This window comes from Solanum stenotomum, chromosome 3 (genome assembly GCF_019186545.1).
Source record: "Solanum stenotomum isolate F172 chromosome 3, ASM1918654v1, whole genome shotgun sequence".
Lineage (NCBI taxonomy): Eukaryota > Viridiplantae > Streptophyta > Magnoliopsida > Solanales > Solanaceae > Solanum > Solanum stenotomum.
Window position 1 is genome coordinate 24,032,244 of NC_064284.1, and position 61,098 is coordinate 24,093,341.

Sequence of the window (61,098 nt, forward strand, 5' to 3'; positions counted from 1 at the left end):
CTAGGTGTTACATGTTTTGGATGATTGCTGGTATGATAATGGCAGATACATCTGGTAGTTTTTTAAAGCTTATGTATCTTCCCATGCTCGAGGACGTCAATGCAATTGGGTCTTATAGTTGGGGTAGTGCGACCTTAGCGTGCTTGTATCGTTTTCTCTGTAAGTCCTCACAAAGTAACCAAAACGAGATAGCTGGATTTCTACTACTACTTCAGGTATACTCAATAACTAAATAAATTATTTATTAATATTTCTTGTAGTTTAATTACCTAAATTATATATTATGTTTAGATTTGGGCATGGGAGAGAGTTACTATCTTTAGACCACAGGTAATAGCACAAAGAGACATTAGAAATATTTTTCCGGCTGGTTTACCTAAGGGTCCACATGCTACTAGATGGTTTGCACGTTTTAGTTGGACCGACACTACTAAGCATGTGTTGAAAGTGTTTAGGGATGCATTTGATTCCATGACGGAGGATCAGGTACGATATAATATCAATTTTGTTTTAATTTTCATGTATATTGTAGTTTAAACTCATTTATTTTTTTCTTTTCATGTAGTTTATTTGGGAACCATATTCTGATGAGTTAATTGAGAGTCTTCCTGATTATTGTCGCATTGGACGAGATATATGGCGTGTTAGAGCTCCAATTTTTTGTTGGGATGTCGTCGAGGTTAACTTGCCTGACCGAGTTATGAGGCAATTTGGGTTGAAACAGATGATACCAACTCCATTTTTATTTGATTCGACACATTTTCACCATGATCGTCGGGGAAGACCAAATACAAATTGGGAGTTGGAGCATGCACAATGGTTGCCTTTTTGGAACCAACGACTTCAATATATTTGTAAAGCACCAATCAATCGTGAACCACTTCGATATGACGACCCCTACCTTATTTGGTTTAGACGCATTACTCGTCTTGTTATTGGTAATCCTACTCTGCGTCCTCAACAACAACAAGGTTATGTGCCAAATTCAACGGCATACGAAACAATGGTAAGTATTAGCTTTTGTTCTTTTGCTTGTTTGAACTGATTATAAGTTGTATATTTGTGTATTAAGAGACTTATTATGATCCAACGATAGCCTATTAAGCTTTATATGTCATTAACATTTGTCTGCCAACTCCCAGAATAAGCATTTTTGTGCAACAGAAAGACTTAAAAATCTAACTAAATATGTGTAAGTAGTTTGGCAATTAAAATTTTAAGTCTTTGTCCAGAATTTAATGTAATGCACCAACCCATTGTAATGTTACTGATATGCTGAAAATAATTATCATATATATCCTGCTACTTAGGTTAGATATACATTATAGTAGTTACATTATAGTGCACTATACAATAGCTAATTAAAAGGAAACAATTCTTAACAGAGAGACTAGTTGTGTGCAGTACTACATTATATTTAATGAATTATGTATAATATGCAGGTGCGTTATATTCATTCGATGGTTGATAAAGCAAAATCACTCGGTGATCAACCATCAATGGAGGAATTTTACATGTTTCGTGCAATAGTGCGGAATGAAGGAGAAAGATGTTTGACATATGTGCACGAGGCTGATAGGATTAATGTACAAGCCGATTATATAAGAGATGACATACAAGCTGACCATTTGCATCACCCTATTCGTAGGCGAGGAAAATGTGGTGTTGCTGGTAGGAGGGCACGTGCTGTTGAGAGAGGACGAGTTCCTGTTGAAATGGACAAAGCAGCCTTAGAAGATTATCAAGCAACTGGTGATATTGGTTCCACTTCAAGGAGTCACACTCAGGAATTCACTCCTGTGGCATCTGATATGACATATCAACCAACAAATTCTGAGATTATCCCATACATAACGCCACAAATTTCAAGGGATCCAAGTCTTTCGTCACTTGAGAATGTCTTTGGTAATTATCGGCCTCAACATTTTGAGAATGCCCCAAATTTTACCTCATCGCCTGTGCCAATGTCCATGGAGATCCCTGATGCCATGACGAATTTATAGGACTCCAACATCGAGATAGAAGGTAATGAGTTGGATGATTCCAACAATGAAGTGGATGGTAATGATCCCGAGAATGCAAGTGAAGGTGGTGAACCATCAGTGAAGAAGAAACGTACAATTTTTCCTAAGTTTTGTGGCACTGGTACAATTTTTTTTAATCTTTGGTGGACCATTATTTCTTAACATAACTGCTTCTTTTTTGGTTGAATAATTAAAAATTACTTTTACTTGCCAGGGAGTCATCAACTTAACCAACACGGCATAAAGAAAACAACAAAAGGTAACAAAGACAATGTACCAACAAAAAGCAGAAGCAAAGAATAAATCACAAGACGAAGACTTCCAAGTAAGCTTACTATTCTATGAGATTGCAAAAACAACCATATTTTTAGTTGATGTTTCTCTTAAAGCTTGATTTTATAGTAGTCTTTTAGCTTTTAACTAGTATCTTTTATTTTTCATTTACTTTATATGGTGGCATGAGATAAATTTAAATGGAGAAATATGGTCAGTGATGATTCATATACCCACAAGTAATTGGTATTGTTAATTGGAGCTACTGTCTGCATTTGGTTGTGTCCTGCATCTGGTATGACTTATTATTTGGTTGCTAGTCCTTTTCTAAATCTCTGTTTTTATTTGGTTTTAGAGTCTCATGCAAGTGATTGGTAGAAATGGTGGATGTTGAAAGGATTTTTTTAGTCATCTGGTGATTTTCTTTTTGTTGGTCAGATCCATTGTTTCTAATTGGTACTCAGTTTCACATCAGTTTGGTGCTCAGTTTCTTATGCCTATTTTGGTCTGAACTTGAAAATCTGAAAAGTCAGGACTAAGGACTTAGGACTCAATAGATGGATCAAGATTTGAAATGATTACTGATAAAGTTTGAGCTTATTCTTATTTATGATTTGTCTTTGTTTAAGATTTGATCTTGTTAGTGCTGTTTGATTTGATAAAATTGAATCATTAATGTCTCTAGTTTTAATTCATTGATCTATTATAGATTACTTGAATGTGCTAGTTTCATTGTGATCCATATAAGGATCTACCCCATACAAAATTTCCTAATCAGTGGCTTTTGAGTGGTTATCAACATAACTTGACATTGTATATCTTCTTTTTGTAGGTGTCAAAAATGAAGAATGGGAAGAAGAAAGTAGTGAAGGCAACCTTACCTAGTTACTAAAATTCATTTTGCTATTGAACATTATGAAACTTATCATATAATTTTTGAATCATGTAAATGTCAACTAATGGTCATTTGGTTTGAACATTTTGTATTTACGGATGCATATGATTAACTTGGTGGGTATTTTTAATTGTCATGTATATATGAAAGAAATTTGTTTTGTAATTTGTATAATTTGTAGTGTATTATAATTTCTAGTACATATATATATCTGGAAAATCTGAAAAATTTGGAAATCTGGAAAATTTGGAAATCTGGAAAATCTGGAAATCTGGAAATCTGGAAAATCTGGAAATCTGAAAATCTGGAAAATCTGGAAATTAACACTAATAATTTTTCCTCTATTAGAAATTTGGAAATTAACCCTAGTTACATTACAGTAGATAACTGAAAGGAAATTAACACAATTAGCCCACAACTATTTACTTAAATTTAATTACGATTGGGACGTCGACGCCTATCATGTCCAGTCTGTCTACATAATCCACAAGCTCGCTCATACACTATAAAACCACGATCCATTTCATTAGGTATTCTAGTTGTCTTTGGCCGATTAGGACGACGATAGAATTCATTACTTCTCATTGTAAAACTTGGAGATGACCAATATGCCTCATGACCAATTGGTGAGAATGACCCAGAATATGTTGCAACATAATTCTTTATTGTGAAATGCTCGCTAACAAAATTTCTAGCTAGCCCCCCCATTCTATCAGTTACCTTCATGACATGTGAACATGGGAAGTGCAAATTAACCCATTTTCCACAATCACATTTTCCTTCATTCAGTGAAACACAATGAGGATTACCACCAGTACCATCAACCTATATAGATCTAACCTCGTATACCCCTGTGGGTATATTCCAATAAAAAACAAAGTGCCTTTTTGAACTTTCATAATTCTTCTCCCACTTTATTTTGAACCTCCCAGTCCATAATTCATTTTGTTCTGCAAGTTGGTGCGCTATTTGAGACCTACGGGTATACCGTTCAATAGTTTGCTCCAATGAAAGTCTAACCATAGCAGTGACAGGCAAACCTCGTGCTTTTTTCAACACTCCATTGAACGACTCTGAAAGATTTGTTGTCAACACTCCCCATCTTTTTCCACTATCATGGCTAACGGTCCATTTGTCCAAGGGAATTTCCATGAGGTATTCATGTGCTTTGACATTTTCTTCTCTAATTTGCCACATCAAGGATTCAAACTTCCTTACTTGATGGGCTGAAGCAGCCCTTCACATCAATCTGCTGAGGTCTTTGTTTGGAAATTTAGATTGAAAGTTGCTCTTCAGATGCCTTATGCAAAATCGATGGAAGGCTCGAGGCTCTTGAAATCGCCGCAACTCCTGCAAACTAGTCAAGATTCCTTTTGCCCTATTAGATATAACACATACATCTTGTCTACTTTTTATCACATGTGCACTCAAATTTCTAAAAAACCACTTCCATGCCTCTTTTGACTCTTTGTCTACAATAGCAAACGCTAAAGGAAGAATGTTATCATTTCTATCAATTCCAACAGCAATTAATAATTTGATCTCATACTTTCCATAAATATGAGTTCCATCTACTGAAATAACAGGGCGACATGTTTGGAATCCATCTATGCATGGCTTGAAAGCCCAAAATACAAATTTAAAAGTTTTTACCTCTGATGAACTCATAGACTCTTCGTGTTTCCATTCCACAACTGTTCCATGGTTAAAGTGTTGAAAAGCTGCAAAAAATTTAGGTAGGTCACTAAATGATTTCTCAAAGTCACCATACACCAATTCAAATGCGCGTTGACGTTCAAGCCACGCTTTTCTGTATGTCACTTGATGACCAAATTTTTCATGAACCTTTGAAATGACATCTAACACCAAGTACTTAGGATTTTTTCTAATTTGATTTAGAAACAGTGATGGAATCAAATTGGTATTTAGATTGGCGTGACCACTAGAAAGCCCTTCAGTCTCACATCTATGATTTTCAACATATTTTCCTATCTTCCAAAGTTTATCTCCAACTTTTCGACCTCGAAGAAACCACAAGCAACCCAATAAACTATAAAACTTACATCTCACAACCCATAGACTCTTGGTAGATGTTACCACCTTGAACTCCTTATTTTTGTACAAACTCCAAATCGTTACCGCCCGTTTCAATTTTTCTTTACTACTAAAAAACATACCTTTTTTCAAATCCTTTTTTGCTTCCTCAGACCAAGCTGAACAATATTCCATCTCAGATTCACATGTAGACATGAAAATGTCTTCCTCATTTTCTAATGTCCTGAAATAGGGTATGTCATGATTTTGTATTTCAGACACGCCTTGTTTATGATTATGAAGATTTACATCATTTTGAAAAAAATCTCTAATATCATCGATATCTTCATCAGGTTCACTTTCATCACCATCTTTTGGAGGTTCATCTTCCTCCGAACTTTCATCACTAATTTCAGCATTTACATCATTATATAGATCAACGTTGGTCTCATTATCTCTGTAAAAAAAATATTAGTTAAATTCTAGCAAAATTATAAATATAGAAGCTTGTTTTAAAAGCGATAATTTATACTCTAAAAGGTTATTTCTTCTATCAATAAGAGATAATTTATGTATACTAACAATAAAATTATCTTATTAAATTGTTACACCAAATATAGATTTGTTGTTTTACCTAGCCTCATAATCTCTGGGACTATTATCAATATGCATTTGACTACTTGACCCTTCACCAAATGATCGATGACCATGCATCGACAATTGTTGGAATGGTGGTTGAACAATCTGTTCTACAAAATGAGGTTGATTGGCCGTGGTAAAGCCATAATTTTGAGCCAATAAATTCATGTGATAACCATGATGACCACTAACTTGAAATACAACATTTTGATCTGTTGATTTGGACTTTACATACATCTCCAAAACATTTATATCAATCTTATCCGCAAATTTTTGAGGTATGAAAAGGAATTGTAACAAAGATTGGTCATTCTCAATTTTAAACTCAAAGAACCTTGTATTGTTACCTTGAATTGAACATGGATATTTTCCAGAAATATCCATATGAATATTTACACTATTTGTTTCCATTTTCTCATGCAACAATCTAACCAATTCAACATAGTTAGTTGAGGTAGACATGCTAATAATCATTCTAGCACATTCAGTATACCTAAATCCGTTCATATCCGTAATTATTTCGCCACCCCAATACAAAGCAACCATCACATTATGTTCAAAGCTCGTCATCTTTATCCTACACATAAAAATAAGATATTTTTTAAAAAATAATATTAATAAATTAGAAAAATAATTTTAAACCTATAGTAAGAACTTAACATAATATGATAAATTTGACTTATTTAATTCATACCTGATGAAGTTTTGTGAATATTATTTTAACAATGGGCAACAGAAGTGAAAGTTTTGATGAAATTCTTATTTTAACAATGGGCAACACAAGTGAAAGTTTTGATGAATATTGTTGGAATATGCAAAACATTCCTTACAACAACATTTATTTTATAATTACATGTGGTCAATTTGAAAAATGGGGGAATATGACTTTAACAGAGTGTTGTAACTAATAGTCACATTTTTAAGGTAAAACGTTACTATGAGTAACGTTTTATAGCTAACTTTGCAGGATTCGATTCTAAATTTGCAGGAGTCAAAGGCGCGTGATTGGATTCTTTAGAAACGTTACTCATAGTAACGTTTTAAATTTGCAGGATTTGATTTTGAATTTACAGGATTGGATGTGATTGGATTCTCAATAAACGTTATTGTGAGTGACGTTTTACATCTAAAACGTTACTAACAGTCACGTTTTAGGTGTAAAACGTTACTCATAGTAACGTTTTAAATTTGCAGGAATTGATTTGTTTCTTTTATATTTTCTAAAGAAAGTGAAAAACAAGTTATCTATTGTGAATAACGTTTTAGGTGTAAAACGTGACTATGAGTAACGTTTATTCATTTAACGTCGTCAGATTTGTCAGCTTTTGTCCGTTGAATTTTTAAAATAAAAATAACCTAAAACGTTACTATGAAATACGTTTATACTACTTTTGTAAAAAACTTAAAAAACATATTAGTTAGGTGAATTGGTTTTAAAAATAGCTTACTTTGGTCAAAACTTCGGGAAATGGAGAGAAGATGAAAAGAGGAATTGAAAAAGATTCTCTTATGTTTTAAGAAAAGACTTTTCTCCCTCATTGGTGGTGGAAAGAAAAATTGAAGTGTTTAAATAGAGAAACACTTCTACTAGTTGTTAAAAGGGTTGGAAAGAGGGACCCCCTCGTGCCGTAGTTGCTCGGCTTCGGATTTGAAAATGATCGAGAGATTAATTTTGGACAAAGTCTGTTTTAATTATTTAATTAATTAAATTAAATGGCCAAAACGTTTCAATTATTTAGTTAATTAACCGAAACATTCTGACCCAACTCAAATTCGTGCGACCCGTTTTATTTAAAACACTTTCCCATTTTATTTTTAATTTCCCGCCATTGGAGATGACTGTTCTGNAAACGTGACTATGAGTAACGTTTATTCATTTAACGTCGTCAGATTTGTCAGCTTTTGTCCGTTGAATTTTTAAAATAAAAATAACCTAAAACGTTACTATGAAATACGTTTATACTACTTTTGTAAAAAACTTAAAAAACATATTAGTTAGGTGAATTGGTTTTAAAAATAGCTTACTTTGGTCAAAACTTCCATCACTGTATCATTACATAAGCAACATTTATTGTCATCAACATGTATATTCATGTTCAGCAACCTTTCCTTTATGAGAAATCTCTTTTGTATTGCTAACCATATGATGAACCTTTACCTAGGCAATGATACAGAGTTCCATATTAGTTCAGCGATTCCCAAGTTTAGCTTGGTTGCCCAACAAAGCAAGATGACCCTTGGTGATTGAGTATTCTCCACTAGCAGTAAGATTAAGTTGTTCATGTGTGTACCAATGCTGCATTTAGTTCTTTAGTGAAGTTATTTTCCTCCAATATCAACTGTTGTCTACTGGTGCTCAACGATTCCAAATAGTGTCTGCTTTGATGTACACCCCATGCACCCATTTCACCCATAAAGACTCTTTACTCACAGCTATCTGCCATACTAGCTTGCCTACAGAAGCCACATTCCATTTCCCACACCCTTTAATAATTAGACCTCCTGCCTCTTAGGAAAAATAATTTTTTCCCCGGGATACCAATGGTACTTTCTTCTTTTCACCACTACCTCCCCACAAATAGTCTCTACATTTCTTGTCCACTTTTCTTTACTACACTCTAATGAAGTATGAATACTGATCCCAAAAATCTGTGTATTGAAAACAACACAACCAACACCACTTGAAGCCTCCATGCATGCGAAAGTTGTTTTGCATAGGTGTTTTTGATCCTTCTTAGCTTATCCACAAGTTAATGACATTCAAAATCTGCTTCTACACTTCTTGTTAGGAATAAGTTTGACTTCTCCATATTTTTCACAAGCCTAGTAGTGGCACTGAAATGAACCAAAGCTTCCATAAGTCTAGTAACAGACTTAGACTCTCCTTTACAAAAAAGAACATAAGATTATCTGCAAGTATAAGTTGGTTCAACCTTTGGCCTTTGCACATATGATGGAACTTGAAATTTGGCAGGCATGTCATGCTTTTAAGTAACCTTGAAAGGTAACATAGGATCTCCTTGCCTCAATCCTCTCTTTCATTCAAAATAGCCATAGCCTTCCCCATTGAGTTTGACAGTAAATTTTGGTGTTGATACACATATCATTATCCAATTGATAAATTTTGTTAGAAAGCCAAACCCTTTTAAAGTTTCCTCCAAAAATTCCCAACTCATCATGTCATATGCCTTCCTGAGGCCTATTTTCATCAAACACCTATGAGTGGTCTTTCTGTTATAATGTCTTAGCATATCATGACAAATCATAATATTATGTACCATAGGTCGTCCTTGCACAAATGCAGCTTGATTGTCTGCAACTAGATGACTCACATCAGTTTTCAGCCTGGTACAGATCAGTTTTGAAATGCATTTATAAAGAATACTACAACATGTGATTGGTCTAAATTGACTGGCCTGTTCTGGTACACCCACCTTAGGAATAAGTGCTATATCGGTTTCATTCACTTGCTTCAGTAGTTTCCCATTCTGAAAGAATTCCAAGACTGCATCGGTGATGTCTTCTCCAACTATCCCCCATGTCTTTTTACAAAATCCACTTCCATATCCATCAGGCCCTGGGATATTTGTTTGGTCTATCTTTAACATGGCCTGCTTCACATCATCCTAGTAAAGGGCTCCAATAGTTGCATTTGTTGTATCTAGGGGTCTACATAGGTCGGTTTGGTTTGGTTTTTCATTAAAAAAAACCTAAACCAATTATGTCGGTTTAAATCTAAAAACCAAATCAAACCATTCAAAGTCGGTTTTTTCGGTTTCGATTTTAGTCGGTTCTTTCGGTTTTTTACAACTATACGGTGTTTGAAAAAGAAATCAAATATATTTTCACTTACCTATGTAATAAGATAAACTTAAGAAATGTTAAATGAATATAAATTTTCGTAAACACGATAAAATTCACATGAGTACAATTTTTTTTTTGAAATATCAACGTTCATTATGTTAAATTAATAAGATTAAAGGATACAATCAAACTGAATACAAAATGAAATATTTACAAAGTAAATTGTTAACATTGAATTTGAAAAACTATAACAATATAATTGTAACTTCGGATCTTAATACAAAATAAAATATTTACAAATTTTACAAGCCCAAATTTGAAATAAAATATATAAACATTGAAAACTATAAACTAACTAAAAATATATTAACAAAGTAGATTATAAATAATATTTTTATATATAAATAAAATAAAATTATATATATATAATATTTACAAAATTTTACAAGCCCAAATTTGAAATAAAATATATAAACATTGAAAACTATAAACTAACGAAAAATATATTAACAAAGTAGATTATAAATAAAATAAAATTATATATATATATATATATATTATGTCGATTTAGTTTGGGTTCGGTTTGACTTTTTTTCTTTTAATACCAAACCAAACCAAGAGTGGTCGGTTTTTTTTTCAACTGCCAAACCAACCAAACCAAACCACAAATTGTTTTTTTTTTCCGGTTTGATTTGGTTCGTCGGTTCGATTTGACTTTACAGTTTGACTTGTATACCCCTTGTACCATATCTATTACATGCCTATTTTGCAATACAATCTCATTTGCTAGTTGTTTCCAGAATGCTTCTTTACCTGCAAGTCATCAAAATTTTGGCCATATTTTACATTAAAATAAGTAAATTACTGAGTAAAGATAACCCCATAAGTGCTCAACTATTTTACTATCATTATACCATCACCAGCACATATGAAGGTCGTGGTAGTATGATGTACTTCAACCTTTGCAAGGTCTTCCCAGTGCCTGGTGGACCATATATAGAGCAACACACCATGGGAAGAATTTAAAATAGAAATTAGAAAAAAATAATAGAGAATAAGAGATCGAGTAAGAGGAATTCATATATCATGTATGGACATACCCAATACAAGAATAATCTTAAGTTTTAAAGGTTGACTTGTCTTAACCAAACTATCTTGGAAATTGGGACTTAATGAAAATAAGGCTATTAATAAGATAATCATGTATGATGCTAGAATTACAATGATTATGCTTTAGTCTGAACAATACGATTAGATAAAGTAAGTCTTAGCGACACAACATGCATTAGGCCATGCTTACCATTAAATCATAAAATTCACAGGCAAGATGCATCACCATCACTGGTGGAGTTGCATAAGAATAGGGGCATATGTTTGGAAATAATTCCAACTCCTTTTATGAGGGAACAACTAAAAGTAATATAGTCCCAAAGCAAGAATATCCTTAAGTGAATGAAACTTTTTTGCTATAAAAGTAAATCCCAGTATCATAGACAAGTTGTTCACACTCTAACAAATTTTACCTAGCACAAGCAAGTACCATTCTTCTTTTGATAGTGTCATGTTTCTGCATATTGCCACAACTATACTTCATAAACTTCATGATGTTTACACTTCATCTTTGCAATATTTAACTCTCACAATGTACAAAAATCTAGGATCTTATTATTTACAGGCATTTAACAACAAAATTCTTTAAGTTGTGCAAAATTTAATGATGTCACTTGATTACAAAATGACACATTCTTTACATCTATAAGAGCTTCATATTGTTTACATGACATTGTTGTAACGAAATTTTTTCATATCCATGAAGGGTCATCTATTTATGAGCTACTTTCAAAATAAAAATAAAAACTGTAATCTATGTATTATATAGATATAATTGCAGGTTTACAAATGTAACACAATTACAATTTTGTGATTAGTTTCTCTATCTTCTTCTTTTTTAAAGAAGTATGACAGAAGTATTGGAGAATATTTCTTCGTTTAGCTCACCTCATTCTTCCTTGTCACAATGTATCTAGAATAGGAAATTCTCAACAATTCATTGATATGAAATCTCACAAAATACAAACACACACTATACATTTATTTTTCAAGAATGAGTGAATTTGTTATTGTTAAATATAAGACATGGAAAAATTGAATGTCAACTTAAAAGCATGAAAAAATATGGACAAATAACTTACTGGTAAAATAGTAAGTGTACGCAAATCATTAATGTTCAATATGTACTCTTTGTCTGTATACTATAATACTAAAGCTCTACTATAGTACCAAGAATACTTTTAGATGCTCCACTTTCATGATACCTAGGCAAAACGTTCAGGTTTCATTACAGTAAAAAATAAGATACTTAGTAATTATCTTCTGAAGATCTAATCACCCACCTTCTGATAAAAATCATGTCATATATCATATGAACTATCTCTAGCTTGCACCTTCATTTTCGTCAAGTCAACCACCATTAATTTCGCCAATTTAATCATGATAACTTTAATGACTAAAGATCCAAAGTATGATGAAGACTAAAGTTTGAGGGAAGGCCAAGGAAATAGGGAAAAACTTAAAAAGGGATGCCGACACTGGCTCGTTTCTTATAAAATCAATTGATTTTAGTCCTGTAGTTTGTGAAAAACTTGTTTTGCTTGTCATTTGAATTTTAGATCCATTGAAGCAGTTCAACATGAAGGAGAATTATTGTCTATCAAAGTATATAAAGCAATAACTGACGTAATATTATTCTTGGGAGAAATCTAAATGGTTGGGGAGTTAGAAGATATGATCGAATATTCATAGCATTGTCCAATTGCAGTGTCCAAGCCACCTTACACTAACCTAGACAATGAACCAATATAAGTATCTGGTAACTCTACTCACTAACTTTAAGCAAATATGGAAAAAAATACCTATAGTGTTTTGATCTAGCTCCACTGGAATTTGAACCTTCCAAAAGCACTATGTTATTTAATTTTGCGACATATGAAAATAGCTTCTTATATTTTTAGGAAAGAACAAACGAAAAGTTTTATTAACGAACACATACACATACCAAAAAGGAAAACAACAACTAAAATAGAGTATTGAAATACAAGAAGATAGATAACACTTATTTTTAGAGATTGAAGTTCAATTCATCCCACAATGAACTAAATTCACCATGAACTACAAAAGATCGGAGCGAGAGATAAGAAGAAATAGCTCTACATGTGCAATATTAGTCGATACAATACAAACACAAAATAGGAAACAAAATTCAAACTAAACTCACCATAAATAATAGAACAGTCTGGTGCAACGATGGAGAAAAAATTAAGGTACGCTCCGAAGTGAGGCACAAAATGATTGCAGAAGATGAATATTCAAGATTGAGATGTTTGTCCAACTTAGCTTTTGAGTTGAACCATGCAAGTACACATAGCACAAAGGAAAAGGATTATAATAGAAAGTGTAAAAGAAAAACTCAAAATTAGCTAATTCCAAAGCAAAAAGAAAATCTGGCCAAGCATTTAAAAGACAGTTGAATTCCTCCTACAGAAATCTTGTGTCAAAAGCAGGTACTTGGCTTCTTTAAACCTACCACTATGTTAAGTTGTTAATTCCATGGACTTAATAGAGGTGCTTATCGATCGGTTCGATCTGTTTTTGAATTACTGATTCGGTTTATCAGTTTGTAAACACCTTAAACCGATAACCAAACCAATAAGATATTCGTTATCCTGGTAATAACACAATCTAGCTAAGGAATTTGTTTCCTCGCCACTCCAAATAGTATGAAATTCTTCAAACATTCAAGTGAGCTCGTGAAGACGAACTATGATCTTTAAAGCACCCAAATAACAGTATTTCATGGCTAAGCCATAGAACAAAACAACTATTTGAGCGAAAAAATAGCTACATGTATACATGTCAGGGTAATCATTATTTGTGTCATAGCAAAACAAGAAATGACATGAACCTGGACTATTTCCTTCTTCTTGTGAACCTCTCATGTGCTTATGTTTTTTTCCCTTGGACACAATTTAAAATACTCCATAATGACTATCTGGTTGTGGTATTACTTTTCAATAGCTAGACAATAAACTATCCCTTTAACGTGCACATCATATATCTTCTTCTTGATAAAAATATTAGGTCCCCTAAAATTGAGAGCTTAAGGCGTTTGTCTTCGAAATAGAAAGATTAATTATAGCTTATATTTTTATGCATCCAACATTTTTGATTTTCTTGGTTCACCTAAAAGGATAAAAGATTAGAATTAAAATGATACAAGTTTTAATTTAGAAGCAACATGAAAAAATAAAACTTTATGATGGAAAAAAGAACAGAGGAAGCCCATATACTATTAGTCAAGTGTTAATGTAGAATCTTAATTGTTATTAAAGAAGTTAAAGAAAAAAATAACCAGTCCAGCTATATTTCATGGGGTCTATTCGATTACGATAACAAAGTAATTTTGCTGTGATGTCCTATTGTTATTAGGTGTGTGTGTTAATTGTTGTGGACGGAGGGGCATGGTAGTTTGGTAAGTACACACAAGCTCTATGAAATATAATGTTGGCGGGATGTAGGCAACCTACCTTGACACAAGAATAAATGGTTGATCCCATGACTTGAACCAGTAACCATACGTCAGTGACAATTTTATTGTTGCTCTAACACTTGCCTTCTTTGCTGGAATAGTTTGAAGGAAAAAACTTACCGACACCTAATGTGTACACCAAACTACATTTTTTTTATCATGATTAGTAGTAGTAGAAGATAAGCAGAGAATCAGTATTAGTCAACAATAGGTACATGGTTCTCTCTCAGTTGACAACATGAAATACACAAGAGATTGTGATTTAAAAACAGTGGAGAAAACAAATTCAATAGACAAACAAAGTCTCTGTATGTTAGAAAATGGTGATAAGTTAGGGTGCTATATAGAAATATCATTGTCATTCTTCATTCATCATCAAAGGAGTATCTTATTAGAATGTTGCACTAAGTTTAGATTCAAGAATCAAAGTTAATCAATAGAGCCGCAATCTTAATTAACCCGTATATGTATCGACACTTCCCTCTAGAAAATAGGTCTATTATTCATTTCTTTAAGCAAACACCCTTCACTGTACTGTTCAGTCAGTCTTTAGTCTTTACATCAAACTCGAAGACAATCAGTAAGTTAGGTATATAGACATTTAGAGCCGATCAGTAAAAACTATCCATTGTTATTCAGGATACTCGAATTTTCAACATTAAAACAAATTTTGAAATGAAAGCACGATTGTTAGAAAAGAGGCAAGAAAATCTGTCACTGCACTTGAATTTGTCTTGTAGAGTGTCCAAGCTACTACCAATCAAACACTTTTTCCTAGAAGAAAGTTCAAGATTCAAAGGGCATCTACACAATGAGAAGAAGATAAAAAAAAAGGTAATTCAATGAAGGAAAATACCGACATGAATTTTGAGGTCTTCGTTGGATCCAAAAAAGAAAATGAATGTGGCAGAACATAGAAAGAGTTAAGGCAGAACACTTACTATAGCAAACTTGAACTTAACTCATAAAATTGAAAAATATGACAGAACCAAGAGAAAAAATTGGGAGAAAAAACTAAACTGTAGAACTTAGCACATCCCACAAACATGATCGGGGATCTGGATATGTAAACCATGGACAACGCCTCTTCCACTTGCGCCAAAATTTGAATATATATAAGAATACAACAATAATTTCTACGCCTTAATCTCAAACTCAGTTATGAAATTGTAAAATTTAATCTTTTTCAAGAGTAGATTAGGGCAAATAATGAAACAAAAGCTGACCTAAAAATGCATACCCAGCTGAGAAGATGAAGTTAATGAGCAGGCCTTGAATTCAAGTTTGGAGAAAAGAGACTTCTGAATACTTGTGAAGGAGCGGATGTCTCTCCTTGTTGGTACAAAGATATGAAAGAATGGATTCTTTTGGAAATGTTGAGAAAAAGTTAATGCTTGCTCATATCAGACTTTTGTGTAATGTCTTCATAACTTACAAGCTCTTAGATCGTAATGTAACGTTTTCTAAGATTTTAATTTGCTCAAAAAGGCTATGTAGATTGTGGTTTGAAAAATCAATAAGTTACATCATAAAGTATAAGAATGATCATTTACGAAACAATTATCCCCAAAGGGAACACTTCTATCCCAAGAAAAATAAAGATTGATCGCTTTTCGCTTTGTATTTTTTAAAAATAGTCATTATTTGATGTTTTTGATATCAAAAGTCCAACATCAAGATCACAGGTTCAAAACTAGGACATAGTAATGAACTCATAAAGATTTATGCTATTCTGAATCTTATAACAACATACTTCAAATGTTTCAATTTATGTGATACCGTTTGACTACAAAGTTTAAGGAAAAAAAAACAAACGACATTTTGTGATCTAAAACAAATCTTAGACATTTATTTGACTATCAGTCACTTTATAAAGACTAAAAAGAAAAAATTTAAATTAAAAGTCTTCATTATAGAAAAGTAATATTTTTTGAAATAATCTTAAAAGAAAAATGTATTACATAATTTGAGACGGAACGAGTTGTAAAGAGTCATTATAGTTTAGGATCACATCATAGGTCCAGCACACTTGGGCTAACACTGTTTGCAAATTGCAACTACCTTGGGCCTTCTAAATAGGGAAAATTGTATATAATAGCAAACTATTAATTCAAATTAAATGCTATAAATATAGTTTGATTTAATTGTACCTCATAGCAAACTGTTGCTATTTCAACTCTCTCCTGGTGAATCTCGCTCGCCACTCTCGTTCTCTCCCTCGCCTCTCTCATTTTTTATATAAACGCAAGTGTATAAAGTGTGTTTGTGTTTGTATAAAGCGAGAGAAAATTGTATATATACATATATTTTCGTTCCCCTCTCTCCCCTCTCCCAGATCTCGCTTGTCACTCTTCCAGATCTCGCTCTCTCACTCGCCTCTCTCACTTTATACAAAAAATGCAAATTGTATAAAATGCATTTGTGTTTGTATAAAGCGAGAAAAAATTGTATATATACATATATTTTCGTTCCCCTCTCTCCCCTCCCCCCCTCTCCCAGATCTCCTTCTCTCACCCACCTCTCTCACTTTATACAAAAACGCAAACGTATAAAATGCGTGAAAATTGTACATATACATATATTTTCGTTTCCCTCTCTCCCCTCTCCCAGATCTCGCTCGCTCACTCGCCTCTCTCACTTTATACAATTGATATTTTTGTATATGTATACCAAAACAGATTATACAACTATTTTCTTTTGTATATGTATAGCGAAATATGCATATTTATGTTTGCTATGGAGCGCAATTATGCAAACTTTGCTATAACATACAAATATGAATTTTGTGTTTGTTATATGTGAAAGTTGCTTCTAAAGACCCAAATTTTACAGATCTAGTAAATCAACCTAGAATTAAAAAAAATCATATTAGGTCTTATTCGGATGCAAAGAAATCCGAAAGCAGAACCCAAAAAAATATAATAAAAAGGAAAACACATGCAAGAATATCCAACACACCTGAAATCGAAGAAGTGCTACAGTAGAAGTGAAAGGTTCAAGCAACATTAGGATTTGGGAATAAGAGAAGAAGAAGAACACTTCAAATACAACTGTTTTCATATAAAGTACAGGTGTTGAAAGAGAAGGACAAATAAATAAAAGTAGTATTACATTTAGTAGGTACAATTATTTGTTTAATGAAGCGGGTCCACATATGATACAACTTGTATTACTTTTGGAACCATTTCTTATTGCTTTTCGTACAACTCTTTAATTTAATGAAGTGGGTCCACATATGGTACAACTTGCATTAGTTTTGGAACTATTCCTTATTGCTTTTGGTACAACTCTTTTATATTGTGTTGGTACATCCTAACTACCATCTATTTTGTCTTTTCTTTGAGGTAAAATGACAGATTTACCCTTGATCGTCCTCCTCTTCATGTTTCTATATATATAATAAGTAAGATGACGGATTTGCCATCTATTTTGTCTTTTCTTTGAGGTAAAATGACAAATTTACCCTTGATCGTCCTCCTCTTCATGTTTCTATATATATAATAATATATAGATAGAAATATATATATGTGCAAGTCCATAAATGTTCTAACAATATATACACACACTTTGTGCTTCATAGCTCAGTTCCCACGTACAATTATACAAAGATAAAGGTAAGGTATACACGTACAAGTAGATTGATCACGTCTTCACTACTTAACAATATACATACATGGATCGGACCCTAACAAGTTCAATTTAATTTGTTTTCAAGTGAGAAATCATTCAAGGTAATCTCAATTTCAGATTGTTCATGACTTCCAGCATCAAAGATTTGCCTAGAACTCGATTCTGGATTACCTTCACTCCTCCTCCGCGAAGAATTAGGTGATGGAGGATATAATTGTCCATGTTTTTGTTGAACTGTGAAGGAACCTCCACGCAATGGTGACGCTGCCCTGCTTCTCACTGGACTCACATTTTCCGATGGACGCCCGTTTTTTGCCCGTTGCTTTGCTGTCTGATGCCATGTCCGTATCGCGGATGCCACGTTGTCACCAAAGATAACTGGTTTCATCGTTGATCCCATCTGCAAAATATTACAACAAATTAAATATATTCACTTTTTTTGTTGATGTAAAAAAAATGGTACATTATCGATATGTATAACTTAAATATTCCTAATGGTATATTCATGGATCGAGGAGAGTTGAAGAGAATATATACCTGAGTAACCAAGGCATATAGGGGGAGTGTCACGTAGCTACAAAGAACTTGAATGAGAGCCCTAATTATAACAACATCAAAATCCACCAATAAGTTAAATATGCTCTTTAATATAATGGCCACAAAAATAGAGGAAATATAGGACAAAGAGGTAATAATTTGAGTGATAAAGAAGGGGTAATGAATCCCCCCCTCCCCCCACATCTTTTGGAAATGTTTGATTTGATACGGAATTTAATAAAATAAATAAACTTTTCAATTTTGTGTTCCTGAATTAAAAGTCTTAAACATATCACGTGAAAAATTGACATTAAAATATTACTCGTTTTGTCCCAATTTATGTGACACATTTAGCTTTTCGAGAGTCAAACAGTTTAAGTTTGATCGAGAATTTGCTCATGGAATTTTCAATTTTTTAAAAATGAAATTTATATATTTGTAAACTACATAAAGAGTACTATAAGTCACAATAATTGATAATTCAAAATATTTAAAAGATATATGAAAAATTTATGTTCAAAGATAGATTTGTTTGAATCTCGAAATCCGAAATGTATCACATAAATTGGGACAGAGGGAGTACTAAAAAAGAAAATGGATCAATCTTTTTGAAACATACTAAAAAAGAAAATAAATCAAATTCTTTTAAACAGAGGGAGTACTAGTAGTAGTAAAAATGCTCACCCCATGGAAAGTGTTATGGCTATGTCTGTTGCATTCTTGTGGAAGCAAGATGGTAAATTAAATTTCCACTGCATAAAAAAGAAGAAGATGATGATACATCTATAATGAATATGTGCATTTTAGTAAGTACTAGTTAAAATCCAATAATTAACTACTTACCCAGCTCCAAGCAAAGAAAGCAAGTTGATATGCATTCTGGAAAACCAAACAAAGTAAGTACTCCGTAATTATTTGACAAACATATTTTCATCAAATTCTCAATACTGAATGAAGAATTCGGGATTTGAAGTTGAAATTGGTACAAATCGATTTCATAAACACGCGTTGATTTCAAATCAAAACTTTAAATTGGGGTCCATTTATTAGTAAGTATAATTAATTATTACCTGAAAGAGAACAAAGTGAATGAAGAAGAGCAAAAGAGCAGGGCGATTAAACCAGAAAAGATCATCTCCTGGTTCAACTAATGGTGTCCCTTTAACAATCTCTCCTCTTTCTTGAATCCTTAATCCCATTTTTGTTATAATTACTTGTAATTTTGTGCCCACCAGTAATATAATCTGCAAAATTTACTTTAATTAGATAATGAAACACATCAATTGTAGAATTAGAAAATTTAAATATAAGAATAGAATATATATATATATATATATATATATATGTGTGTGTGTGTGTGTGGTACTCTGAGTTGACTTACAATTAAAGGAATGAATGGCAGCCAATAGTATGAATACCAACCTGAAGCACAAATCTATTTAGTAACAATTGAAATGTATGATCCAATTTTGGGTGGTTAAGTTATGCACATATTAAATCGTGCCTAATTAATAATAGCATATTTGATAGTTGGTTGAAAAGTAATGTGTAAAATTAATATAGTGTTTGGTTTGCAATTTAATAACTTTTATAGCTAATACGTACATATATAAGTTATGAGAATCTATATATTATTTTATGTATGATAGAAGGTGAAATAACTAAACCCTACATTACTAGCTAATACATACATGACTTTAACCAGCTACCAAACGACGTGAATGAGTTAAAATTGATCATTTTTGTTCCACTCATTTAATTAATTAAGTTCGTCTAATAAACTATGCTAATGTAGCTTACCATTGGTAGTTGTGAGAAAGTAGAGAACTGCAAACATCCATAACACTGGACTGCCACATACAAGAGGGTGAAATTCTCATTAATAATATATATACCTTTTTTTTACTATTTGAAGAGAAAAGGGATAATTAATAAGATAGCACTTCCGTTTCAATTTATATGATATCGTTTGGATTTCGGAAGTTAAATTCTTTATTTTGATCATAAAATTTGATATATAATTTTTAAAAAATAATTTACATATTTAGAAGCTACATAAGTCTTTTAAGAATTAAAAATTTTAAAATATTTAAAAGCCATACAAATATATCGTAATTTTTTTTGTTTGACTTTTGAAATATAAACTATATCATATAAATTGAACGAAGGGAGGGAATAGTAATTACGTATGAGAATAATGGTTTAACTAACCTTATTCCCACGACGTCTGTAAAATCTTCTTCAAGTGCTCTATTAATATACAACTGGAAATCGAAATTATTTTCTTGCTGAGGTGCTAAATGTGCCTGAAATGGAAAATAATATTACAAGTCATATCAATATTAAATTAATTATCATTTCCCACTAGCTAAATTTTTCCATTTTAATTTAAAATAATAATAATAATAATTTAAGTTGCACCAAAATTACCATTGCAAAGCCATGTCTAAGGGTAAGATAGTCTACTTTTTCAACCGATGCATAGAACTGTCTGAAGAAACAAACCTGGAACAAATTAACAATAATCCCATTAATAAAATAATAAACTTTTTTTATAAAAAAAATAATTAAATTTTATAGCTTTTAAATTGGAGGAAATAAAAACGAAAAATAGATCATACTATCCAGAGAAGAATTGGAGAGTTGCTCCAGAAATGCAAATGTTTACGTCCAAATGATGTTTGTCTTGTAAATCTAAATCTCTCCGGATCTGCAACAAACAAAAAAAAAGAATATTATGATTTTTTTTTCTCTTTTAATTAAATTGTATATGTTATGAACTTACCTATAAAAAAATGAAGTGAAAAAGTGAAAATAGTTTTTAAGCATATATAATGTTGGTCGTTGGAACTACAAAATAATTGAACACAAAAAAAGTTAATTAAAATAATTTGTTTGTATAAGTAATTTTAATTAATTATTAACAAGAACATTGCTCTGATCCATAAAACTAACCGTTATAGAATTGGTACTCTATTGTTTTAGATTCATCCTCCCAAGCTCTCCATGTCCTCATCTGCATTTCAATGTACACAAATCATAAATTACAGTCTACCTTAGACTTCTTTTTTTAGCATAATTTTAATTTCAGTTTTTCACGTGATATGTTTAAGGTCACAAGATTTAAAGACATTTTGGTACATTTGATATAACTTTAATTTAGAACCATAAAATTGAAAAGTCTTTTTTATTTTCTTAAATTTCGTGTCAAGTCAAACTAGATCATTCTTTTTTTTTCTTTTTTTTTAAAGAGAGGGAGTACTTGGGATAATTATTATATAAAAGAAATATTAAATACTTCTATCTTAAGAAGTTACCCTTAGTTTGCCAATTCCCAAAGTTGTAATACAATACAACACATGTGCAACTGCTAACACAAAGATAAAAATGTGGAGTTGGTGAATTGCATATTTTGAAGCAAATTGGAGTTTCCCCTGCATTTCAATCACGATAAAACCCAAGTTAGCAACATATTTATCCTATGGTCATATCAGATCAGTCACAACTATAGTCATTCAGCTTTAATAAAACAAGGAATCATTATCGCTAGCATGACATTCACTAATTTGGGATCTGATTAATTTAAATTTACGTTAGTAGATATCAGACGTCTTAGAACTCGAGTCATTATTCCTCTGTTGAAAGGGAAAATACACTATCTTGATGTTCAAAGTAGAAAAAAAGTTTTTATCAATATACTTAAGACATTTCTCATGGTTAATTTTACTCATAAACATTTGATCTTTACCCATAATAGAAGTAAAATTATAAATTATTTTTCTTGTTAAGACAACTATATATACTTTGTCCATTACAATAGTAAGTAAAAAAATATCAATTTTTGTTATAGTAAAGTGATTGAACTTTATCCATTATAATAAAAGCGTGAAATCATAAAACTTCACCAATTATAACGATAAAGTCATCTTAATGGTAAGTTTTGTCATTATTATATTATATAATAACATAAAGTTTAGTAATTTATTTTATTATTATAGAGGCTTTATTATGACAATGGATAAAGTTTACTTATTTTGTTATAAAAAATAATTCCTTAATTTTATTGTTATAAATATTAGTAAAATTTACTAAATGTAAGTGTATAAACCTAGTTCAGACCAGAAGGGTTGCTTATATATATAATAAGTATCCTCTATCTCTAATCTGAGATTGTGAGTTTGAGTCATCAAGAAAACACAAAAAGGTATAAACTAAAATATCGAGTTCTCCGAAAGTGATTCAAAGAATATACCTTAATTCTACATGGATCAAGATATTGGTCATCAAGATGTTTGTTTATGTCACATGGATGCCAAGAGCGTCCAACACTCCTAGGGATACATATCTTAGACACAGGATCCTGTACAGCCGTCAAGAATAATGATATGAACCCCAATAACATAAGTTCTGCACCACCACAAATACAAAATAAAATTATTAGTAGTCCAAAAAAATAATGATTTTCTAATGAAAAAACAAAATTTCTCTTACCTGACTTGATCTTCTCAAGTGCTTCATATAGTGGTCTCTTTTGTTTCTTCCATAACCACTATAAAAACATTAAGAATATATAAAAATGCCAGCCATATGATATTTGTAGAGAAAGAGAGGGTGACAACACTTTTATTGAATATACAAGCACCGTAACCTTAAGTCTTAATATCATATCTCTAAGAACCGAGGGTTCATTTGATAGAGTATATAAGAATAATGCGCATTCTCGAGGAAAAGCAAATGGTGAAAGGCCTGGCAAGCACATAAGCTCGATCGGGCCTTACTCACTCAACAAGGGCAGAAACTTCACTTGCCGAGGAAAGAACATAGAATGTATTAATAATGCTTGTATTAACAATGCATGTATTAGTTATGCTTGCATTAATTATATATATATATATATATATATTATTTTAACGCATTGTTCGATTTGATGCATTAAAAATAACATGCATTGCATAAAAAAAATTATTTACAAAGATACCCTCCATTATCATGGTGGAAAAGATGTAAAAAGAAGTTTTGAGGGGCAATTGAGTTTTTAATCGTGCTAATACGTGCATTAAAACTATTGCATTGCTAATACCTAGAAATCCATGGTATTAACAATACACGTCTTAACACACAATAGAGTGTATAACTAATACAAACATTAGTTATACATAGATTAGAAAAGAGTACCAAACAAGGTACTAGTAATACACAAGGCTAATACATGCATTATTTTTTCTAATACACTCTACCAAACGAGCCTTATAATCTAATCACTTTATTACTTGTGATTATGTGTACTTGCATATGTGTTAGGAGATAACAAATTCTTGACGTCGTTGACAGAGACTTAAAAGTATTGGCAAATTCAAGATATTTTTTTCTATTATTCTATTTTACGTTCTGTAATATTGTCTTATAGTATTTATATATTTGCATTTTTTATGTTAAGTTAGATTAAAAAAATGTTTTTAAAAAATGATAGACCCATAGCCCCAATCCGCTGCCCACATAAAACTGGGTTGACTATTTTAAAGCCTATCAACATCTAAATAGTGAGCTGGTCCAATTAGCTCGTCAAATTCCAAAGCCAAGGTATAAGCTGAGATAAGTTAGCTCATATTGGCAATTCTATTTGTAAGTATGATATTATACTATATTTACCTAAAATAAAATTGCATATAGACGTTTTTAAGTTTTGCCCCTTGCTACTTCTCCTCTTAAACATTTGGTCCCTCTCCTCCTAAAAATTTGTCTTGTTTTTCTCTCTGATAGCACATGCATGGACTTGTATAATTAAACATCATGAAAATGCAACATATTCTGTGATTCAACCATATATACAAATATGAAAGGTACGTAAATGAATGTTTACCTCTCCAAGGTGATGAATAAGTTGTTCAATGAAAAGGGAGATGATAACTAATACAAAGCAAACCATGGCTACAGCCCATGTTGGTGTCTCGTCTAGAGGACGTTCATCACACGTTGTAATACAGCTCGTGCTTGCCATTATAAGCTTCAATATCAATTGCTTACTCTTTTAGATAGGAGTACAACCTTTTTTTTTAATGACAAGGGAAATTTATGAGAGGGGAATAAAATAAGGCTTTATATTTGTAGGTATGTATATATAAGCTATGGTATATATTTGTATTTATAGAAAAAACATATTGACGACTTTTCAAAACTTGAGTCAATTTAAAGAAGCTACTCATATATTATAACATGTAAACGTGTTCTTCAACATTTTAATTTTATGAGTTTTAAATTTTATAACGATAATTTAAGTGTTACTCCTTAGTTAAGTTTTATATTTAATATTTATGCATATTTAATAAACTTTTTAATATAAATATACTGATTTCAACCAAATTTGTACCTGAACTTGTAGCTCCGCCTTGATTACAACCAGTCAACCACTGGAGATAAGTTTACGCAAATATATATCTTTCAACATAGAAAAATACTTAAGGTAATTACTCGTATATTTTCTAGCAAGCATGGAAGAGAAAAGTCATAGTAAAATCAGATGAGTCATGACTAAACTTGTATATAAAAACAAAAAAATAACATTCAATATAGTTTTGTCGTTATTGACATATGACATTTTGTGATGTAACATATTTGTATCGTGTCCACCAGTAAGAAGTGGATGGTAGATAATAGATATCAAATACTCCAATAGCTTATTAGTTTGAAAATTCACAATGGAGATTAGTCTTTGGCAGTATTATATATTGACAGATGGCAAGCTTATAACAATACGTAATTGACCATTTTCATCTTAATTTGGATTGATTAATGACCACAAAATTTTGGTTTTACGTGTCTACACACGCAATGATTTATTTTTGTAGAAAACTAGAAATCTATGATGTTTGTTTCATAATCGATTGTATGCCACTATATAATATCACATATTCATAATTTAAATGATAGATTTATAAGAAAAATATGGTACAATATAGAGCTACTATGACATAGAATAAAAGATGAAATATGAGGACAAAATGAGATGTAAATATTAAGGTAACAATGTGATCACATCAAATTGGTCGTTACAATGAGTCTTTTCGTCGCTATCTATTCATGAATTTAAACAATACGATACAATAGAATTTAAGTAACAATTAAAATAAATATTGTATTTAAACTAACAAAATAATACAATACAATACAATACAATACAACGGTAACAACCATCCAAACAAGGTGTTAAAGAAGTAGCTTTAACAGCCTTTTGATATTAACTTTAACGATGATCAATGAAAACATACAAAAATTTAGTTTGAATTTATTCAAAAACAATGTAAACTTAAATAAGGTGAAACTTTTTGTTTATATATTATGATAAATATCTTGTAACAGTGTTATTAGTGGAAGATTTAATGTTTGAATGGAAAAGTCAAAAACAGATACTCTTAAATATCAAATATCCCGAAATAGTTTCAACGCTTGAATCGAGATCTCTAGCTCATGAAAAGTCTAAAACCTAAAACTAGACTGTTTTACTCTGGCAACTATGACCGTCGCGGTCAATGGGCAGCCATTGCTCGAGGCTGCTCAGCCACTTTGACACCCCAACCACCGATACAACCCTTAACAAGAGAGCTCATTATAATTTGAAATAAAAAGTAGGTGGGACAGATGATTATATGTGAACATCTACAGGTACAGAGTTGTTGAAAAATTCTCCTATGGTTAGCCAAAATAAAAGAACTTAGAAAGTTAATTCCAAAACAATATGAACTGAAAGGTGAGTGTAACATAGGACTGTTAAGCAACGTGTATGTGTGGATTCGTTTCACGTTGCTAGAAGATAATGTAAACACCCATACGAACTAGTCATACCCTATGTGCATGCTGAAGCGAGATACTTTGTGAAGGCAGAGAGCCTTTGTTCAATAGACCCTCGACTCAAGTAAAACATATCAAAATCAAACATCCCAAGGAAATACAGTAACATATATTGAAACCCTTGCATCACAAAATTTTATCAACATCAGGCAAAAAAGCTAATCAGACATTAGTATGTGCTCATTCACCTTAATTCACAAGTTAAGTTCCAAACAAAGGCTATGCATAGTTTTCAATGTCGAAGAACAACCTATCAAACATAACATTACAAATTTTTGATAAACTAAATGTGAATATCCAGAAGTTCACTCCTTCCAGATATGGGATTAACATAGAAACTGCTCTATATAAGAGACACAATTAATAGCTTTCAAAGAAAGCGATACCTTTACACCTACTTCATCTGCAAAAAAGAAATGATGCCAGGAATGTCCCAAAACATGGATCAGGAATCAGTTTCTGAATCAGACTCAGTTTCTGACTCTCCTTGAAAAGGATTTAATCTGTTTGTATTGGCTTCTAATGGAGGGAGTCCATCATCATCACTTGAGTCTTCATTTTCATCCATCTGGGAATTGTGTGATTGCGTATTATCCTGTTTTGAACTCTCTACTGCTGTGGATTTGAAGATCTCTGGCCTGCACAGGAATAACACACAACATAAGAAAATTTCTGAACAGAAACTATTTTGGGGAGGAAAGCAGTAGACAGTAGTATGACCCTTCCTGAGGAGCATCCACTGACAGACTCTTACCAGCCAATTGGACAGCATTGCACAGTGGATTGAAGTCATTACGTCTTAGTTAGAGGGATGTCGTGAGGAAGTATGATGTCTCAATTAGGGCCGAACCCACAAAAAACTACCCTCTATTTTGCAAATATTATGTGGGAGAGTATGTAGACCAAAGTATCACTGAAGTTAGCATGTTGAAATATAAATGACAAATTACATGAAATCAACACTACACATACTCGGCGGAGTAGTTACTGAGAGGCTTCATCTGTAAGCTGATTGACATATTATGCTGTAGCAGAAAAACCTACAAACTTGCTAGAAAAAGGTCAATCTTCTAAGAGGATGGATGTAAAAAAACACAAAAACTCAAAATGTTGTATATCCCTACAGTCCACATGAGAATTAAAAGTGAAATGTCATGGAAGAAACAAGTATACTACTTTAATCATCATAAGGAGATTATTTCCTGTTACCATATATCAGTGATTATTCTTCAATCTCAATTATCTTTGTAAATATGCTAGCTGCAAGTTCAGAAGCTAGAAGCACGTTCAGAAACTAGAAATAAATTATCCATTTCAATAGAGATTTAACTATATGCTTATCGAGCAAAATACCCTACTTCTTTTCCAGTCCAAAACAGATTTTGGAAGAAAAATTCCCCTGACCTTTCCCAAAAACCAAAAAAAAAGGCGAAAAAAATAGATGGCTGAATTTCAAATTCTCACCATTCTGGTGATTTTTGAAGCACACGAACTTGGTCATAGTAGAGAACCTGTGTAACAACACACCCCACTTTTCTACCTGATTCAGTAGCTTCTTCTCTACCACTATCATCAACCACAACAAAATTGCCTATTGATCCAGCAAAAAAATGAAGATCCACTTCGCGTTAATCTTAACTATTCAACGCCAACAAAATAAATTCATAAAATCAACAACCATGATGAATCATTGGATAGGAAATACCAAATCAAACCTGTTTTTATCCACATGCTCTTTTGAAATTTAGCTGGAAATATTGCTAATGATGTTTCCCCTTTCGCATCTCTTACCTTCACATTCCAAAAAAATAAAAATAAATTTGGTAACAACAAAAATTCATACAGAAAACGAAAAACAAGCTCGTACTTGAATAATATTTGAACCTCGAAGGTCCAAAACTTGCATAATACTTTGCCCTTTTTGAAGAGTAAAAAATTCTTCCTCAACAGCCCTCTTCAAATTCTTCCTTCCCCCTCTCATGTCTTCTTCTTCTTCCTCTTTTTCTTTCCCGAATACTGCAAAACCCTAACCCCTGTTTTTTTTTTCTTTCTTTTAACTGCCCCCAAATTTCAAAATGTGAAATGACCTGAATACCCTCATAGGGTATATGTACGTAAACAGATCAATCCAATGTTTCGAATATCCTGGCAGTCCTACAACTCGAAGCTCAACGGTTTGTACTCGCGGGAAATTGAGGTTTTCCTTCTGCCTCTAGTGTTAGTAGAGTAGTTTTTTCAATTCTCTACAGAATTCACCTCGGAAATTGTGTAGCTTATTTCACTTCTATCGGTTTTCCGAGAAACCATTCAAATTATGTACCAATTATTTGTTAGTTCATGTGAGACTCTTGAATTGTTATTATGTACAGGTTCTTGGCTGTTCTAATAAGAATAAAGGATTGATTTTTATCCGTTAACCGCATTGCACATTGTATATCTTACTTGTTACTGCAATGGGTCGGAGGAAATCTAAGCCAAATCGTTCAGTAGGAATTTTGGAGGGAGAAGTCCCTAAGGGGACATTAAACAGTAAAACGGATGCTGGAACTGCGGAAAAAGATGAGTCTTTTGCAGTTGATGTGCCATATTTTGTTGAAATTGATAGGTCTAATTGGTTATCTGACCAACACATGGATATTTCTGAAATTGTTTTATCAGACTTGAATGTTAGTGATGAGTTTGGTAATTATGTATTGGATGAGGAATTTTACCGCGATTCAAGGTATTTATTGAGGTTTAGGGTCAGTAATGTTAATGATCATCTTACTAGGATAAAGTTGGGTCATTGGCCTGTATTATCCGCTACTGGTATATGTCTGGAAATTGTAGCAAAACAGGAGAAAGAGGGTTTGGAGGAAAAAGTTGTGTTGGTAGAGGGAAATTTTGATGGACCTGATGAGGGTATATCAGGGCTAGTCCATCTGGCTAGTTTGAAGTTCTTCACATTGAGGCCTGTTATTGTTCCGAGTTGTTTAGCATCTATACGGATAAGGGTCGAGATTTTAAAAAGTGCCTTTGATGCATGCGAGTCACTTCTTGATACATCCAGACAGCTATGGAAAAAGAACATGATGAATGTGATGGCTTGGCTACGTCCAGAGGTTGTCACTGCAGAGGCTAGATATGGATACCAGGTGGCAGCACCTGCGGATATTGGTCTAGCTTCAGGGCTGGATGAAAGTTCTTCTGCTGCAAGGAAACTTTCTAGGTTTGATGTAGCTAGTTTCTATGAAGCTATTAAGCCATCAAAGTGAGTGATTCTGCTGACATAAGTTTCAATTTATGTTGGATATATGCAAATTTCCTCATACTTGGCTTGCATTTGTGATGTTTCCTATAGGGAGGAGCCGATGCTTGATGATAACCTCCCTGGTTTGCTTCCTAAGCTTAGACCTTACCAGCGCCGTGCTGCTTATTGGATGGTGCAGAGGGAGAAAAGAAATTCCGATGGCTCCTTGCAAAGCAAAATAAATCACTTTATTTCTCCTCTATGTATGCCACTGAGTTTAATTGACACCTCTATAACAATATATTACAATCCATTTGGGTATGTTTCTCTCTCTATGATCTACAGAAAATGTTACCATTGGATTCACTGTACTTCTACCATCCTTTGAAGTATTTTTCATCCATGGTTCATCCAGTATGTCCCCTTATGATGAAATGGACACTTGCAACTGTTGGCACTAACTGAATTTGATTTTGCTATCTTGCATTTTATGAATTCAAAAGGTGGATGATCAAAATCTCATCATCTTTTGTTCCTTGGATTGGGATGTGACTTGCTATGTACATCCCTAATTCCAGGACAAGTATCCATGTTCCCCCTTTTTTTTTAAAAAAAAGATCACATGAATGGTAAAATTCGTCTTCCTGATGGCTTAGGTCATTATTAATTGGTGCTTCTTACTCTTCCTTAAGTACACAATTCTATTGTTCTTAACTCAAAATACAAGGGGTCAAAAATTGAAATAGAACCTTTTCAGATTGAACTGATATCTCTCTTAAATATCTCTTTTGTTAAGTTATATTCTTCATACTTTGTTAACCATCTAAGAAGAATTCTCATTTAATGATCAGTTTCTGATGTTACTTTTCAGTGGAAATGTATCCTTGCGTCCAGAGAGTGCCCCACCAGTTGTTCCTGGTGGTATATTAGCTGGTAAGCAAAATGACTGAATTTTCCAGTCTTTCATCCTTGATCTACCTTTGTATGTTATTGCTTTCAATCCTCAGGGAAGACAATTAAAAATGTGTTGGACACCGTTAAATCTTTAAGATTGATAGGATCATACATTATTTTATCCTCTTTTTTTTTGGTTTTTTTCTTTGTGCTGGTTGATCCTCTTTAATTCTTGTGTGTAATGACTCGACGACAAGTCTACGAACTCCTTAGCTCGGCTTCGTGTGTAAGGTTTTGATGATACTCGACTTGCATCATTCTTGGTGATGTTCATTGATGAAATCTTACCTTGTTGATTAAAAAATGTCGATTTAATTTACTATCTTACATGTGATTGCTTTGGATAACAAACATTTCTTTGAAAGAGTTCTTTTTTCCTTCATTTTTCTTTTGTATTGAAAAGTTCCCTCGTGTTTAGTTACTGTATCACTGAGTTAGGGGATGGATTTGTTTTCTGATATAATTTCCGTATAAGTAATTAGCTTATGCTTTGGATGTTTTATAATATATGATTTCCGTATAAGTAATTAGCTTATGCTTTGGATGCTTTATAATATATGAAGTTAGGCAATTCGGGCAAATATTAAGTACCTCAACTGTGAACAGCGCCTTTTGACATTTTACAGTTATTGAAAGCCTTACTTAGCTTTGGTTGCTTCTTCTGTTATTGTTATGTTACAGATGAGATGGGGCTGGGAAAGACTGTTGAGCTGCTTGCTTGTATATTTACACATCAGGTGGCATCATCTTTCATTGGCAATTTTACTGGTGAATTTCTGTGTGATGAGGGTCAGAAGAATAGTCTGAAAAGACTGAAAAGAGAGCGTATTGAGTGTATATGTGGTTCTGTGAGTGAAAGCATCAGATATAAAGGATTGTGGGTTCAGTGTGATGCTTGTGATGCGTGGCAACATGCAGATTGTGTGGGCTACTCAGCTAACAAGAGATATAAAAAATCCAAAGCAATCTTAACTGAACAGCAGTTAACTGGGAATATGCACAAGCATGCTAAACGCAAAAACGGTGTTAAAATAGTTGAAATGGAAGATGGCTATATCTGCCAGCCGTGCTCAGAACTGATCCAAGCCTGTGTAGCGCCAGTTGCCTCAGGTGCAACTCTTATAGTGTGTCCAGCTCCTATATTGCCTCAGTGGCATGCTGAAATTGTTCGGTATTCATGCTTATCCTTTCATTTTCCTTGTTCCATATCAAACATGTCATTTTCCTTTGATTTCCTCAATATTCCAATATTGTATAGTTCATGAAAGGTATAACTATATATAAACCAGTTGACATAGATGTTACCAACCAAAACATTTCCGTACATGTATTATTTGTCATCAAGAGGAGATATTAGTTATTGCCCTTCTCAGTTGGTATTTCTTTGGAAAAAAAATTAATCTCTTGATATAATGTTCAGAGCTCCTTATATTAAAGATTTTAAAGGATTAATGGTATTAAACTCTGATTACTGAATTTAAACCTTGAGGCGTAGTTTATTGTTGTCTGTGAATCAGTTTGCAGATATGCCCTGGTATTAGTTGTTGCTTTTTATTTTTAGTTGCTTTGTTTCTTTGCATTACTCAACTATATGTTCAGTTAGTGAATAAAACAACCATTTGATATCCATACTCCCTCGACTCAAAAGTGATATTTTACCAGAAATATGACATAGAAGCGCAAGCAAAATAATTACTAGACTGTGAAACACAAGCATCACTAGCAACAGATGTATTAGTCTGAGCAACAAAGGCTACTTGTGGAGATGTCTACTTGCTCCTTCGACATTGAAGGAACTCACTATATTTTCCTTCTGATTATTACAACCCCTAGTTACCTGCACTGTCAGTCTGTGCAACATGAATATTTTTGGGTGATCAATCATGAAAAGATAATATACTTCATGAGTGTTTCTAAGCTTATTCTGAAAGCTACACTTGGATCGAGATCTTCCAAAAAGACATCCTCCTCATTGATTATCTATAGTTTGAGATGTCTGATTTTCCATCGTCTGAGATGCAAGAACAGAAGAGTCAATTGTTGGTGATGGGTTGGTGATGAGACCACTGTCCCACTAGGTGGCAGAGCAAGGGAAAGTAATCAAGAGAATAGTTCATCAATTGTAGGAACAATAGGACTTGCCAAAGTTTGGTCATACACCAAATAAAGGTCATTAGGAAGTCCAACAAATGTAAGAACTAGAAATATCTTCTGCAGTTGCTCATGTTGTTTCTCAACTCTAGCAATAACTACATCAACTTTTCAAGTTCCTCCACGACTGCCTATACTTGTCCCAAGTATTAGTAAGTAAACATAAGATATAAGAACTGCTTTACCGTTATAAAAAAACAGAAGATATCCTGTCCAAAAAATTTGGAAATAATAGGTCTAAAACTCTTCTAATTAGATGACCGGTTGCTGATGTAAGAAAAGTAATCACTCGTAAGCATAAATGTCTAGTTGGTCTGATGTGGTTGATGAGTCCACTTTTGTGCTTTAGCTGTCTTGTAGAGAACTCAGTGAAACTTTCGTCCTTTTCCTGTTTCCTTAACTTCTGGAAGTGACCAGGGGAAACTGTGAAAAAAAGGGGCTTTGGTTTCCTTTATCCTATGGTCTTGGCTTGTACAGTCACTTGTTGGTACCTTACACTTTTTCCTAATGTGCTCTTCTTCTTATGATGACTAAGAGCAGATTGTTTTTCATGGCAATGTGAAATAGGTTTAGTGTTAGTTTTGTTTCCTTTCTAGGCTACATATGCTAAAACTTAATTCTATTCTTTATTGAATTTTTATTCAAATTTCTTATCTTGATTGCTTACCCATTATTTCTTCTTATTGCTAGTCATACAAGTCCTGGTGCTATGAAGACATGCATTTATGAAGGAGTGAGGAATAACTCTTTGTCACAAACACCCTTGCCAGATATAAATGAACTTCTCAATGCCAACATCATTTTGACAACTTATGATGTACTGAAAGAGGACTTATCACACGACTCTGACAGGCATGAAGGTGATCGTAGAGCTCTGAGATTTGAGAAAAGGTATCCTTCAGCCTGCAATTTCCTTTTTCTGTCTTTTGAGTTTGCTTGGATAGAGAGTTGTGTTAAGGTAGAAGTGCTGCTCTTACTGATTTTTATCAGTTCTTAGTGCTGAAATCAAGGCATCATCGCAAACTCCTGCATGATGCAACAGCTTAAAAAAATCATACTGGAGTCTAGCTTTGGAAGAGTTACTGGTTCTTCTATTAATTCAAAAGTGTGGTTTATGGATCTACAACCTAGTCACTCCTTACCAGAGTAGAGTCGTCCTTCTCTTTGAGTGATTGAACTCAGTTAGTTCTATCTGTTTGGTTTTGGAGAGACGTGGTTGTGATGTTGAATGTTGTTGGTTAGTTCCTGAATGTATTTTATTACTATTGTAAAAGTGACGAAAGCTTCCCTTGTTTGATTCTTATGCACAATTGTCTGGTGCTTGTCCCCCAGTGCCTATCCATTATTTGCTCTGTGACAACTTCTGAAAAGTATTTGACTGATCTATTGATCAGGTTATTGGTTCTGAAACTGTGTATGGTAGGCATGCTGATTGTATTTTCTTAATTTTGTACATCTCTTTGTTGTTGTTATGGACCTTGGGCATAACTCAACTCCAAAAGCTAGTTGAAGAGGTTAGGATTGCGCAAGCCATATTAAAGAGTCTACCCATCCCCTTATATGACTGATGTGGGACTCTTTACTCCCCCCCCCCCCCCNCCCCATGCCCAGGGATGGACATATGGAGTGTGACAATTCAATATGGGGGTGAACATCGCGTAACAAGAATTAGGATGGGTCCTGCTCTGATACCATGTTATGGACTTTGGACCTACTCAACCCCAAAAGCTAGCCCAAGATCCCCTTATAATTTTCCTTTTTTTTTGTATGAGCTATTGTTCTTAGTTTACTTTTGCTGAACAATCTTATTACCTTCATTAGTTTCATATTTGCTGATAATGACCATGGATGTGTGGTTGCTAAGGATCATCCATGTGCATTTATGATGCAACTAGTGTTTTTTGCTTCTTTTCCAGACCGATGTGAACTCTGAAACTATAGCAAGGTGTTTTAAAGCTTGTACTATTTGGAAATACTTGAGGCTTTCAGTGTGAGGAGATGGACGGATTTTTTTGGACACAATTTTTTTCCATGTTTTTCCTTGATGTTTAGGAGATGTCTGAAACCATTACTTCTAGTCAAATTTCAGTCTCCTTTTGTACTTCTTTCCTTTCTTCTGTTCTTTCTCTGGAAACTTTGTGGAAAGCAAAATAATGTTCTCAAAAGCACTTACAATACTTGTTTAGAGGATCATAGGTATGTGTTTTGTTCAGGGCATGATCCCCTGACAATCTCGCTTGAATGTAAGGTACTGTTCAGGCTAACAGATCTTTGGAGAGGTGATTATGTACACGTCTGGCTTGGAACTTTCAGTCCATAAAGATATTCTTGAGTGATGATGATAATGCTGGTTTTCCGTCTTTTGACCTTGTCATCCAGGATCAATTTATTCTAGGAAATCTGACCAGATTGCTGTGTTTGTCAAATTATACCTCATTTTTTGGTCTTCGTTGTTTCTAGATTGAGGATAAATCTCCGGTGTTTCATGTTGCAGATATCCTGTCATACCTACCCTATTAACCAGAATATTATGGTGGAGGATATGTCTGGATGAAGCTCAAATGGTGGAGAATAATGCTGCTGCTGCAACTGAAATGGCCCTAAGACTACATGGAGTTCATCGATGGTGCATTACAGGGACTCCCATACAAAGGAAACTTGATGATTTGTTTGGTCTCTTGAGATTCCTCAATGCAAGTCCCTTTTATACTTTAAGGTGGTGGACCGATGTTATACGCGATCCTTATGAGGTCTGTGCCCTGGCCTTTCTTTAACAATCATTGAATATACTATTTACTGCAATTGATGCTTATAAGTTCACTTATCTCATCTTTTTGTCCTCTTTTCCACTTTCTCACTCCCTCTCAGAAATCTCTCTTTTCATTTCCAGAGGGGAGATTCCAGAGCGATGACTTTCACGCATGATTTCTTTAAGCACCTGATGTGGAGGTCATCAAAGGTGCATGTTGCTGATGAACTGCAGCTTCCACCTCAAGAAGAATGTGTCTCTTGGCTTTCTCTTTCACCAATAGAAGAGCACTTTTATCAAAGGCAGCACGATACGTGTGTGAATGATGCTCGTGAACTTATTGGAAGTTTAAAAGATGACATATACAAGAGAAAAATACCTGGTAGTTAGATATCTTCTTTTCATTCATAATACTATTGAAACTAATGGATTCTGAGATTTACTTCAATTGCAGGTTCCCAATTGGAAAATGCCGCAAGTGATGTTGTTATCACCAATATAGAGGCTGCCAAGCTCTTTAACTCACTTCTAAAACTACGCCAAGCCTGTTGCCACCCTCAGGTTGGGAGCTCTGGGTTGCGATCGCTACAACAGTCTCCCATGACTATGGAGGAGATCCTATCGGTAAGTTGTTAGTCAGGGTCAGAAAACTGTTCTTTCTTAAAATCTGTTTCCAGTCAAACGTTTATATAAAAGGTACTTTTTGTAGGTTCTGGTAAGCAAGACTAAGGTAGAAGGAGAAGAAGCCCTCCGGAGATTGGTTGTTGCTTTGAACGCACTGGCGGGTATTGCTATAATTAATCAAAATTATACCCAAGCCGTTTCATTGTACCAAGAAGCACTGGCTTTAGCAGAAGACCATTTCGAAGATTTCCGATTGGATCCTTTGTTAAACATCCATATTACACATAATCTTTCTGAGGTACTCCCACTCAGCTCTGATAGTTCGCAAAAGCTTGAATGTGCATGTGGAAGCACAAGAGGTGAAGTATCCAACATAGAAGATGCTGAAGAAAGTGCTAAAGGTGCTCTATTCAGGGAAGACAAAGTTAAGGAAGAAAGCTTGTTATTAACTAACTCTGACGGTCCATCCAACTTAATGTCAAATTCACTGGAAAACGATTCTGTTGACGAAAATTCTGTCAACAGGTTAAACTTTTTGTCCAAATGTACAATGACAATAGCATGTGAAAAGTTGAAGGAAAAATTCCTATCTGTTTTTAATTTGAAGCTGGCAGGGGCCCAACAAGAGTTCAAAAAGTCATATGATCAGGTAATATTCAGGATAGGCCTTCATCGATGTGGAAAACCTTTGGCTATACTTATTGCTTTGAACAGACCTGACTTTTTGCACAGAAGATATCTGTAATTGTTTGAGGATGCTGTTTGTTCTTGAGTGCTTCTGTCAGAAAACTGACCTCTTAGATGACGGAGAGTATCTAACTAAGAAATATAACTGCCAAGAGAAGGTCCTGGGAAAGCTCTTGGCTCTCACAGATATTCGGCCTGCAAAGTCTCCAAGGGACTATCTGTTCCAGCCAACAGTTGAAAAAGAAAATATCTATTACCACCAACAGCTTAAACTTTTACTTAAGAAGGAGTTTTGAAGATAATTGAATAGACCAAGCAATATGACAACTTTTTTGAGAAATATAGACTAATAATTGCACATAAGATGTTTAATTTTTCATATTCAGGAGTATCCTCAAAAACTGTGCAGCACCAATAGACCAAAAGCATCTAAATTTGGTGTGAGTAGTGGTGTCGTGAGACTAATTAGTTCATGTATTATTAGAAGACAGTTCTGACTTTATCTACAGTCATGATGAGCTACTAAACTTGAGGTGCTTGGAATTTCTTGAGTTAGACCCCTCAATTGTTTCCTATTTCTTTTTGTACTTGGTCTCTGTCTCTATACAAGCTTTCCAAGTTCCTCTTACATTTTCTTTTATCTTATATTTGAAGGTATGTAATACATTCAGTGATAGAAAGAACCAGTATACTGCTTGGTGGCTGGAAGCTTTGCATCATATTGAGCAAAACAAGGACTCCTCAAATGAATTGATCAGGAAAATAGGAGAAGCTGTTTCTGGGACTCTGAACACCTCTAGGGCATCCAAAGTTGCTTCCTGGTTAGTAATGGATTTATTCTTTACTCTAGGGTCTTTTCTTGTCCATCAAAATTATTTGCTATCATTTGGAAACTGTTTGGTGGCAATTGCTGTGAAGGACACATGCATTGGCATCCTTATTGCAGTATTAAGAGTTACAACTTCTTGCATCTCTTATGGATTCGTTGTTGCTATCAACTCTATTGTTGTTTTATATGTAAATTTGGTACCAAGTTTCTTTTACATTAGTTTGTTCTTTTCCTGGAATCATCTTCTCTAGTGCTGTCTTATTTGACAGAATGGTTGGGTTCAAACATAAATTGTTTTGTCGAATCAGTAGCTAAAGTTTTGTTTGCTAAAACATCTGACACTAATATGCTGTAAATGCTGAACAAATGTAGCCATTGCGTATCTTGTTTCCAATTTGTGTCAGATCCCTGGGGTGAAGTGCTATTTGTGAAAGGTAAGTCTGAAAAAACAATTATAAAACCAACAATATTATATGGTACTGAATGCTGGGCCGCTAAAGTCCAACATATCCATAAGTTAAGTGTTTTAGAGATGCGGATGCTAAGATGCATTTGTGGTCATACAAAGATTAGATAAGATAAATAATGACCAGGCCAGAAGTGTAAGTAGCACACATTGAAAATAAAATAAGAGAAGGTTGCTTGAGATGGTTTGGTCATGCCTTGCATCGATCTACAAATGCACCGGTCCATAGGTGGAATCTATGGTGAGTTTGAGTGCTAAAAGGTGACGAGATAGTTGTAAAATCCCATGGAAGGAAGTTGTATTGAAAGACCTACAATTTCATTGAATTAATTTAGACTTGGTTAAAGATAGGACGCTAATGGAAGAATAGATCCATTTAAGTGATACCTACTAGTTGGGAATATGTTTTAGTCTAGTTAATATGCTGAATTTGAACCTACTGCTTTTCTAGGGGTAATTTTGAACTTAACGTAGATTTATATGGCAATAAGAATATAGAGGACTTTGGAATGGAGTGGATTACATATGGTAAAGCAATGGAGGGATCCAGCAGGTGGGGTGGCCTTGGAAACAGATTTGGAAGACCAGAATCCAAAGTAACATGCTTTGCCTTGCTGGTAGCTAATAAAGAATGTCTTACCCATGAGAAACTGCAAAGATGGGGCTGGCAAATGAGCTCAAGGTTCTTTCTATGTAATAGAGCCCAGGAAGACAGTAGTCGTCTGTGCTTGCACTGCAGAGCCACTGATCAACTGTGACAATTGTTCTGACCTTGGGGAAAGTGAATTGGGTGATGCCAATGCGTACTTTGGATTTACTTAGGTTCTGGAACAGTGAGGGGAGGAATGTAAATAACAAGAAATGGTGGAGGGCTATTCCAACTTGCATCTGGTGGACTGTTTGGAAAGAAAGAAATGCTAGGTGTTTTTATGACAAACACAGTTCTTTACAGAAGATTAAGCTTCAATGTATTTTGTCTTTCCATTTCTGGTGTAAAGAATTTTTTTATAGTAGAATCAGTGTCTTTATTACAATTTTGGAGTCCTTGTAGGTAGGAAAGGATAGTAGGACTCATCGATCTCTTCTATTAAGTTGGATGCCAACACAGAGTTTTAAGTTGATGAATATACTGTTAACTTTCTCAAAAAAAATATAGAGGATTTCTGATATTATTATTATTGTTACTATTATTTTTATATGTTTAACTTATTTTCAGTTTTATATAACTTGGTATGATGAGGACGTAAATTGAGCTTAAATAAGAAACATGGTCGATGAAGATTCATATAGCCGACCCCAACTTGTTTAGGACTGAGGCGTAATAATGGTTATTGTCAGACGAAAAAAGGAAAGACTTTGAAGGTTGAGCTCTGCACTCTTGTACAACATGTATAAAGTTTGGTTATGTAAACTATCCTCCATTCTCTTAAAACCAAATGCTTAGTTAACCGTTTTTGCTGGATAAAGCTGTCCCCAATATCTAATACTGAACAGTTTTTGGATTTCATTAGTACTCTAAATTTAGAAGGAACAGATGTATAGGGGCCTACAATTCTCTTTTGTATTTTTGCCTACTTGTAATTATGCCCCTGTAATTATTCATCTACTTGATGCTTTCTAATGAAACAACTTACTTCATAAAAAAAAAAACATGTATAAAATTTGGTAGTGACAGAAGCACTATATAAGCTGCACTTTTGTGTTGTGAAATCGCAAGTGCAACAGATCTTTTGTGGTCTTGTGGCCTTGTGGCTTAATGTATGGTGTCAAAGTATGTAACAGTTCAGGCATTCTCTTTTGAGCACGTAACATATGAGCCACTTGTAAAGTGAGCACAGGACATGGCTTCATCTTGTGATCTAGTTGCAACAGGAGTTGTCATTGTTTGAGGAAGGGCTTGTAAACATAATGCAGTTGTATGGCTGGGTGTAGGACCATCAAGGCCAGTCATAAGTTGCACTGGTGGGTCTCCAACCTAGCTAGTCAACTCAGACCACAGGGCCAGCATGTAAAGATATGGTTCTGCTCCAGTCTCCATGATTTTCTTTTGGAGGTGAGAAATCAAGCAGCTGCAGTAGCACTACATCTAGGAATTGTAGAATGATCCCTTTGCTTTTTCAGTTTTCCATAAGCTTGAAAGTAGGGGGGAGGGAGAGAAACCCAAAATAGTCTCCAAAGTTTGGGATTTCACCCAAAATGGTCCATAATGTATAAGGGTGAAGCACTAACTATCCTCAAGTTTCCAGAAATGGTATATTGTAAAATAGTCTCTTTATCTTTTTCATCAACATCCGTAGCCTGTTTAGCCAAGTGGTCCTCCATACCTTGTCCCTTGCACCATAACTAAATAGAGGAAGCTAATTTTGGTTCATTTAGCTCCTTAAAAAACACAAGAGATTAGAGTTATATGATTCAAGGAGATTGTAATATGTCTAGATTGTAGGCCGAGATTGTAATATGTCTAGATTGTAGGCCGACTTAAAAAATAAAGAACTTCCTTTTATTTGCTAATACTCTTTGTTGAGAATATAATTAAATAATAAAAGTGTGCTCCCTCTAACAACTTAAGCTTTTAAATGAGATGGTCACACACTTCAACATAGTATCAAAGCAGGCAGAGGTCCTAAGATTGAATCTCACCGCCACCCATATCAAAAAGAATTTCCACGTGCTTGGCCCATGAAAAAAGAATTAGGCTGGCACGTGATGGGGCGTGTTGAGAATATAATTAAATAATATTAGTGTGCTCCCTCTAATAGCAGCTTTTAGATGAGATGATCATACACTTCAACACTCTTGAAGAAAGAAAAAATTCCACTTCGTATAAATAGTTGAATTGATTTATTAAAAGCTCAATACCAAACACTGGAACTTTTGGTACCATCTTGGTGCATCATCATGAAATAAATTTTTATTATAAAAACCGTCCTACTATAATGTATGTATTTTTAAATCTACTATTAAAATGCTCAAGCTTCTAACACATATTTTCAATAAAGAATGAGTAGTTTATAGCCTTTTGAGTATGCAGTGGGTCTTGTCCGTTTTTCTGTTCAAAGACGATGTTGACATACAATGGACATATATAATGTCCGTGACTTCATAACACTGCTATTTACTCCTTTCTAGAGTTGTCTTGCGGTGGATCATATGAACACAACACACTAGGTTTCTACCGTGGACAAGCATATGCTATAAGATGGTCCTGATTCTCCCTCCCCTTCTCGTTCATTTTCTCAGTGCTTCTCTGCTCTTCTTTTAGTCGATCCTTGGTTCTTTCTTTGCGGAGAGGAACCTGTTAGTGGATCTGACAGAAATAATTAGCTTGCCTCTTTATTAAAAAAAATCACAAAGAAATCAGCCTCCCTTTGTTCCTTTCAGTATTCCCTGTTTATAAGTGTGTCCTTCCAATTTTATCTCAGAAGGTGGAACTAGCAATCTATTTGTCCCAATCATTTTGCTAATAGTGTACTTTCTTACATTGTTTTCACTACAGTTTCCACAGCATTACTGCTTTGAAGATCTATATTCAGAGTGGTTTAGATTCACTGGAAAGTTCGAGGGAATCTTTACTTGTTAAGCTTTTGGAAATTGACCAGACAATGGGCAATCCTAGGAAGGAGGATATTGCTCGTGTTAGATACTGTCCAAAATGCTATGCTGATTCTGAAGGGGTATTATGTGTTCACTGTGAACTAAATGACTTGTTCCAGGTCTGATTTTCTAGTTTCTTCTTTCTTTGTTGACTATTGAAGTTATGCCATTAGGTATCTAAATATTGTGATGCGTACTATATTCTGAGATTTTCCTCCCATTACCTCTCTTGGGGTTAATGTGGTGTAGTGATGTTGTGCTGTTGTTGTACTTTCTCCAGGTTTATGAAGCCAGACTTTTTCGTCTTAACAAAGGGAAGAGTGGGGAGGTGATTACATCTGCTGAGGAGGCTGTAGATCTGCAGAAGAAGAAGTCTCAACTGAATCGTTTTTATACAACTTTAGCCCGAACAGACAGGAATTCAGGTTCAGCTACCATCGAATATGAAGATTTTGGAAAGAAGAGGGACTTAGAAAACATTGTGGTGCGTAATGATTGTATCTCTGCTTGTTCGTAAAATATATGATTGTTTTCACTTCAGCTAAAGAGCAGCAGCCTTTGTGCTTTTCACTGTGTCAGTCTAGTTCTTAGACTGCCAAAGACTGGAAGAAGTTTGAAGTTCTTTTCAATTTTATCAAATTCTGGTGTTCATACTTCATAGTAGTATAGGATTTCTTGAACCAATGATTGAAAGAAGCTACAGTTATATCCAATTATGAAGTATGCTTATAACTTATAAGTGCTCTAATGAAGGCAAAAAGCTCTGGTACTTTGCTGCTGTTAATTCCTCTTTCACCATCTCTGGTGAGATTGCTGTTAATGTTGCTCAACCTGAATGGTTTCGTTTTTTACCTTGAATGAGTTTACCTGAAACTCTCACATCCACCCTGCAGTCAGAAAGTAACATATTTATCAAGTTCATATATTTGATGAAGAGAGATTCGGCAACATACTTCTTTGAGCTGCAAGAAAACATAGCTAATGTTATGACGTCAAGTAAAATGCATCTCATCTTCCACAGAGTCTGAATTTGCATTTGCAAATTCTGTTCCCTGATATTACATATATTTGAAAATTTCTGTTTCTTTTGACTGGAATAATATGGAAATTCAGATTTGAGAATAAGTTAGGTATTATTTCTCCATATTTGGTTCTCTGATTCCTGTCATCGGTCAGGATAAGACCTACATAGTTCTAGCTTTAATGTACAAAATTTTTAATGATTGTGCATTTAATAGGTGTCCAAATCTCCATCTGATTTGGAAGTAGTGTTGGTCCTTATCAAGAGCAACTCCAGGGGCCTGCTCGATGCTGAAGGTGTATCAGCTGCCAGAAAGCAGCTGCAGCTTCTTGAGGTATCTTTGAATTAAAGCCTTTGTCTGAACAGTTGTCCTTTTAAGGCCTCATTTGTTTTCATTAAGATTAAGGCGTCTGAATCTGAAAGCACATCTGAATGATTAAGATGTTGTAGATCTGAACACTGAAGACGGCTTGTTTTCTTAACATTTGAATATATTGAATTAATAGATAATTAAATATAAAAAAAATACAATAATACTAATATACTCAAATATAATTCACAACATAAAATTTAAACAATATAGTAATTAAATATTACATCTTTAATATATTTGAGAAAATATTAATATAACATAATAAGACCACTAAACTAATAAAATATGAATATTCCATAATATATCATCCAATGTATCAAATTAATCAAATATTTTTAAATCCACAAATTTTAAAAACTTTTGAGTTTTTTTAACTGAATATTTGGATTGTACTTATTTTTTATGGCCACAACATTAATTAATTTATTATCCTCTAATAACAATACAAGCAAAGACAAAGATAGATTTATGTCTTGAAATAAGACAAAATATACTACATCAGTTATGTAGAAAGGCTGCTATGACCCACAACATATTTGGATGATTATAATAAAATCAGTTTGTCATATTGGATTTAACTGAGCAATTAATGCATTAATCACCTACCGACGAGTGCTGAAATGAGTTTCAGACTCCATCTCAAATCTGACCATTCAGATGTTTTAAGACCCAATAAGTGGTAGAATTTTAAGAAAAACAAATGCACTTTAATGAGTATCATCTGAATGATTAAGTTTCAGACCTTCATTAAGTGCAAGCAATGAGGCCTTAATCTGGTTTGCCTTTGAGATCTTTTCCATTCTCTAAAGAAGGGAACTTTTCTATTTATGGGCATAATAATCTATTAATGTCTGTTCAAGACAAAGCCTTCACGACAGCATCTTGACAATGTGTATCTTTATGTAAGGTAGTTCATTCTATAGTTCTTTGTAGGGGATGCGGAAGGAGTATGCACAAGCAAGGCTCCTGGCAACAGCTCAAGCTCATGTTCTACGTGCTCATGATGAGATTATGATGGCAACTTCTCGACTACGCTTAAAAGAAGATGAGAATGACAAATCCATTGATGCCTTAGATCCGGGAGAACTAGATGCAGCCAATGCTGAATGGTCTAGCGAAAAGTTTTTATTTTTATCTTCTTTATCAAGAATAAAGGGGCAGCTTCGCTACCTTAAGGTAACAACAAAAGGTTCAGAGTTCTCTTGTGTTCTATATGAAGATTGTTATGAAATTCAGTAGTCATCTGGATGTGAATCATATATGCTTTCAGTAATAGACATTACCAGAACTCGACATTTTGCAATTAAACTAATATGGTCTATGAACTTATCCCATTCAGTTTGTTGTCTATCTCATTTGTATATTGAACCACTTCCATAGGAATAATATAAGTCCAAAAAGTAATACTCCCTCCATTTCAATTTGTTTGACTTTGTCCTATTTTGACTTGACACAGAGTTTAAGAAAGTAAAGGAGACTTTTGAATCTTGTGGTCTTAAATCAAAGATATGTCAAATCTACCAAAATGCCCTTTGATCTTGTGGTCTTAAACATGCCATGTGGAAAGTTGGAAATAAAGAGTTGCTAAAAAGGGAAAGAGACATTCATTTTAAAACGTACTAAAAAAGAAAGTAGGACAAACAAATTGAAATGGAAGGAGTAAGAAATTATTCAAAATAGGAACCGTAACTATAGTTTTCAGAAGTTGCGAAACTATTAAGACTATGGGTCATTTGTCGGTAAGGTGCCAAGTCTAGATTCATTTCTCCTAATTCTAGAAAATATGTTTGATACTCCTGATATTTCCATGGTATTGTGTTCCTAAATGGTCCTGAAATGTATGCAAGAAAAGAAATGATGAAAAACACTTTGAGTCTATGTTTGTGCATGTATTTCCTTTGACTTTAGGAACAACTTTTTTTATTTCTTCTTTTGCTCCCCTATTTTTGCTTTTTAAATTTTAGAGGCGGGTACACCCATTTTCCATCACTACTTAGTCTTTTCTTAGAAGTACAAAGAGAAACCAACTTATTGGTGACTTTGGATGTCTAATTGTTTGACACCGGAATCATATAAAGCGGCGTCACCCATTTATATTTAAAGTTTACAAGCAACTGCTTATTATCTGCATTAGCTTGTTTCAAACTTATTTTGTGTGTTCACATTCCTGTGGATATTATCTTTCACAGGGTTTGGTACAATCCAAACAAACTAACCATCTTGCAAGTAGTGAAAATTCAAATGTAACTCAAGCCACAATTGTCGCAGCGGCTCATGCAGAAGAAAAAAAGGAATACCAAGCTATTATTGAGGAAGATACATGCCCTGTTTGTCAAGAGAAGCTCAATAATCAAAAGATGGTGTTCCAATGTGGGCATGTCATTTGTTGTAATTGTAAGTTTCTCATGACCTTGTATCCCTATTTCTGCTTCAAGTCACTGTAATTCCAAATGTACTATTTGTATTACCAAGTTATATACTATTTATGTTACCAAGCATAACTGCATTTTGTTACTGAACCTCTTGGTTCTAAAAACGCTGTTGCTGGCAATCTGTATATTGTAACTGCATGCATTTTACCTAAGGATTCTAGAAACTGAACTTTCTCCTTGCTAAAATGTACATATATTCCAAGGACATGACTAAATAGTGTACACCATGAAAATGGAATTTTCAGTTATTCTAATATAAGATCATTTTTATTTTACTAAGCTTAGTGCATGTACATGACTACTTTCTTTTTCTTCCTTCTCCTTCTTTATTGATAAGTGCTATTCCTCCACCTTAGTGAATGAAAGTTTGATTAAGAAGATTACCCTACTAAGCAAAAGAGTAGAATTTGTAAAATAGACATGTTTCTTAATATACTGGGGTGAGATACATGCATATCCTGGGTTGATATTAGCTTAGAGCAGTTATTTTCACTTTGAAAGTATTATAGCAGTTCTTTATTGCTACAATGTTAATATACATAACAATTAGTACGCTTCAATATCAAGCTAGTTTAGATCAACTATATGAATCCTCTATGTCTATTCCATTCTGTTAGACCCATTACATACTCAAATTTATTGTTTGAGGCATTTTAGAGGTTCTCTGACTAAATATCTTCTACAGCTCATTCTTATCCCTACAATGGCATACAACTCTATGAACATACTAAAAACATTTCTGAAAAAACACCCTGATCGATGTGGGCATACCAACATGGATGAACTTTAATCCCTACTAGTTAGTGTCGTCAGTATAGTTTTTTTCTTCAATTGGGCTTCCTTCTTAGCTAAGGTTGTGTCGATTCAAGAGATTGTAGGTAAGAGTGTCTCCACCCCCCAAGTCTCTTCTGAGTTTATTGGAATCCGTATTGGTCAAGTTGGAAAATTAGTCAACCTAGGGGAATTATCAAACTAGTACACCTATGAGGAGCTAGCCTCCCTAGTTTGCAAAAGGCAAACAAAGTATGCAACTTTTTGGGTTCTGCAGTTCAACTCGCAATTTTGAGTTCTTTGGTTATCCCTATTGGTATACAGTACTCACGAAAGGTCGTATAAGTTTTGGTACCAATGTTGTACAATCTTATTCATCCATTGTCACGACCCAAAAATGGACGTGATGGCACTCATCTTATCCCACTAAGACAAGTCAGCCTAAAATCTAACTAATACAATAAATGTAGAAGTAAAACAAGAAAAGAGACTAACACCATCGAATATTGTGGAAATCATAATCAACTCAAAATAAAACTCCAAAACCTGGTTGTCACGTGTACAAGCCTCTAAAGTATTACAATTGATTCGAAAGAAAAATACAAGTCTCAAATGACCTTTTTTCTAGAATAGAACAAGATCATAAATAAGGAGCAAGAGGATCCGCTGAGATGACAAACAACTACCTCACAAATCTCCACAAAAAGCCTCAGACAAGGAGAGAAGAGAGAGTATCACAAAGATCCGGGCTCGTAACCTACACAATTGTAGAAGCAATGGGTGAGTACCAAACCACACGGTACTCATCAAGCAAACTCCTAAACACAAAGTAAGAGTATAGAATATGGGTACTCCTACCCCTCCAACCGAACCTCCATAACTACAACCTGCATAAAACCAGCTCAACCTAGCAATTCACAATTTACATAACACATAGCTCAATAACAACACTCCAACAATTACAGATCAGCAACACACGAGATCAAGTTCCTCAATCACAAGTTCCATAGAAAGGCACTCACAAGTTCACAAATGATAAAGATATGCAATGTAGTGAAATGCAATACCAAGTATTGTGATGCATGTCTGACCTAGTGATATACACCCGCTGTCTCTCGGTTTGAAACCCATGGGGGACATATCTATCCATGCATCTGTCGCGGCATGCGACACGTCCCTCGATAATAGAATTCGTTGTAGCGTACGACACGTCCTCGAATCATAATATTCGTCGTGGCACCGACACATCCCTTGAAATGGTACATCCTTTTTAATTCTTATTTTTTCTCAATTCACATAACACTTGTCACAACCATGTCTCAGAACCAATGCAAATGACATGTTCACACAATTAATGAGGAAATGACCATTTCCATAACAATGAACAATGCACAATTCACAACAACACAATCGTGATACAACATCAACAATGAATCAATAAGTCTTTCAAATCATTCTCAACACATCACACACTAGTAAATAATCATATTGCCTTTATTTACCCTCTTCCCCTTTTCATCCTTAGAATTATTCAATATGGACAAGTCAATCCATACAAAGTCTGATTACTCCTCAACACATACCACAAGGAAATATACGATTCTATATACTTAACAAGGGTCGAGAAATCCACTTGCCTCTAATAATCGAATAATCACTCCAAAACTTGAGCCTTCTCCTTTTGTTGGGCTTCCAAATCAATGTAATCTATTCAAATAAATAATTACAATAAGATTTTGAAACTAACAATACCCATATTACTATATGTCTAGCGTAGACCCAAAAAATCACTCAACTATATAATCAAGTTCCTAATCTTGATGCCAATTAATATGTCAACTCTTATATTTTCTAAATTTCAAGCCTAGAATTAAGTTCCAATTTCTCCAATATCAATAATTTAATGATATTCATATAATACAATACACCTAATATTTAATTACATATACCAATATTATTAAAACTTGAATTTTTATACGATAACCATGAATTTGAATTCTTGTTTCTTTATCTTCTGATCATCGTATAAAAATTCAAGTTTTAATAATATTGGTACATGTAATTAAATATTAGGTGTATTGTATTATATGAATATCAATACATTATTGATATTGGAGAAATTGGAACTTAATCCTAGGCATGAAATTTAGAAAATATAAGAGTTGACTTGTTAATTGGCATCAAGATTAGGAACTTGATTAGAGAGTTGGGTGATTTTTTGGGTCTACGCTAGACATATAGTAATATGGTTGTTAGTTTCAAAATCTTATTGTGATTATTTATTTGAATATATTGCATTGATTTGGAAGCCCAACAAAAGGAGAAGACTCAAATTTTGGAGTTATTATTTGAGGCAAGTGGATTTCTCGACCCTTGTTAAGTGTATAGAATCGTGTATTTCCTTGTGGTATGTGTTGAGGAGTAATGAGACTTTGTGACGGGTTGATTGGTTCATATTGAATAATTCTAATGATGAAAAGAGGGTAATAAAGGCAATGTGTTTAGTTACTGGTGTGTGATGTGTTGTGAATGGTTTGAAAGACTTATTGATTCATTGTTGATGTTGTATCACGGTTGTGTTGTTGTGAATTGTTATGGAAATGATCATCTCGTCATCAATTGTGTGAACATGTCATTTGCATTGGTTTTGAGACATGATTGTGATAAGTGTTATGTGAATTAAGGAAGAAATTAAAAAGGATGTACCATTTTGAGGGACGTGTTGTGCGCCGCAACAAATAGTATAATTCGAGGGACGTGTCGTACGTCACGACGAATTCTATTATCGAGGGACGTGTTGTGCGCACGACGAATTCTATTATTGAGAGACATGTCTTACGCCGCGACGGATGCATGGACAGATATGTCCCTCATGGGTCCCGGACTGAGAGACAGCGGGTGTGTATCACTAGGTCAAATATGCATCACAATACTTGGCATTACATTTCACTACATTGCATATCTTTATAACTTGTGAGCGCCTTTCTGTAGAACTTGTGATTGAGGAACTTGATCTCGTGTGTTGTTGATTTGTAATTGTTGGAGTGTTGTTATTGAGCTATGTGTTATGTAATTTGTGAACTGCTGGTTTTATGCAGGTTGTAGTTGTGGAGGGGTAGGAGACCTGTATTCTATACTCTTACTTTGTGTTTAGGAGTTTGCTTGTTGAGTACCGTGTGGTTTGGTACTCACCCATTGCTTCTACAATTGTGTAGGTTACGAGCCCGGATCTTTGTGATACTCTCTCTTCTCTCCTTGTCTGAGGCTTTTTGTGGAGATTTGTGAGGTAGTTGTTTGTCATCTCAGCGGACCCTTTTGCTCCTTATTTATGATCTTGTTCTATTCTAGAAACATTGTCATTTGAGACTTGTATTTTTCTTTTGAATAAATTGTAATACTTTAAAGGCTTGTACACGTAACAATCAGGTTTTGGGGTTTTATTTTGAGTTGATTATGATTTCCACAGTATTAGATGGTGTTAGTCTCTTTTCTTATCTTACTTCCGCATTTATTGAGTATCATCACGTCTATTTTTGGGTCGTGACAAAATAGTATCAAAGTCAGGTTCATAGGTCTCACGTGTGTACAAGTCTTGAGGATCAGCGCGGAGACGTTTGTTGCTTATCATCAGAGGCTATTGTGACTTTTAGAAAAAATCTCCACTTCTTGAATCTCTATCGTACATCTTTTGTTTGTTCTGATTCGTATCGCTTCATTCCATTCTCTCTCACTTATAGTGATGAGTCGTGCGTGGTTCCTTAAGTAAGCCATTGGTGTGTCTTGATGGCTTGGATGTTAGACCATATACTAAGGTGGAAGTGATAGACTTATGAAAAGGATGCATGGTCAGATTCAGAATGTTCAGCAATTTGAAGGGATTGAGTAAGGTGATAGCTCGATGATGCATTTTGAGGATATTTGAATGATGAGGTTGAACAAGTGTTTGAGGGACTTCATGAGCGTGTTATCTTTTTTTTTGGTTAGTTACCCTAGCAGAGGGAATAGTACTTGTGTGGTATAGGCAATATCTTGAGTGGTTCGACAATTAGAAGTAGAATGATTAAAATGATGGCTAGATTATGAACACTGTAACTTTGGAAACTACAGTTAGTAAAGTTGTCACAACATATATGGGTTGCTTAGCGAATGATGAGAATGTTGTGCGCCAATTGAGATCAGAATCTCTACTACAATTTCATAGATTGAGTGTATATCAAAGAGGGTCATGATACGACTACTACAACGATATCGATGCTTACTTGGTTGGAGTTATGGAGCGTGTTACTTCTGCCATCGATGTGATCTTAGAAAGAATGCNGAATGTTGTGCGCCAATTGAGATCAGAATCTCTACTACAATTTCATAGATTGAGTGTATATCAAAGAGGGTCATGATACGACTACTACAATGATATCGATGCTTACTTGGTTGGAGTTATGGAGCGTGTTACTTCTGCCATCGACGTGATCTTAGAAAGAATGCATATCGATTAGGCTAGAGACGGAATGGATTTGATAATGTTTTGCAGTTATTCAGTGTGTAGAAATGTGTGGGTTGTTTGGATACGATCTTCTCGATAGATATGATGTGTTCCAGTGGTGGATCTAACGGACTTTCACGATGTGGTATCTGGAAACGAATACGTCAATTGTCAAGTGTGAATACTAACTACTTAAGGAGTTATCAGTTTTGTCACATGTTTCATAGAATGAGATTCGATGTCCATTCACATTTGAGAAACCAAATAGTTTGTTACTACAGATTCCTGGGTTAAAACATTATTTATAAGGAAGATTTTAGTTGAATTTTAGGTTGACTTGTCTTGGTGGGATAAGACAAGTGTCATCACGTTCAATTTTGAGTCGTGGCAAAATGGTATCAGTGCTTTAATAATAATGTGGTACCATATTTTAAATTTCAACTACAGAAAGAGCGAAAATAAAAATATGCATCTAGCAGCTAACCTATACGTCCACTAATTGGCTAATCCCTATCCCTCACTTAATTTCCATCCAATGATTATCTCATGACCCATTATTATTTTTCAAATTGAAAAGATCACTGATAACAAGAGAATTTCAAATTTTAACCTTTCAATTTATTTATTTTCAATTTCCGATTCTCTCCTTCTTTTCAACACCCATCAATGTATTAATAAATTAAAACAATAATATGACCTCTAGGCTCTATTCATATACATAGAGGGTACAAAATTATACTACAGAAAAATAAACAAACTAGCAATCAGATCCCTTGATTCTAGGAGATTTGAGAATCAAGGGATGATTTTATTTGATCTAATTCCTAAACTATTTAATAGCATATCATATATGATTTTATTAGTAGTGTACCCCTTTTTCTCCTTCGTATCCTCACCTTTTTCTCGATACCATAGCGTTGTGACAAGTTCCAAACTCATATAGTGTAGAGTCTCCTTCAAACTCCCAAAATTGCCCCTTTTTGCTGATTTTTCTCGCCCCCACACTGCATGGTCGTGCAGCTGGGTACTTGAGTGCACAGCCAGCGGGCAGAGGTCCAGTGGCCTCATCCCATTTCTTCTCGGCTGCGCAGTCTTGCAACTTCGCACATTTTTATGTTCTTTTCATTCCATCAGCACTCCTGTTGGGTCTTTTTTCCACTAATCACATTCAACACTTGAATAAGCAACACCTTCATTATAAAATTAGAAGAATAATAGCAAAATTCACATCCAACACTGTCTGGAATTAGCTTAATTCAATGCCCATCATGTCCCTAAAAGAATGTCACCTTTCTATAATTTAAAACGACTTAGTTTTAAAATTTTCTTTTTACCCTTAATGAAATGTTTTATAGCTACACGAATATCTAATGTTTTTTTAGATCACAAGTTTCAAATGTCTTCCTTTTATTCTTAAACTTTGTGCCAAGTTAAATGGTGTCACATTTTGTAGGATGGAGGGAGTATTTAGTTACAATTTATTTTTGATTCCAGAATAGAACTAGAGATCCTGGCCATTTAGATGTGGGACACTTTCGCAAGTATACGTCTGTTTACACATGTTGCTATATCTAATCCAGCTATCTAATTTGATAGTTGATATGCCCTTCTTATCTGCACTTTCTGTATTTCACATTTGTGCCAAGAATTTTGTTCCTAATATCTATTATCCTTGTGTGCTTTTCTTTTTTATTGTTTTGAATGCCCCTAAAATTGAGGGGTTTCGGACATTGCCAGAAGAGAATAGAGGATAATCTTCCTTTCTGCATAAACAACATTTGAGTTAACACAGCTTGGATAAACTATTTTTTTTGTGGGGTTGTAGAAAGTTACAGAACCTGCATATTCATGTAGCTTTAACTTGAATAAATGCTATAAACATTTTTCTGTTATGTGAGGAGTGCTAAAGGTGGATACTATGCTCTAACTTTGATGGTTGCCATTGCAGGTTTGTTTGCAATGACTGAGAAGAGATTAGCCCTTCATGGGAAGCCTCAGGTTAGCTGGTTAATGTGCCCAACTTGTAGACAACATACTGACTGCAGAAATATTGCTTATGCTGTTGACAGACGGAATATGTCATGTCCATCTTCTTCTGTAGTCTCTGAGAATTCTGAAGCTTCAACAAATGTCCAAGGTTCATATAGTACCAAGGTGCTCCTTACTTTTTTACTCAAAACGCAAATTCTATCATTTATCACTGAATTGTACTTTCCCAGCAACTTCATGTGTCCCAATATTATTCAATCTACCTCTTTCCTCCCATAATAGCTAACTTATAGCCTGTTTGGCCAAGCTTCTTGGAGGCTAAAAGCAACTCTTTTATATCAGAAACACACTTATTTTTGAGGTTTTTGACCAAATGAAATAAGTACTTTTGAGCTGCGGGAGAAGTAGCATTTATGTTGTTGAGAAGAAACTACAAATTTCTGCCTTTTCCATGAAACAGAAGCAGAAATTTAATGTTTCATGACAAAAATATCCTTTTTTACATTTGTCAAACTTCCCTTCATTAATTTAATACATCTTTCTTTCAATTAAATACAGACTCTTTTTTCCTATTTCTTTTTTATTTTTGTCGTGTCTTTCCCCGTGTTCTCCATCTCTCTCTTCTTCTCCTCTTCTTCTTTGTAATAACCCGTCAACTTTAAATACAGGTTTCTTTCTCCCTTTTTGCTACAGTCTCTTTCCTCTATCTCTCCATTTTTCTCTTTGAAATAGCAATGTCATAATTATAAACAAAATACAAGTTAATAATTTGCTCTTAACTTTAATGTTTTTCATCCTAAATATTTTATATAATTTCTCTGTTAAATAAACGTGCTTTAATGTTGTTTTTCTCATAACTTAACATGCCAAAACACTTTTAAAATGATTGGCCAGCACAATCAACTCATCAAATTTCGACCCAGAAAATTGTTTATCAAAATTAGGGGTGTCAAAAATGAACCCAAACATAAGTAACCCGCCCAAAATTTTAAGGGTTGGGCTCAAGATAATTTGAATTGGGTTTAATCTCAACTCATTCAAGCCTAACCCATTTTAAGAGAATCCTCAATTGAGCCCAGTTCAATCTCTAATTTCAACCCGTTTTAAAACTCTTTATTAAGATATGTTTCTATATTAAAGGTATGAATTATTATCTATTAAACATCTTTTAGGATTTATCTATCAATTTGTTACTTTTTTTTAAAAAAATCTTGAGTTGAAATTCGCATTGTGATTATAAAAGTTAAATATCACTATGTTAAAATTATAGAGATTAATCGGGTCAAATTGGGCACGTCAAGACCCAACCCATTTTTTAGCCCATTTAAACCCAACTCATTTAAGCCCAAACTAAACTTGGGCGGGTCAAGACCAACCCAATTTCTATTTCAACCCATTTTAATATCTCCAATTTCAACTCAACTCGCCCATTTGACACCCCTAATCAAAATATTGAAAAAAGTACTCCCACTATTCCTTTTTACTTGTCACAGTTTCCTTTTTAAGAGTCAAATGATATGAACTTTGACTAACATTTTAAGATGTATTTATTCATCATATTTATATTAAAAAAAGTTGCAATTTATAGTATTTATGTATAGTTTTTGAATATCTAATTTTTTATTTTAAAATTGTACTAATGTAATCTAATTTAGCTTTGAAAGTTAGTCAAATTAACTCTTGAAAAGCGCAATGTGACAACTAAAAAGGAACGGAGAGAGTACTTCTCAAATGAATTGGCCAAACACAAATTTCCTCCAAAAGTACTTCTCAAAAATTATTTTGACAAAAGTGCTTCTCAAAATAAGCAGTTTTTGGCAGCTTGGCTAAATAGGTTCGTAGTCTGAATAAAACAACATTTACAACTATGCCGCAATACCAAGCTAATTGAGGTCGGTTGTATAGATCTTCAATAACATAAATGTGTAGTAGGTTCATAATATGTCAAAACGTACTAAGGATTATCTACCACTAGGGGCTCTCTAGTGCTTATTTCTCTAAATATATTAAGGTTGTTCTAGTAAGCACCAGTATTTTAGTTGGTATCATTTATATGGATTTTCAACTTCCATTGATTATCTAGATTTTCCTAGGTTCTGATATATTCCAGATCTTTTATGATAACATTTTCCCACATGATTTTAGGTCTTCCTTTCCATTTTTAGCACTGTCAATCATCATGAGTTAAACGAGATTCTGTCGTTCTATCCTCTAAATCCGCTACTTGTACCTTCTGAGATATGTGATAGTTTTTATCTTTTTAAAATTTTGTATGACTGCACATTCATCTTAACATTCGCATCTTTGAGGCACTTATTTTGCGAATATGTTGGGCTGTAGAGGTCCAACATTCACTCCCACACAACATTGTTGGCCTTAAAGACGTTCTATAGAACTTGCCTCTCATTGGTATCTTCCTATCACATAACACTCTTGTGGCACGCTTCCATTTCCACCATCTTACTTTAATCCTATTCATAGCATCTTCATTTATCATTCCATTTTCCTGGGACACTAAAACCAGATATCTAAACTATTTACATTTAAGTACCTCATATCCGTCTGATCTCACCTCAACTTCACTCCTATCTCAAAAGTTGCAGTGCATGTATTCTGTCTCACTCCTACTTATCCTAAATTCATTACTCTGTAAGTGCTTCTCCATGGTTCCAACTTTTGATTGACATTCTCACTAACTTCATCAATTAACTCAATATCGTCTGCAAAGAGCATGTGCCATGGTATCTCATCCTGAACACTGTTGTTTAGCTCATCCATAGAAGGGTAAATAGGTATGGCCTTGGTCTGAATATTGCGGATATTAATAGTCGAATATTCAAATAAATTATTTTATTGAATTTGATAAATAAATGATTAAGATAATGATTTGAAATGGGAAGACTGAAGAACGGAAGTTAGGTGGGAAAATTTCAAATCAAATAATACAATTGGAGTAGAAGTTCTTCCATTTAAGTTGTATCAATCACCTCGCAGCAAAAGGAAGTACTTGCTAGACAGAGTCAACTTTCCAATCAAATAATATGGAAAATATAATCTATATCTGATCAGAATGTTGGAGAAGTTCTTCCATTTAAGTTGTAGAAGCACCTTGCAACAAGAGGAAGTACTTTCTAGATAGGGAGTCCGCTAACTTGTTAGGACTAAAATATGTCGTTGAATCATTACATATTGTTGCAGTTTTGATTGGTTTTACTTTTAATACATAATTCCTTAACTAAACTGCAACCTGATAACTTGAACTGAATATGGAACTGTATCATTCATTTTAGGACAGTAGGAATTTGTGTATGTAACAACAAAAGTTGTAATGCATTTTCAATTTATTGATGAACGTTGTATTTTGATGAACATTGTATTCTAGATTGAAGCTGTCACCAGAAGAATTTTATGGATCACTTCCACAAATCCAGTAGCTAAGGTTCTTGTCTTTAGCAGTTGGAATGATGTGCTGGATGTATTAGAGCATGCGTTTGCGGCTAACAACATAACTTTTGTGCGGATGAAAGGAGGAAGGTAATTTCAAAGTTCAAAAATAGCTGTTTTCTAGGAACAGAAGGGAACACTTATTTTTCACGATTTTAGCAACCATGAGACTAAATTCATATTTTCCTGCCTTATCTGAAGTCTCTGTTTAAAGAAAGGAGTTAATTATAGAAAAGAGCCACTCGGCTAATTTATTTACAAGAAAAATGGCCGAATTAGCCATTCGGCCATAGCTTTCTCTTCTTCCTTTCACTTTAGCCATTAATGGCTTCTCTTCCTTCTTCCTTCTTCTTTCTTCCTTCTTCTTTCCTCTTGCTTTTTCTTCTTCTTCTCCTTCTTCCTTCCTCTTGCTTTTTCATCTTCTTCTTCTTCATCGTTCTTCTTCGTCTTCTTCATCATCATCTTCTTCTGCTTCTTCTTCTCTTCTTTTTTTTTCAATTCGACATACCGCAAACGTGAATTGTTTCGAGCGAATTATATATCAAAAGTATCCAATTTGTACAATCCAAATCACGTTTCTCTAGTATGGTTTGCCACAAACTTAATGTAATAAATCAGCTAAACTTCATAAACTGTCTTCCCAACATTGATGATGTTGAAGGTCCAGAACTAAGCATTAATCCACTCTTGCTTTTCTGCTTCTTCATCCTCCCATATGTTAGTGAGCTCCATTATTTACATTTTACACTATTGCTTGTCAATGGCATAGTTTGATTCAGCTCACTAGTTATATCTTAATTATGATGCTACTGTGAATTTTAGCAGTGTTGGGCTCGTACTGAAGCTAATAGTTGGAATGAAGTCACTGCATTCATAGTTCATTCCTAAAATCCGTGAAGGAAGTAGCTCTTGATTTTATGGCCAAATATTTCATGTTGCATGTCTTAAGAATGTGCTATGACACATTAGTTTCAAGTTTTAAACTTAAGTACTGCGTTCACAGGAAATCACATGTTGCCATCAGCCAATTCAGAGGCCACAACAACAATGTCGAAGAAAATGGCAAAAGACATGTGGGTCAACCAGAAACTAGATCCATTCAAGTGTTGCTGCTCCTGATCCAACATGGAGCAAATGGCCTCAATCTTCTGGAAGCCCAGCATGTTATACTTGTTGAACCATTGCTGAATCCTGCAGCAGAGGCACAAGCCATTGGCAGGGTGCATCGAATTGGACAAGCACATAAGACTCTTGTTCACCGTTTTATAGTATGTATCTCTATCGAAACTTCATTATAATTGAATTGGGAGTCGAAACCTAACTCTGTATGGTAACTCTGTTATATCTAAACTTTCTGGTACAATGAACCAAAAATTGTAGTATTGTTTTATAACTATCGGTTGAGCTGTCTCCTATTATTAGCAACATAAAATGTGTCGTTTTATGTATGTCTGAAGTGACTGTGGGTGAAGACCTACTTTCCAGTCTTATTTTTCAATTGTTGCTACATATAGTACATCCTTCACTGGGAGTGATTCATCAAGATCTCTTTCTTTTTGTTGTCTTTTTTATAATAGGTGAAAGACACAGTTGAGGAGAGCATATACAAGCTGAACAAGAGCAGGAATACTGATTCATTTGTTAGTGGCAACAGAAAGAATCAAGATCAGCCCATTTTGACGCTAAGAGATGTTGAATCCTTATTCAGGGTGGCACCGACACCTTCCACCAATGAAGAGGCAACTGAGAGCTTGACGCATTTTCCACCTTCTGTTGCTGCTGCTATAGCTGCTGAGAGGAGGCTTAGGGAACAAACATCTGGTCAAGAGCCACAGGAGAATTGTTGAATAAACAAAATTCTGCTGTTGAAGGAACAACTAGGATCATGATCCTACTCCATTCTTTTTTTATTTCGATATGTCAAGACCTGAATGAAGGATTCATCCATTTATCATGCTATCCATAAGCAGTGGAATGTCCTGGATAGGAGATTGTTGCTGCTAGTAAATTTCCATTAGCAGCTTATTTTGGTCATAGTTATCTTCTCACAGGGGCATTCATCCGAATCCAGTTTTTTTGACATGGAGCATATATATATATACCTGTATGTGAATTCATAAATGTGTGTGAATATCCTCTAAGAATTCAATAAATGTTATACATGTATCCATAAGTTCAAAAGTAGAATGAATTTAGTGTTAAAACTTAAAAGATCTAGTTTAAATCATGTATGCACGCCTCTATGTTTTGTAGATAGCTGATTCTTTTGTACATTAGTGCTTAGCACACAAGGTATAACGGTTGTACATATTTTCCTCTCATAATGGATCCACCATTGTATAGATAGACTTTGTCATTTTCATGCCCAGGCCTCTCCATTTTATCTTCTATTTCCTTTTCTTCTTTTTTTGTGTGTTAAACTCCTTTGATCATAAATTAGAGTTCGGAGTCAAAAGGGCAACTTTTTTCCTTCAAAAAACATAAACGGTATATAAAAAAAAAATCAAAAGGGTAAAATCACTCTGGAGGCTGCGATATCTTTATTACTAAATTAACTTGGTTTTTGTCAAATTCTTTTTCTTTAAAACTATTTTTTCAACAAAAAAAAAAATCTATAATCTCGAGTTAATATCGTAAAAGGTCATTAAACTATGAGAAATTATCTAGCTAAGTCATTAAATTTTGTTTTATATCAATAAAATCACTTAACTTAAGATATTTATCTAGAAAAATCATCATTTATCACTAAAATAAATTTGGCATAGAAAAATAAATTATTTTTTATACCATATAAATTACATGGACCCAATAAATAAATAAAAAAACATTTTGTCCCGCTTATCAGTACTCAAGAAAATGGCTAAATGACCACCCAATCTATTATCGAATTTTCAACTACACACCTATTCTTCGCGGGAGTCCTATTACCCCCTGAACTACTTTAAAATGGAATAAATAACCCCTTATGTGCTGAGTTGGCATAGAGAGTGTATGTCACTCTCTTTGAGAGAGTGAGTTGCCTATTTTTTTTAAATTTCTGTTTTTTTTCTAAGTTTCTTTTTTCTTTCTCTTTCTTTCTTCTTATTTATCTATACAACTATACATTTCTCACCATTATAATTGTTGAAGCTTTCTCAATGGATGTTTGGAATAAAAATTATCAACAACTAATGCATTTTATGAATAAATAATTTGTCAATAGACTTATATAGAACATATCTAACAAATTAAATTTATTTTTTTAAATAAACATACCCATTAATTATTATTTTTAAAGTCATGGACTCAAGAGTAACAAAATCAAAGTGAATTAATTGTATATTTAAAAAATATCCTCAAACTTATTAAAAGAAATTAAAACAAAACAATTTCTTCTACATTTTTAAAGAAAGATCATAGATGTTCTCCTAAAACCCATGAAGAATCAAAATCATAAACTCAAATTATAAATTAATCATGAAAATTTTAGTGGGAGAAAGAATAAAGAATGGGGAAGAGAAAAGGTGACTTGAATTTTCGTTTTTATAAATTGTTAGAGATATAGAAATTTATTGAGGTAAAAAATGGTGTTTAGAATAGTTAGAGCTGAAAAAATGATTGGGGAAGAAAGGAAGAGGAAGGAGGAGAGCTTTTTTTAAAAAATAATTATTAAATGGTGAAATACACATGTCAAGTGCGTGTATTTCACCACAAGACACATGTCTGGTAATGATAGTTCAGGGAGGAAATAATTCCACTTTTAAATAGCTCAGAGGGGTAATAGGACACTCGTAAAGTATAAGTGTGTAGTTGAAAATTCAATAATAAATTAGGGATTCATTTGGCCATTTTCTCTCAGTACTCCCATTTTTTTTTAATTATCAATTTTGGACTTGAAATTCAAATTCATAAGAGATCCAATATCACATTACAATTGGCTAGCGAATATATGCAATTAAATTCTTTAAATCGCATTAGGGTTGCACATTATTACTTGTAATTTGGCGTATACATTATTACTCATTTACTTGAATCAACATATATGTACTCGAGTATCTATTGTATCGATCAGTTTGGTTCGGTTTTAAGTATTATCAGTTCGGTTTATCGGTTTTTGATTTTTAAATATGCTAAATCGATAATCAAATCAATAAGATATTTGTTATCGATTTTCGGTTTATCGGTTTTAGTCTTTTGCGGTTCGATTTTCGATTTAACCAATAAGAAAATGATTTCAAAACAAATATATGACTTGTCCAACAATTTAACGCAAAATTAAAAAGAGAGAAATCTAATTACTCATTGAGTGCAAAAATTTTGCTTAGTGTAGTAAAAGTATAACAAATACTCATAATTCACAACCCTAGGCGTTGCCTAACAGACTAAAGTAATACTAAAATCTAAAGAATAAATGCAGAGAACAAAAGAATAATTGCAGTGAGCAGAGTTAATTAAATAATGTTAATTACGTAGGATCTTTATAGTTATAGTTTAATATAGTGACTATATTAATATTTTTTATTTGATACTTATGTATGACTAAAAATTAAAATAGTAAATTATTATATTTTTAATGGATTATCGGTTAACCCAATATTAAAAAACCAATATTGAACCAATAACTCAATTATTTTTTTTAAGTAACCAATATTATATTAGGTCTCTTACAAGAATTTGGCATTTGCTTATAGTGTGAGTAAATTTGAGGAGAAATCTTTGAAACACAATTCAACGTACATTGGGAAGTGAGTTGCGTGTGGTTCTTCTTTACTTGGATTAAGAATAAAGGGAGTATTGATTACTCATTCATCTCATATTAGTTGATATTTTACTAAAAATAGTTAATTTATTTCATATTAGTTATCCATCTTATTAAATCAAGAAAAACATTAATTCAATTTTTCCTATCACTTATAATTAATTATTTTTGAAAATATTCACATTTATTTATAAAAGGAAAAAGGGTCAAAATACCCATAAATTATGCGAAAAGAACAAAAATGCCCTCAGTTTGTAGTTTAATCCAAAAATATATTTTCCGTCAATACTTTGATCCAAAA

The 61,098-nt window shown here is 33.8% G+C and overlaps 4 protein-coding genes across 8 annotated transcripts; 1 reads left to right on the forward strand and 3 right to left on the reverse strand.

Annotated features, from left to right (window-relative positions):
• Window positions 1-4,431: 4,431 nt before the first annotated feature.
• On the reverse strand, window positions 4,432-6,435 carry LOC125858783 (uncharacterized). Its single transcript, XM_049538583.1, has 2 exons — window positions 5,861-6,435; window positions 4,432-5,683 (listed from the first exon to the last, which is right to left on the reverse strand). The coding sequence occupies exons 1-2, from the start codon at window positions 6,433-6,435 to the stop codon at window positions 4,432-4,434; spliced, it is 1,827 nt and encodes a 608-aa protein (XP_049394540.1).
• Window positions 6,436-17,946: 11,511 nt separating this feature from the next.
• Window positions 17,947-24,515, reverse strand: LOC125860739 (MLO-like protein 6). Of its 2 annotated transcripts, none has more exons than XM_049540761.1 (15): window positions 24,282-24,515; window positions 22,913-22,970; window positions 22,674-22,781; window positions 21,739-21,855; window positions 21,377-21,437; window positions 21,043-21,131; window positions 20,852-20,926; window positions 20,633-20,727; window positions 20,222-20,271; window positions 19,803-19,843; window positions 19,492-19,665; window positions 19,265-19,300; window positions 19,106-19,173; window positions 18,422-18,482; window positions 17,947-18,284 (listed from the first exon to the last, which is right to left on the reverse strand). In XM_049540761.1, exons 2-15 carry the CDS (start codon window positions 22,937-22,939, stop codon window positions 17,949-17,951), a joined length of 1,338 nt encoding a protein of 445 aa, XP_049396718.1. In that variant the 5' UTR covers window positions 22,940-22,970; window positions 24,282-24,515; the 3' UTR covers window positions 17,947-17,948. The 2 variants fall into 2 exon arrangements, with proteins under 2 accessions (XP_049396718.1, XP_049396717.1); XM_049540760.1 differs by having other exon boundaries at window positions 22,674-22,828; window positions 24,282-24,510.
• Window positions 24,516-26,370: 1,855 nt separating this feature from the next.
• LOC125860761 (uncharacterized) lies at window positions 26,371-28,296 on the reverse strand. Its single transcript, XM_049540782.1, has 4 exons — window positions 28,134-28,296; window positions 27,982-28,057; window positions 27,731-27,857; window positions 26,371-26,904 (listed from the first exon to the last, which is right to left on the reverse strand). The coding sequence occupies exons 1-4, from the start codon at window positions 28,245-28,247 to the stop codon at window positions 26,712-26,714; spliced, it is 510 nt and encodes a 169-aa protein (XP_049396739.1). The 5' UTR covers window positions 28,248-28,296; the 3' UTR covers window positions 26,371-26,711.
• A 105-nt stretch (window positions 28,297-28,401) lies between these two features.
• LOC125860732 (uncharacterized) lies at window positions 28,402-58,180 on the forward strand. Of its 4 annotated transcripts, none has more exons than XR_007445869.1 (19): window positions 28,404-29,516; window positions 29,607-29,813; window positions 30,367-30,428; window positions 31,131-31,620; window positions 33,291-33,491; window positions 35,095-35,350; window positions 35,491-35,731; window positions 35,804-35,973; window positions 36,059-36,622; window positions 37,315-37,481; window positions 41,452-41,668; window positions 41,830-42,033; window positions 42,788-42,904; window positions 43,877-44,119; window positions 45,133-45,337; window positions 52,575-52,624; window positions 52,696-52,780; window positions 55,998-56,149; window positions 57,063-57,137. XR_007445869.1 is itself a non-coding variant. In XM_049540749.1 (19 exons), exons 1-19 carry the CDS (start codon window positions 28,720-28,722, stop codon window positions 57,904-57,906), a joined length of 5,034 nt encoding a protein of 1,677 aa, XP_049396706.1. In that variant the 5' UTR covers window positions 28,406-28,719; the 3' UTR covers window positions 57,907-58,180. The 4 variants fall into 4 exon arrangements, 2 of the variants coding, with proteins under 2 accessions (XP_049396707.1, XP_049396706.1); XM_049540749.1 differs by adding an exon at window positions 57,637-58,180 and having other exon boundaries at window positions 28,406-29,516; window positions 52,575-52,780; window positions 57,063-57,327; XM_049540750.1 differs by lacking the exons at window positions 55,998-56,149; window positions 57,063-57,137 and having other exon boundaries at window positions 28,402-29,516; window positions 45,212-45,337; window positions 52,696-52,773.
• The last annotated feature ends 2,918 nt before the right edge of the window (window positions 58,181-61,098 follow it).

Excerpts from the sequence above, each read along its gene's own strand:
- LOC125860739 (XM_049540760.1), bottom strand. The coding sequence starts at position 24,419 with ATGGCAAGCACGAGCTGTATTACAACGTGTGATGAACGTCCTCTAGAC. Across the intron at positions 20,272-20,632 it reads ACAGACGTCGTGGGAATAAG|TCCAGTGTTATGGATGTTTG; the intron begins GTTAGTTAAACC and ends TGTATGTGGCAG. Across the intron at positions 19,174-19,264 it reads CTTTCTTTGCTTGGAGCTGG|TGGAAATTTAATTTACCATC; the intron begins GTAAGTAGTTAA and ends TTTTTTATGCAG.
- LOC125858783 (XM_049538583.1), bottom strand. The coding sequence starts at position 6,435 with ATGACGAGCTTTGAACATAATGTGATGGTTGCTTTGTATTGGGGTGGC. Across the intron at positions 5,684-5,860 it reads CCCAGAGATTATGAGGCTAG|AGATAATGAGACCAACGTTG; the intron begins GTAAAACAACAA and ends TTTTTTTTACAG.
- LOC125860732 (XM_049540749.1), top strand. The coding sequence starts at position 28,720 with ATGGGTCGGAGGAAATCTAAGCCAAATCGTTCAGTAGGAATTTTGGAG. Across the intron at positions 35,974-36,058 it reads CTATGGAGGAGATCCTATCG|GTTCTGGTAAGCAAGACTAA; the intron begins GTAAGTTGTTAG and ends TACTTTTTGTAG. Across the intron at positions 52,781-55,997 it reads AAGGTTCATATAGTACCAAG|ATTGAAGCTGTCACCAGAAG; the intron begins GTGCTCCTTACT and ends ATTGTATTCTAG.
- LOC125860761 (XM_049540782.1), bottom strand. The coding sequence starts at position 28,247 with ATGAGAGGGGGAAGGAAGAATTTGAAGAGGGCTGTTGAGGAAGAATTT. Across the intron at positions 28,058-28,133 it reads GAGGTTCAAATATTATTCAA|GTAAGAGATGCGAAAGGGGA; the intron begins GTACGAGCTTGT and ends TGGAATGTGAAG. Across the intron at positions 26,905-27,730 it reads CTTCAAAAATCACCAGAATG|GCCAGAGATCTTCAAATCCA; the intron begins GTGAGAATTTGA and ends ATTCCTGTGCAG.